Source organism: Mixophyes fleayi, chromosome 11 (assembly GCF_038048845.1).
Source record: "Mixophyes fleayi isolate aMixFle1 chromosome 11, aMixFle1.hap1, whole genome shotgun sequence".
NCBI classification, from domain to species: Eukaryota; Metazoa; Chordata; class Amphibia; order Anura; family Limnodynastidae; genus Mixophyes; species Mixophyes fleayi.
The window spans coordinates 55,379,740-55,440,687 of NC_134412.1; the positions used below are offsets into that span (position 1 = coordinate 55,379,740).

At 40.8% G+C, this 60,948-nt stretch overlaps 1 protein-coding gene across 1 annotated transcript; it reads right to left on the reverse strand.

Annotated features, from left to right (window-relative positions):
- Nucleotides 1-40,892: 40,892 nt before the first annotated feature.
- On the reverse strand, nt 40,893-41,841 carry LOC142106784 (histone H2A-like). Its single transcript, XM_075189790.1, has one exon. The coding sequence runs from the start codon at nt 41,761-41,763 to the stop codon at nt 41,332-41,334; it is 432 nt and encodes a 143-aa protein (XP_075045891.1). The 5' UTR covers nt 41,764-41,841; the 3' UTR covers nt 40,893-41,331.
- Between the last annotated feature and the right edge of the window lie 19,107 nt (nt 41,842-60,948).

Here is a 60,948-nt window from a genome sequence, read left to right on the forward strand (position 1 = left end):
CCCCTGAGCCAGAGGATCAAACGACCATCACCCTGGTAACAGTGGATGCCCCTGTGTCTGGCCTCCAGGAAGTTTCACCTGGCCCTGCTGAACCATCACACCACCAACCTGCACCTGAAAGTATAGACCCAGCCAGAGAAATGGCGCTGTCTATTGGCGCATTCCAGCAGCAGCAAACAATGTTCATGGACAGGCAAACTCGCCACATGTCCCAAATTGCGGCCCAGTTGAGGCGGATACACCGCTCCAATAGTCAACTCCCTGCGGAATCAACCGTCTGGCAACTGCTTTAGAACAAACCAATGTGCAGCTGGCCCAAATGACTGGGGCTGTGGAGGCCTTACATTCCACAGTACGTGAGGGGAATGCCAATGTGACCCGGCTGGCAGGGCAACTACATTCAGAAATTGTAGCCCGTTTACCGGCACCTATGTCTTCAGCAGGGCCGGACTGGGACTAAAAATCAGCCCTGTCATTTAAAGCACACAGGCCCACATCTGTTGATGGGCAGGAAACAAACAGTGTCGCCACGGAGTGGTGGAGCCACCAAGGGAGTGGCCACATTGTGCTGGGGGCGTGGTCAACATGGGGTGCTGAAACATACATTATAATAACAAATTACATTTATAATGCTATCCCCAGCCACATCACGCCAATCCCCCAGGCACATTATTACACTCCCAGTCCACTGTACTTATCTATCCATCCGGATGGGAACTTCCTGTCGAGTGAGCAGGGAAGCTCTTAGTATCATAAGATTTCCAAATCTTGTGATACTTAGAGCTCCTCGGCTAGCTCTGCAGGCTGTGTCCTATCCCGGGACTGGGAGCAGCTATCAGCTTCCTCCTGCTAACCAAAGCTGGATCAAGGCTTGAGGGGCCCAGGATATTTAAGAAAGGGGGTCCCTATTATGTAACATGTTTATCATTTTAGACAAATACACAGACAATACTGTGTGCACTACTGTTAGGTTCACGCAGTTCTGCCTTTACAAGCAGTACAGTGTGAAGCTCCCAACTGTCCTTTTAGTCGGACCAAATCCTGATTAAGCGAGACAGTGACTAAAATTTGTTACTGCCCCACCAGATCCAGGACAGTTGGCAGACTGTCCTGCTCTCTTCTACTGTTCTTGTCACTATCATCACCTGTGACTGCTGGTTTCTTTAGATCAGTTGCTGCTTGTCTGGATCCTGGAGGCTCTATTTGGGGGGAAAAATGGGTACATGAAACTTAGAAAATTCCAACCAGCCATGGTGTTAAAGCAATAGCACCAACTTTTATAGTTAGGCCTCCCTCAACCCCCAACATTAAAATAACAGTACTCACATTTAATAAATAGACTGATTTCCCTCCAACCAGCCCCAACATTAAATTAATAGTATACACATTTAATAAATAAACCTATTTTCCTCCCTCCAAACAGCCCCAGCAATAAATAAATAGCAAATATGTTTAATAAATATAACCATTTCCCACAACCATCCCCGACATTAAATAATTCATTTTCACATATAATAGTCCACCTCCCCAAACCCAACCCCATATTTAATTAATAGTCCCAAACAACCCCAGCATTAAATTAAAGGTCCTGTCACCTCACCTTAAATTGATAGGCCCCACTAATAAATTAAATAGCCCCAGCATCACCAACAAATAAATTAATAGCCCTCCACCATCATCCCACAATTAAATTAACCTCCTAACATAAATTAGTCCACCTCCCATCCACATTACATTAATATACCCCCCCTCGCACTTACCTCCTTTCACCAGCGCTAGTGTACCTGGGTTTGTGAGGAGTTAGAAACATCACTTCCATTAAATGTTAAAATATTGCTCTGTTCTGCCTCATTTATGGCTCAAAGTAAACAGGCCTGATGTCCCCTCACTCTCATATATTTGTTACATGTGTGTTTGAAGGTATTTTTACATAGGGCAAAGTGCAACTGGAAGATGCAAAATGCATCTCATTAAAAAGTATAGGACAAAACCCAATCTCCACCGGCTGAGAGCTGGTACAAATATTGTGGCGTTGCAGAGTGAAGTGATTTTAATGATCTTGATCTACAAAATGAAACGTGTTTGTGTAATGTTAAAACTACAAAGGTGTGCCTACTGCATACTTCGCAACTGCTCCCATCGACCATTGCAAACCTCTATTCATTTATCAATGTTGCCATCTTTCACTGAAAGCCTATACACTTTGGTGGATATAGAAATGCACCAGGGCAAATCGAGGTGCATGGTGTCAGAGGAATCTGCACTGTGCCTTTGGAATCAGGGAGTGTATCTGTCTAGTTCAGAGAATGGGCCTACATTGCCAGCTGTCATATCAATAATGTGCCATGTGAGTTACACACTTCTAGTTGGCCCAGTCTCCTCCTCTTCCTCATAACTGTGTTTAATTTGTGAACAATTGAGTTTTGAATAAAATGCCATATACTGGGGCACATAGTCTTGGGCACTTGTAAAAGAGATGCTCATTAGTTAAAACATTGAATTTTTCTGTAATTGGAACCACTTATGAAACTCAGTGACTATTTAGCATATACAATATCCAATGCTTTGTGTTATGATGCTATAACAGCAATATTGGAAATAACAGGCACCAAAATAGGCAATATTGGGGGTAATATCATTATTTGAGTGATAATACACAATGAAGTCTGATTCTGTACCATTTGTTTTTCACATACATATTATTGGTTTTTTAAATAACCAATTCACAATCACTGCTTACACATCTCTTGGCATATACTACAGACAACTTATACTCACTTCTTGTGAAAGTTCTGGTGTCTCTGGAGTCTTGTCTGGTTCACTAGCCTTGGATACATTTAATAATACAAGACTTCTAACAAGAGCGCGCCGTCCAGAATTGAATCTGCGGTATGCGTTCCACAGTGGAACGCACCCCGACTTCCTGGTTAACAAGCTCTTCCTGTGTTGCGTGTATGCAACAACAGCATAAAGTAAGGCGGCTGGTCCCGGAGATGGGGCCAGTCACCAAGTAATAGTGACGGACAAGCCCAAAATAGTTTTTTCCTGGCCAAACCCGACCCTGGTGCCGGGAGATGCAGATGCTGGGGCGGCCAGATCGGCCCATTTAGCCATCGGCCCTTCTGGCATTTGCCAGAAGTGCCAGATGGCCAGTCCGCCCCTGGTCTTCAGCCACCCCCACTACCGCTAGTACGCCTAGCAGATCTGTACAGAGTACTCCTCCAAGGAGAGGTGCTCGCACCAGGGGTGGGCGAGGGAGGGGAGAGAGTGACACCAAGAATTGCGATATGCCTGCAAAAAGGTGTCGCTAGTGCAATAATTATTATTGCTTAATGTTTTCAAAAGTTTGTGTAAGCATTATACGTTATTATTTATTGTGTTCTGCAATAAATGCAGTTAAATTTCTATGGTGTCAGTCTTTCTTTTCTGCTAATTAAACAAGAGTATATTGATGTTTTAAAAACTATGCATTAATTTCACTTAAACATTGACCTCTGACTGTCACATTCCAGGGATGTTCATATTTACCACATGAGGAGCACACACTATCCTCTTTTTAAAGGTTCCAATTTACAAAACATTTAAAATAAAAAAAACAAATTGCACTCACATAAAACACATTTTTGAGCAATAAATGTTTATCATACTATGTACTTACACGTAAAGTAGTTTGTAATTAGACGGTCTCTAATCTCCCTTCCGCCCTCTGTGCTCTGCACATCACCAGATGTGACACGGACCCCTTCTTCTTCACTGTCTACTGCAATAATCGGTGGGGTAAGTTGATGTATTGCTAGATTATGTATCAAACAGCCAGCCAGGATAATATCAGACCCCTTTTCAGGTGCATACATGGCCACCCAACCAGATTATTCTAGTAACCTGAACCTAGTTTACCAAAGTACAAAGGTACGCATATAACACACCTCTACTAGTGGGTATGTGCCTCATTGAATTTGTGCTGTGCAGATGTGTGAGGACATAGCAGAGGAGTCATCAGCCAGAAACCCATTCTTTATTGAGTACATTAGAATTGCTTTTACACTCTGTTAAGGGTTTTGTTGCAATATTAAGAAAGAAAAAAAAAAACAAATGTGGAAATCAGTAAAGAAATTGCATGGTGGGAAAACACAAGAGAAAAAGAAACCAAAACAACACTGCAATTACAAGACACTTGCCTTTTAACATATACAATCCCAAAGGAAAAAACTTTGTACATGAAAATGGCCCTTTTCCTTCTGTTCTGATTGACCAAATACCTGAAACAGCACACTGTTTGAACAATCTCGCCGCTCACAAGCAGCGCTTTCATTTTGGTCTATTAAATGGCAGTTTTCCGGCGGCTTTATAAACCCCCTAATAGTAAATCCGGCTGTTTGTATGTTGAACATTGTTGAAACCGTCATGGCGCTTTATACAGAGGCGGGTTTGGAAACATCATTTCTGGCCGTTTGGACGGCGGGTTTAGCCTTAGTAAATCCGGCGATGGCTAAACCGCCGCCAAAGTCGAAAGTCGGCGGGTTTACAAACACGCCTGTTAGTAAATCTAGCCCTTAGTGTGTGAGGGAACACACACCAAGAAATATGAGACATTTCAGTCTTGATAGACTCCTCATGAAAATGCACACGTTAATGTCTAAAGCAGAAGATTTTAAACCTTTTTCCACATAGCCCTCAACCCCCACCTTTGGAATTTAGCTGTCAATAAGGACAGAATGATCTGCTAAATGTCACAGGGATTTCCAAGTGAGCTAGGGATGTCCTGAGATCGGAATGTTCACAGGGCCTTGAGTTCTCACCACTGCTCGTTCTGCTTGGCTAGATGGTTTACAACTTTGGGGCTTCAAACTCCTCAGAGATGCCTATTTCTCCCTGGTATGGCTAATTTCAACAGATTATTGATACTTGCATAGATTCAAACTCATGTTCTTTAGCAAAGCACACGTTGAGATTACATTTCAAGGTTTCATACAATATACATTGTCATACCTGATTATTAAGGGAAAATAACAATAATATTTAATCGTGTGTGGTTTGTTGAAGTCAGATAATTGGATATGATCATTTCAATTACTATCTAATAACTAGATTGTCTTTGCCTGAAATTATGCGTATAGCACGCTACGGCGTGGAGGAACAAAATCAACCGCAACACATGGCAAACACTTTTACACACATTTACACAGACACATACACTTGTAAATAGTTCATATTAAAAGTAGTTACAACACATATTAAAAGTAGTTGAAACACATAGTTAATTGTATTGAAATGTAGCAGAGTTTATGGTGAAACATTATAATGTTATATACACGTTAGTGAGATCAGAGGTTCGGGTCACAGGAAATATGTCATGTTTGGTATCATTCTAATCCCCTATTTATCCGAAGACGTCCGGTTCATTTGCTTAAAGGATCGCACATTGCGTATGCTAGTTAAGCATGATAGGGAATAAATTATTAGAATTATATTGTCTGTGTAATGCTAATAAACCAGTTTGAACCAGTTCTTGGTGGGAAAATTAAGTATGCATCTTCTGGAGAGTTAAGCCCACCCCTGGATGGCATCGTTTGAACTGGCCAATGACCTGCATTACACTGGACCTTCCTGAAGCCTGAACCTATGGAAGCAAGCCACATCATCTGTATTGTTTTTACTGTATTACTGACTGTATATAAGTGGGGGCTCTGGGACCAGTGTTCAGTCTACTTGACCACAGCCTTCAGACCTGAATGACTGTGCACTGGATCCAGGACGCCTGCTAAAAGTGACGGCTGTACTTACTTTATTCTGACTTGTTATTCTGCTACTTTTGGCTATTAAATCACATTGTGCTTTGGAACCACATCATGGCACTTGGACAATTGTTATTGGATAGCAAATGACGTGCATAACAGGTTGTATGCACATGTTTATACTGGGTATATGTATATGCACACACATATAAAAGATAAAGTTGGCTCTTTGCAGTATATATAGATATTTTTTGGCTCTTGGTCTCTGACTGGTTGGCCACACCTGCCTTAGATTGTTAGCCTGGGCGTGATCACATGAACTCCACTCACCTACAGCTTAATCTGACAAGTGCTCTGATTGGTGACCACTGCTTTAAATATTTGTTTGCCAGTTATAGCATTCACATGCTTGCTTCTCTGTGCTTCTGTTCCTGTGCATAATCTACTTTTGTCTGATACTTGGTTTTTAACTGTGCATGTCACCTGACCACTCCTGATTGCTGCATGGATTGACCTCACTGCTTGTGTCACTGACTATGTATATTGCTGCCTGGACCGACCCTTTTGCATACCACGCAACTGTCCTGATTTCAGCAGGAAATATTGGTTATACCTTTTGGCATACATGCCAACTCTCCCGGAAAGTCCAGGAGACTGACTCGAATTTCGCGAGAGCTGGCATTTCTCCCGCATCCCGGAATTCACAGCGAAGGAATCACGCCATTTTGGAGGGAGGGGGCGGGGCGAGGGCAAACCCGTCAAAAATGACGCGATTTTGTCCCGTCCCGCCCCCTCCCACCCTCCTGTCATGCCCCCTGTCCCGGAACCAAGTTTGCAGGAGTAGGCAAGTATGCCTTTTGGTGTTTGTTAAAGGTGTCAGTGGAGTTGTATGGATGTTAAGCCACAAATGCATTAAACTTAGCCAGGATGTTGGTTTATTGAAATTGGTAACATAACAGATGATGCAGGTACTCACAGTTGTTAGTTGTACAGCAGGCAGTAACATTTTTATGCAAGCTGTATATGGCTGTGTATGTCCTTATACACATATATGAGGGCGGGTAACTGTAATGTATACTCTGGTACACTCAGTCTCTACACTGTGCAGAGATTATCACACTGTTGTGATCAGACTCTATGATATGGCGATAGGGAGACTCCAGTTCACTAAGTGGGTGTTTGGAGGAAATTTCTATTATGTCAGGTACACAGCTTCTTGCTGCCACGTCCTCTCACTGGGCCTGATTCATTAAGGAAAATTAAGCAAAAGTAAGTAAGGCAAAACCATGTTGCATTGGAGGGGAGGTACATTTTAAAATGTAATGGCTGATTTATATTTGGGGTAGGGCATGTCCTAGATCAACTTTAAATTTCAGTGTACAAATAAGCTATCAAGTTATTTGTGTGCTACATGAAAATACAGACAGTATTTTCCGGCTCTGTACTCTTGCGTGTCCTTAGATCTGAATCGAGGCAAAACATCATTGTTGCGTTGTTGAATCTCGCGGGTTTTGGATTCCATAAGTACCTCCCTCCCCAGGAGATCCAGCACCATTGCCCACACAGAAACAGGAGGGGTAGCAGTGTTCTTGTCACTTGGGGAAAAATTGACTGGAAATGACTAAAAATTAATGTTATTGAGGCTAATAATAATGTAGGAACAAAAAAAGAGCCAAATTATGCAATTTTAGCCCAAAAATAGGGATTTTAGAAAAAAAAATAGGGATCCAAAACCAAAACACGTGAGAGTGGTTTTGCCAAAACCAAAATACAAAGTTAATTCAGATCCAAAACCAAAACATGGGGGTCAGTGAACATCTCTAATTTGCACCCTTTGCATTGTAACATGGTTTTGTCCAGAAAACTTGAGTAAGAAAATTTACTCAATTTTTTGCTTAACTTTTCTTAATGCATCAGGCCGACTATGTCCGAAACTCGAAATTGCGAACTTCCTTTTTCGGCATTTGCGCATGCATAGTAGCGCAGAACCGACGTGAGCCTGCTGCCCGACTTCCTATTCCACTAGACCACCAGGGAATCTGACAACTATAGAGACGGAGCATAGCGCTCCATTCTAACAGGAAAATCCCAAATTTAGGGCTCTGCCCGGGGACATGTTTGTCCCGCGGGTGGGAATGTTGCGGGAGGGACGTATGTAATTTACAGCCTAGCACTTTACAGTACTAGGTAGCCCTCTTTGCAACATGGCTGTAAAGGGCCTTACTTAGTTCTAAATAGATCACCCACTAGTCAGACAAGTTCTTCAGCAGCAATCTTTTCCAAACCAGTTCACTCTAGGACAGAAACCACCACAATTACTGGAGGGCAATAATCTGGAGTGAAAGGACGGGAATGTCCAAGGTGAAGGACAGAAGTAAAGACCTTGCACTTCGTTTCATTGTTTATAGAGATTTTCAGTCCGGTTAGAAAATCAAATCAAACAATACAATATGCTTTGGTAGGATAAAACATGATTTTGGGAGCGTACACACTAATGCAATTTCGTATCTAACGGTTTATTGTGTGATTGGTAAATCGGGTAAAAAACCTGTAGTGTGTACCTAGCTTAACAAGAGTTTCACTACAAGTTAGAAATATCCAGATCCATAAAAACACTAAGAACATCCTTAGATATTTACATTTATGATACATACAACCAATTATAAACATTGTGAGCGACATACAACCACACTGACCGCTATAAACATTAGCAGATGCTATAAACATTTTGCAAAAGAGCCACAAACACTGACAACTATAAACATAATATGGTACACACTACCAACTTTTAACAATACACAGAACAAAGGTGATCACCACAACAATTTCCACAAGCTATACACATCAATGGCTATAGAAGTTTTGCAATAGAATGAAGAGCACTGTGGACTATAAACTTTGTGACCCAATAAACTATCAGCTATAAACCGTTGGAGCTATATACAGCATGCACAAGAGCTATAAACCAATAAAAAATGCTTAAACCTACAAGCAAAGTAGAGTTTGGCTGGGTACATACTATAGGGTTTTCAGACAATTATCGGGCCAATCACACAATAAACGACTGTTCAGCTCGATATCGCGTTAAATGATTATCGTTCCAAAAAACATTGTATCTATTCATTTGATTTTTAAACTGAACTAAAAACCTCATTCAACGATGGAACAATGTTGTTCCAATTCTGCAGAGTGTATGCACCAGCAGTATCCATAGATCTCTATAGAGTGTGCAGAGTCACAATCTTTTCAGTCGATGGTTATGACAGATGAAGAGCACAGATCTGAAGGCAAATCTTGTAAAACATGGTTAGTGTTTACACATGTTTACATGTGTAACTGTTTACATGTTTTCGGCATGCTGATCAGGACTGTTTTTTTCAGTCGCTGCTAAAATCGTTAAAGATGTTGCATCAGAAGAAATTTTCTGTAGTGTGTACCCAGCCTTTAACTACAAGTATAACTGATACATTTGTCTCTAAAAAATATAGATAAGACTCTCACTACAACGATAAACAACACAATTTCACAAAACCAAAGTGAATCTCTCTCCCTCTTTTCTCTCCATAGAACCCTACAAGCACCATCCACCGCAACCTGAACACCCCACCAACATCTGAAAATAATCCAAAAAAGACCTCCAGCAAAGGAACATCCAGAACATTCAGCCAATCTGTCTAAACATCCAAACAAAAGCTAAAAGGAACGCACCAACTAGGTGAGCACACACCGCAAACACTTCTTCTCCCAGTTGACAAGGGCACACAACACCCAAACCTCCACAAAAACAGCACAATAGAAACCTCCAACAGACTCTAACTTACAGGACCAGAACTCCTGAACCCTATGTAAGGCAGCAACCACCATTATAGACCTTCCACTCACAAGCGTAGACAGTCTAGAAATCCTTTCTTCTACTATACATATACATAACCTGTTACAATAACAGCAAGCAGAGGCCCATTTCATGAACTTAACCAACCATTATCATCATCATTTATTTATAAGCACCAGCACAGTCCATAGCGCTTTACAGTTGGGAACAAAGTAATAAAACAATACTGGGTAATAGAGGCAGACTGCGAGGTAATAGGGCTCTGTTAGCAAGCTTACAGTCTATAAGACAATGGGAGTTTTATACAGGAGGTTAAGTGCTACATATTGCATATTGGTCCAGTCAGATTTCAAAGGAAGAAAGTGCTTAATGGACTGTATAATCCAGTCACAGAACAATGTTGGTCCGAGGGTTGTTGTCCTGTGTGAACTGTGTAAAAGGTGGTCATAGTGTACCCTAGGGAGGTTAAGAGGGTGGTAAAGGAATTTTTTATGCTTGCCTGAAGAGGTGGGTTTTTCAGAGAATGAGTGAAAGTTTCAAAACTAGAGGAACATCTTGTTTTGTGGGGGAGGGAATTCCACAAAGTGGGTGCAGCCTGAAAAAAGCCCTGTAACCGGGAATGGGAGCATGAATGAGTTTGCAGATCTTGTGCAGAATGGAGATGTTCAGTTGGGAGATATTTTGAGACAAGTGAGGAGATGTATGTTGGTGCAGTTTTGTTGATGGCCTTCTATGTTAGTAAAATTTTTATATTGGATAAAAAATAGTCAACCAATGTAGAGACTGACAAAGCGGATCAGCAGTGGAAGAATGATTTGCAAGGTAAATCAATCTAGCTACTGCATGCAAAATAGATTATATTGGTGAGGGTTTGATTGAAGGAAGACCAGCAAAGATGGTCTTGAAATAATCAATGCGGAAACTGACGAGTGTCAGGCAGCAAGCTTGTGGGGTAGGATTTATTTTCATGTTGTCGAAAAATTTAGAACTGTCAGGTAGGTAACTTCTGTTGGCTGAGGGGAATATTATTAGGTCTGTTTTTGAAAGATTGAGATATAAGTGGTAAGAGGACATCCAAGATGTAATGGCTAGGACTGAGGCTTGTGGTACTCCAACCCATAAAGGGAGCAGAGAGGAAGTGGATCCATAGAAACTAGCAGTGGAAGATGGGTAGGGTGAGATCCAGGAGAGGACAGTGTCCTGATTACCTAGGGATTATAGTGTTTGTATGAGAAGAGAGTGGTCAGCAGTGTAAAATGCAGAAAGAGACCCAGGAGAATTAAAAGTGAGTAATGGCATTTAGGTTTAGCAGTAATCAAATCATTGACAACATTAGTCATTGCAGTCTCTGTGGAGTATTGGGAACGAAAGCCTAACTGAAACGGGTCCAATAGTTTGTGCGAGTAAAGAAAGCGTGGGAGGTGAATGTAGACAATTATCTCAAGAAGCTTGAGGGGCATTAGAGCCGAGAGATGGGACAGTCATTTTTGAGAGTATTTGGGTTCAGAATTTATTTTTTTCAAAATAGGTGTACTTACTGCATGCTTGAATAATGATGGAAAGATACCAGTAGAGAGAAAGTTACAGATTTTAGTCAAGTTTGGGATGAGCACAGGAGACAGGGATCTACTGATTTGTGAGGGTATAGGTTCAAGATCCAAAGGACAGGTAGTAGAGTAGGAAGAAAAGAAGAGGTTAGATTATCATTTGGCGAGCGTGCAAATGTTTTAAAAAATATATATTTTTTTGTACACATGTCTGGAAAGTTGTTCCTGCTGTATTAACTAAGTTAGTCAAATAATGCTTCATAAAAATTGCACTATTAACTTATAAATTAAAAGGTTTTTGTACATGTAAGCAAGTTGGACATAAGTGTCTGTGTGGTAGGTCTGTTGTCAAGTGGATACATTTGGTAATTATTCAGACTTCAACTCTGAATACGGAGTACATAAGTATACACTTGCATGCAAATTTTTCATTCGCCAGTTACACCTATGCTTGCATTCTACACTGAATCCCTTATACTTTACATAGTGTAAGACTTATTGCCAAGTTTCTGCATCCAAATGAGCTGAAAATATTTAGCAGCCTGTAGTCATATATGAACCCACTCTTTCTGTGCATAGAACAGTTTGTTTATAGAAAAGGGAACAAGGGAAAGGGATAGTCTAGTCGCACCAGTTGTAAATTGAGTGATTTTAGTATAGAGATTTTAGTTAGGATGAATATATCCTTATATCTGTATTGAAGGGGTGCATCAAACCTCTAGTTGTATTGAAAGAAAAATAAAAAGGAAGAACAGAAATTAGGTCAATGAGACGCACTAAACACTCCGTTGTGAAATTGTATATGAGCATTAGGGATTGATCATTATAAAACATAACTTTTATTAATACTGAATTCTAAAAAACAGCGAAATATCTAATAAAATAATGTGATAAAAAGTGAAATTAGTGAATTAAAAGCTGGTCACATCTCGTGAATCTCTTATCCACCAATCATATAAAGCAATTTGATAAGTTGCTATCTAAATATAAGGTAACTGGCATAGTTATCTCTTTGTGGATTATAACCGTAGTCCAGGTGTTGTTCATATTGTACCTTAGAATATAAATAGTCTTGCGCAAAATCCAAACCTAGTGCTTAAATATACACTAAAATAAGTTGTATATGACACTGAAAAAAAGCAGACCAGCGAAACGCGCGTCGGTTTCGCTGGTCACATCTCACCACTGCTTAGAATCTCTATGTAGTCCTATTATCTATTACTTAAAAGCAGACAGTTCTATGCCGCAATTCTCTTCAATTATACGATCCAACCTATCAGCTGTACTAATGCCGCTTTAGGTTCAAATCACACAAGCGCTATATAACATAGTATTTTCGGGGGCAATCAACAAGGTGTTAAACAACCCTTAAGGAATCACTAGTCTAGCAGAACTATTGGGGATTACATTTTTACGGAAGCTTATAGATCTAGAGTAAGATACGATCTATAAAATCTTTATTTCCAAATTATGTATCCCAAGTATCAATTATTTCTTAGGGGATAAATAGGAACAATGTGATACAATTTGTATAACAGGATACATTTTCCACAATATTATTTTCTTCTACTCTTGCGCTTATAAGAAATGGAAATCGCTCATGCATTTTATTTAAAGCGCTGTAATTAATTCAAATATGTAATTAATGTATCCTGTTTTAGTGCCTTAGAATTCCAATTAGGAATCATTTCTTTTATTTAGCCCCTCCATACAAATTAAGCTCGTAGATTGCAAAGTCTGTCTGCCTCATTATAATTCCTTTGACGGGTTAAACAATTCATATGATACACACTGCTACAATGGAGAATATAGCTGCAGCATTACGAGACCTCTAATAAATAATCATTTAATCCTTCCTATTGTGCACCAATCACTAATTATATGATATCTGACACAATATAATTTAGTGTCACAACAACTCATCTCAGTGTATAATTAAATAATTCATAAGATACACGCTGCTACAACGGAGAACATAGCCGCAGCATTATGAGATCTCCAACAAATAATCATTTAACCCTTCCTATCGTGCACTTAACATTAATTATGTTACAATTAACACAATATTTTTCAGTGTCATATACAATTTATTTTAGTGTATATTTAAGCACTAGGTTTGGATTTTGCGCAAGACTATTTATATTCTAAGGTACAATACGAACAACACCTGGACTATGGTTATAATCCACAAAAGGATAACTATACCAGTTACCTTATATTCAGATAGCAACTTATCAATCAAATTGCTTTATATGATTGGTGGATAAGAGATTCACGAGATGTGACCAGCTTTTAATTCACTCATTTCACTTTTTTTAATCACATTATTTTATTAGATATTTCGCTGTTTTTTAGAATTCAGTATTAATAAAAGTTATGTTTTATAATGATCAATCCCTAATGCTCATATACAATTTCACAACGGAGTGTTTAGTGCCTCTCATTAACCTAATTTCTGTTCTTCCTTTTTCTTTTTCTTTCATAGAACAGTTTGCCCAGCTGTAAATGAGTTGAAGGCAGGGAATAACTTTGATCCTCATGGAGGATTCACACAACTTGGTTCCAATTACTTACCAAAAACATGGGGCTGTATACATCTGTGTACGTTACGTGACTTTTATATCCGTTGATACTTAGATAATATCTGTTTAATGCCATTTGTGTATTAGGTTACCCAAAAACTTTTTGGGTTGACTCAGTTGTGTAGCATAAATCATAATAGCTAGGCTGACTTTTCAGAGGATGCAATAAAAGTGAAGACTTAATTAATACTTTGTGTAAATATTAAAAGGTTAAGGAGCACCTGTCGCTTATACAACAAGAGGGCAGTCATTTTGTTATATGAGCCAATATTTATAAGAGTTCATCTTATTGATTTAAAAGGAACCAATGACACCATCAGGCCATGGCACTGTTCCTTTGGGAATTGATAAACTTCGGTGGGGATCCCTGGGTGGATCAAGGGAGAGCTTCTTTTGCCCCTATTTTGTACTTTTAAATGCTGGGAGGTACGGATAAAGTATCCTGTACTGTAGATTATCGGATAAAATGATAAAAGGCAATTTTGGCATGTTGATGTCATGAATAAGGCCGTTGGGGATCCATCAAGTTCAGGTGCTTTTAAGGGTTTCTTAGAGCTTAGGACCAATCAGAATTCCTCCACTTTAATATCGCGATTAGTAGTTTAGAAGAATCTAAACAGTATGGAAAACATTCTCCTTCATCATGCTAAAATTGAATTTATAAAATACTTGAAAAAAAATATGTCAAGGAAATATACTGATTATAGTATTGAGCAGTGGTTAAAGTGGGCTGGTATAGGGTGGGATTCCATCCAGCTCAGCATCAGGCCCTATTTCAGTAAGCTTAGTGACCTGATGTATCCTTGAAATAATCCTAACAGTAACTGTAGATTTTGCTAAAATTGCTCTATGGATTCTGTTTTTTTTCTGCCCCAAATATCTTTATTACATTGAGCTTACAGGCAAAGAATGACATGGCCATGAAAAGATTTTGAAAGCGTTTAAAATAAATAAAGCAATCTGGGTAGATTGCTTAATTACATAGCAGCAATACTACCTACCCAAGATATATAAATTGCATTCTAGGCTATTAATCTTGTTGAATTGTATTAAGCAGTGGGAGATATTAGCAGATTTAGTTTACCACACTCTTTAGTAATGGATATCCCTAGGTATTGAATTTCTTTTGGTCTCTATAGAAAATCGAAGTTAAGCTCCAACAACTTGTTTTTTAACATGGGGAGGAAGGTGTAGAATTAATGCCTCTCATTTAGAATTATTCATTATGTAGCCTGAAAGGTTGCTATAACCACTGAGTTCATGAAACATGTTCGGAAAATAACAGAGGGGTTGTAAGGGTTAGAAGTACATCATCCACGAATAGTGAAATGTTATATTGATGGGAAATTACTAGAATACCCCAGATATCCAGATTTTATCTGATCCTTGCCGCCAGGGTTTCTATACATATTAGTGGGAATAAGGGACAACTATGACTATGACTAGTGTCATTTCCCAACATGTTCCAAGCTCAACCCATTTGTCATAACTGATGAAAATGGGTTAAAATACAGTGTCTCTATGGCTTGCAGAAGTTCTGAATTGAGATCAAATTTTCCAAGTGTCTGTAGCATGAAGGGCCAAACTAGACTATCAAAACCTTCTCTGTGTGAAAAAATGATAAAAGGCAATTTTTGCATATTGATGCCATGAATAAGGCCATTGGGGATCCATCAAGTCCAGGTGCTTTTGAGGGTTTCTTAGAGCTTAGGACCAATCACAATTCCTCCTCTTTAATATCTTGATTAATTCTATTGATGCTTGAACTATAATATCTATTGCTATTACAGAAATTAATAAAAATCCTTGAATATATTATTAATTAAATTAGTTATGTACTAGAGTCATGTACACTTTTACCTTTTTATTCTTTATGGTTGGAATGACTTGAGAAGCTCTCTTTGCTCTCAGTTTGTTAGTTAGCAAAGTGTTGAATTTATTAAGCACATATCCTGCTTCGTTTTTTAATTAACAGACATTTGAAAAAATCAATATAACTCCCTAAGTGCTTCACACTTACGCTGCCCAGACTATACCAACGTTACCACCTGAACTTAATTAAAATATAATGGAAAAAAAATAGCCCACAGATTGGACTAAGATCTGAGGACTTTGGTGGCCAAGTCAACACTGTGTACTCTTAATCATGTTCCTCAATGTCACGCACTAACCGCGACAGCTCATTTCCTACCTGAGGCAGCCTCGCTTTGGTCCTGGCTGTTGCCTATGCAGCCGGGCCGCTTCTTCCTCCCCTTCATGTGGGTGCACGATTGAGACGGCAATCACGAATGGAGTCTTCTATGTGTTCACAGGGGGTGTACTCTTTGTTCCCCCTTCTGATTGGCCCTTTAATGTATAAAAGGCAGGGAGGGCTTATCTTCCCGGCCAGTTATAGTATCCTTTGCCTTGCAATTGCTGTGCCTAATCTGAATCTGTATTCTGCTGTTTGATCACCTGTTACCTGACTTTTTGGCTTTTTTATCCTGACCATTCTTGTTTGCTGCCTGCCCTTGACCCTTTGGATCTGTTACCTGGACTACCCTTGTTCACTGCAAGCTCCTGACCCTCCGGACCGAATTGAGACTCTCCCTGTCTGCTTCTGACCTTTTGACCCCTGGCCATGCTCTGGTTGCTTCTCGCGTTCACTCCTGAGTAGTGCTCCAACCTCCTACTCCTCGCTATCCATTCCTCAATATAAGCTTTTGCTACTCTGATTGTAAGTCCTAGGGGCATCTGAGTACCTGTAGAATATTCATCTCTACAGGAAAGACGGCTGCTATAGGTGAAAACCTCTGCTACAGTAACTGTTCTAAAAGATTATACGGAATTTAGGGGAGCCGTAACACTCAAACCATTCCTGAATATTTTTTACAGTGTGGCAGAGCGTATTATCCTGCTGAAAGAGGCCACCGCCATAAGGGAATACCGTTGCCATGAAGGGGTGTACTTGATCTACAACAATGTTTAGGTAGGTGGTACGTGTCAAGGTAACATCCACATGAATATATATAAACCACCCTTTGTTTACACACTGGGAAAAGTATAGGGAGATATGATTGTATGTGCTTCTCTCATTCACAATTCTCCAAACATGGTGCCTCCACCAAAGTCTTCTTCCGCATTTCTGTGGGGATGAGGATGGTGACCAACAGAGGTGACCGCTTGATCCAACACAGACCTATCAACAAATACCTAGGCACAAACAAGCTAGCTGCATAAGTCAACACAGTACATTTATTAATGAGCAGGTTATATAAAACTTATAATGGGGGGGTACTGTCACACTCCACTCCCCGGGTTTCTCCACCCAAGCCTTAAAACACTATCACTTTAAACCTCTCGTCTTAGTACAGGCTGTCAGCCACAGCTTGCACCTGTGATTATTTCACCTGTGTTTTAGTCAGTTATGCCATTGGTCAGTCCTCCTTTATAAGGCCCCTCCTTTCACCTATTCATTGCTGGTTATTCAAGTCTACACTTGGCCTGGTTCAGATGCCCCTTCCATTATTACCTTGCCGTTATTCACTCTGTCCGCACCGCTGACTACTGCTGACTCATTCCACATCCCTGTGGTAAGCTGTGGCTCATCGTTGCTGTGTGTCTGGACTCCGCTGATCTCTGCGCACCTGTTCCACTTACCCGTGGTAATCGCTATGATTAACACCCGCTATCTACTTTGCCTGCACCTCTGACTACTGCTGACTCCTTCCACATCCCTGTGGTAAGCTGTGGCTCATCGTTGCTGCACCTCTGGATTCCACTGATCTGTTTATCTGTAGTATACTCAACACTTCATTTGAACTTTGTAGTTATGTTCCACTCCTTAGTGGTATTTGCTAGAACCAACACTCACTATGTATTCTACTGAACTCCACTGACGGTTCTTACTCTTCTGTATACAGTTGTGACCCATCATCTGCAGTATACTCAACACTTCATTGAACTTTGTACCTATGCTCCACCTTAAAGTGGTAATTCCTATTATCACCATTTGACATCTGAACTATATATATCTAATATATATATATATATATATATATCTAATATATATATATATATATATATATATATACAAGTTAACCCGTGCATGATACTCATGCATTCTAGTCAAATCAAGCTACTTAAGGTGTTAAAAAGGTTCTTGTCATGCATTTGGGCCTAGCCCAGGCCTCCTCAGGGGAAGAGCGTTACTTCCCGATGCAAGCGCCCTTTTTTAACGTGGTTTTGTCCACATGTCCCCACCTCATCATTTTTCTCCATCACCTCATCCTTCATCTTCATCGCCACATCCTTCATCAAGCTACTTAAGGTGTTAAAAACTCCCCACTGTCACCCCCGGAAACCACCAACCACTCCCAACTGTCACTTCTCCTTCAAGAAATATATAGGTCAGTGTATAACTCTGCCCTGCAGGTGGCGCTGCAGCTTGGTTTTTTTTCCACACATGCCACTAGGCATTTATATAGTAGATATAGATATATCTATATATATATATATCTAATATATATATATATATATATATATATATATATATATATCTCTAATATATATATATATATATATATATATATATATATATATATATATACTGCCTAGTTTTGTTCTCCACCTGTCTCACTGGGAACTTCCCTGGAGTGCCGCTACCTGCAGAGTGGAAGCCGCTGAATCCCATCTTGCTAAGACTCCGCGCCTCTGGGGCAGTCTAGTCAATACCAGTTGAGACAGCAGGATCTCAATCATCCCTTCGTGAGCAAACCTGACGGGGGAATTCAATTGACCGTGTTACTCTTGAGAGTAATGCGGCCCGTGCACTGTTACAATTAGTACAGTAATTTTAACACAGATTTCTGCTCATGGCTCTCAGAGCTGCGAGCAAAAATCAGAGTTGAAAATACCATACTAACAGTAATAATGCGCACTATTACCGTAATAATGGTAATAGTGTGTGGGCCGCGTTACTCGTGAGTGTAATACGGCCTGCACACTATTACCGTTACTACGGTCAATTGAATTCCCCCCATAAAATCAATAATTATTTTTAGTAATAATCTCCTCAGAACATTGTATAATAGGTGAAGCCAAGGTCAACGAGGTGTAGAATATGTTTTCTTATATTAAAGTTTAAAAATGATCTAGAATTAAGATGTTTAATCATACTGAAGGTTAAAAATTAACTATTTCCAAGATTATACTGTTATTCTGGCTATAATAAAATAGGATTGAGATGGTTATTAACATTAAAGAAAGGAAATTTATTAGAGATAAAATGGATTATGAACATGATAACATAAAAAGTTGGAAAAAAAACTCAAGTAATAGGACTTACAAACAACAATCTGTCCCAGAACTGGATAATAGACCTTCCACCTCTTGGAAAACAATCCCAATCAGACATTAGAATAGCCCTAAATCACTTAGAAATACGAAATTTGAACCTAAGCTAAAAAACAGATTTTCGGTATTAGAAAGAGCAGAAGTCCGTGACAGCGAAGATTTTTTATCCCAAGATCAGTCAGTCAAGAGAAAGGCTAATACACAGAAAACATTCTTTAAGGGAAAATATCAGAGTAGCCTCCCCCCTAAAACAAAGGTATGTAGAAGATGAGGATCACGGGGGGGTTGTGGGGCAACTCTTTCACTAAAAAGGGGACACATATTATCCCAGATAATATATTTAAAGGGAATGGGATCTTCAATTTATCCAGCCACACACTGTCACATTCAGAAATGTCAGTTCTCAATAAAGGCCTGTCATTTGCCCAGAGACCCAATAAATTCCAACTATATATCAATATCAATTAATTCACATGGAAACTTACATTAAAACGCCATTTTGCTAAGAAAGATCAAGCTATTTTAACTAATTATGAAAACAGCTCCAAATCAGGACTTAAACCTATGTCAAAATATTACCCATTAGAATCTAAAACTAGTTACATAGAGGTATTCCAAGAATTGCTGATACATGATCTTTGTAACCAAGAATATACTAATCCACATAATAAACATCTCACAAGAAACGAACAAAGGGCCTTAAAAGACTGATAGAAAATTGATAGTATAATCATTAAACAAGCAGACAAAGGTGGTGGCATACTACTACAAGATAGATCTGACTATATTAAAAAAGCAAGAAGACTATTAGGGGATAGATCATCATATATACCACTAAATCATGATCCAATGAATGAGTTTGTATCCCTTCTGAGAGAAACTTTGTTTAAGGGTTCTATCAACAATTGATCGACAAAGAGGAGTTCCAATACCTTATGATGAATACCCCTACAATACCTATTTTTTGCCAAAAATAGACAAAACTTTAATTAACCCTCCAGGCAGACCAATCATAGTAAGGATAGATTCTGTAACTTCCCACATATCTGAGTGTGTGGACATTTTTTAACGCAAATATGTAATGAATCTATCCTCTTATCTGAAGGACACTACAAGTGTTCTACAAATCTTTAAAGAATTTGATTGAGAGCCAGACTACATGTGGGTTACAATAGATGTACAGTCCCTTTATACCTGCATTAAGCATAAAAGGGCATAGATGCCTGCAGGCAATTTATGATTAATGATACAACTCTCAGTGTACAACATAAGGATTTCATTTGTGACTTCATGATGTTTATGCTTAAGCATAACTACTTTAAATTTTTGGATGTTTTCTACCTACAAACATGCAGTACCGCAATGGCCACGAATTTGGCACCAATTTTTGCCATCCTTTATATGGGCAGTTGGGAGCAAGAATATATTTCTAACCCAAATCCGTTTTCCAAAAATATAGTTATCTACAAACACTAAATAGATGATATTATGGTATGGAATGGTAACACAGAATGCTTTAATAACTTTCTCTCATATATCGACCAGAAGGACTATAACCTGAAATTCACAGCAAAAATTGATTCTAACCAAATAGAATATTTGGATTTGATCCTGATGAGTACGGGAAACAGAATGTCCACACAAAATTATATAAAATCTGTGGACACCAATAACTAATTACATTTTAAATAGTGGCCATTTGAAAAAGTGGAAAATTAACATCCATTTTTCACAGTTCCAGAGGATCAAAAGAAATTGTAGTGATGATATACAATGTAGGGAACAGTTATCTATTTATGCAGACAGGTTTAGAAAAAGAGGCTACCCTGAGTTTTTATTAAATAATGCCATTGAAAAGACTGTAGCGAAAAACAGATCAGAAGTAAATGTATGAAAGTCCGATTTCTGCAAGTCGCTGGAAATCGGCGACTTTGCAGCTAAAATTTAAAGCGGCGATGGCTTGTAAAGGCAAACTTGCAGAAATCGGACTTTCTTACATTTACCCCCAGATCTTCTAAACTACACATCAAAAAAAGATGACAAAAAGGACGCAATATCCTTTATCACTCAATTTAATAGTGGATAAACCAAAATTAAATCTACTATCCACAAGCACTGGGCCCAGTGCTAACTGAAATTTTGCCAAAAGAAACAATAATTATTTTTTAAAAGAATGGGATTTTGAAGGATTTTTTGGCCTCTAGCATGCTGACAGAGCGAACAAACAGTTTAAACGCATTTTTAAGGGTTTCGTTAAATGCAATCTTTGCAAAATATGTAAATGTGCTAATACAAACAGATTTTTAATAACCATGACAATAGCAAAAAGTATGATATCAAACAGCTTATCAATTGCCAAACTACCTTGGTCATTTATCTAATAGAATGATCTTGTGGATTAAAATATGTAGGAAAAACAAAGAGACCTTTGAAATTACGAATACAGGAACACATTAGAAATATTAAGAATAAAGTAGAGAGCCATTTCATATCAGGTCACTTTACTCAAAAACATGGATTGGATCCCAATCAATTGCATTTTAAAGCTATAGAATCTGTAAAATTGAGACATAAAGATGGGGACTTGCAGAGAAAACTCTCCCAATGAGAGATGTATTGGATCTAGGAACTTGGAACTATATCACCTAAAGCTCTAAATGAGAGTTATGAGATTGCCCCTTTTTTATAAGTTTGTATAAAGTGTCTATATGTATATATTATTTCTTTGTGACATAGGAATAATATATAGATATAAGTAAAATATTTTCCCATCTGCTGCTAAGATTATTAACAATAGTTTCCTACTCCTCTTCATGAATCTAGTACAGATATTATACCCAAAATTGACTAGGAGACAGCAGCACATAATTTAGCAAATGTTTCATTGGACATTGTAGTACCTCTTCATATAGGAAAATTCCCATAAATAGTGATAAAGATTTACTTCATTAGCATGATATTTGTGAGTACGAACAATCTTAGATATCATTGGTCTGCCTCCAACACTCAGCAGTCCACTGATTGCTGCCTTCCCAATTAGAATCCTTAACAGAACCCAGCTGGGCTCAGCCTCTGGCTAGAAATGATGTAGCACCTCTATCACTAACCTCCAGTACTGATGACACATGCAGGGAATCACCAGTCAACCAGCCATTATAAGGACCTGCTCAGTGCACTCCTCAGGTCCTGAATATTAACTGTGCCCAACATTAACACTCCCACTCCAGGGGGTAAATGTATCAAGCTGCGATTTTGAATGTCCAGCGATTTTCTCGAGCGAGTTTAAAATCGCCAATTTATTAACCGGCGATTTGATGTAAAATCGCCAGAGATGTGTTTCTTTCAAAATCGCCATTCTCAAAATCGCTACAAATCGCAGACCCAATTTTTTGCCACTCTACCTATACAAATCGCCAAATGTATGAAGCTGAGATTTTACAAGCTCGTTCAAGTTTGAATTCAGAGTCACCAGATTCAAAATGCTGCTTTCTATATGCGGGATTGACAAACACATCACTGTTACACTGCAGGGCAATATTAATATAACAGGAGACACAATGGAAGTTTCATGTTTTTTGTTATAGGGGGCCAAAAATGGGGGACAATTTATTTTAAGAATAAATCAATGGGCCAAATGTAATTATAGATTAAATGTAAGATGTTTTTTTTATTTTTTATTACAGTGGCTTACTATTGCATCTATTTTATGATATAGCAACACTTTATATTTCCAGATGGGGTCACCATTTAAAGTACAGACTTGTGACACTACAAGTGCTCATGTGCATGCTGACACTTGTAGTGCCATAAGTATGTACTTTTAATGGTACCCCAATCAGGAAATTTTCAGTGTTGCCATATCATAAAAATATAAAAAATATATAAAAATAAAATGTCTCCCAGTCTTACACAATGAGAAAAATAAGCTGTGATATTTTATATAGACAAATATAATTCCACTTCCAAAATACCACTTACAATCAATATAATTAGTGATTAACCACATAATCATAAATAGTATGATGAATTGCAACTCACACGTGATATAAAGATGTCTGTCACTCAGGGAAGGAGAGGAAATGGGAATCGGCTCGCCTAATCCATTTCACCGATGCATGTTTGATATCTGAAAATTGGTAAATTAGTATTGGATTTATTTAATGAAAAAATTGGGTCTGTGTGATACACCCCAGGAAAGATATGTTACATTTTAGAATTGGGTATTAAACAGGGAAGACATACATTGTGGTTGTAAAATGTTTCACAGGACACTCATGGAGATCACATCCCACTAGGAGGGGAAAGATGACAAAGTGTCTTTAAAAATAATTTAATAAATGCTGTCCTTATTGCTCTAAATTAATTCACTGCCTGTTTAGAAGAGGTTGATTGCTTGGCTGTGTTAACCCTTTAAATACCAGTGTGGGAAGTGTTAACTCTTTTAACTATCAGAGTGCAGATTGTGCACTATTGGATAATTAAATTATAGGTTTGCTACAGGTCTTATACGTAGCTGGTGGAATTTGCATAGAGGTGTGGATGTGTGTGCCTGTGTTGGGAAAGGGACCAGTGAAATATGTTGCCTAAAGTATAGGTGAGAGCAAGCTTGAGACTGGAATCCTGCGTGTTCCTTTACAGTAAACTTCCAAGTCACAAGTGCGATTCATGACAGGTAAAGGTGATCAGAAGTGGTTTCTTGACAAAATAGAGGTGATATATTGTTTGACTGTTTGATTATTTGATAACTTATTAGATCAGGGAGCCGGCAGAGGCGGGCATCCCTAAGAGTATCCATCACCCTCGTACCCCCGGGGGCAAAACCCAGCGTACAGGCAATTATCGATTCCAGGCGGCCGGCAACTTAACTTTTTTGTCCTGACTTTGCAAAAGAGAGACGCCTCAAACTTAACTACCCCACCCACTCTCTATGATCTCCACGGATGGGGGTAAGATCTCGTACCAGGGAAGAAGTGATTTGATGCTAGTATGTAATCAATGTGTGGGAAGGAACAAGGAGGATGTGGGTGTGAAATGTATGTTTTGTCATTTGGATTACACAATATACATGTCTCATAAAGTTAATAGTGGGCTTTATAGCATTGAATTTCCTTTCCAGGGATCGTTTTGAGATATTGTGGCAAAGCATAATTTATCTAATTTAAAATCTCCACTTTTGGTTTGGTGTGTTTAGGGGTTATTTTTTTCAGTGTGAATGTCTCACATTTTATCCATATATCTAATAAAATGTGTCTTCCCTCAGGCTATTATTGAGTAATAATCCACTCCTCATTTCTTAGCAATATATCACACTGCAATATATTCCTAAATCCAGTGGTCTTCGAATAAAAACAACCTGGCTATTTTTCAGTGTGTTTCTTGGAGGAATGTTGTATATGAGTGTAATGGCCAAAGATTGGAGGTAGCATTTTTTGATCCACTGGTGCACTAGTCCACAAATATCCAATGAGTAAATTTAAAACTGGGAGGTAATTTTCCCTGAGTTCGTGTTATGTCTACATGGTTGTGTTATCATTCAACATCTAATTTGTGATGTTCATAATGATGTGAATTCGTAGAAATTTAGGGCAGTTCCTCGCTTCAGTGAGTAGGGGTTGCACATTCCACAGTTCCTATTTGAGCTGCACAACCATAACAGAGCCAGAACTTGTAAAACATAAACAGGAACATATGTTAACCATAGGCAAAAGGTTACATGTTCAAACAAGGAAACAAACATGTTGGATAAACATAAATAAAATGTATACACAAAACATCTCAATCAACATTTTAAAAAAAATTCCACCCGATAAAGTTTAGGGTTTGGCTCTCTGAACACACGCTAAATGAGTAATAGGGGGGATTTAAGGATCTACAACTGATCCTGACGACGGATGATAGATTATCTTTGTTTGAAATGTGCCCTAGCTTTGTGGGGGTGATAAAAAACACAGGACATGATCATTATCATATACTCTTAATATCACTGTGTATGGTAATGCAATTGTTTGTTATTTTGAAATAGATATTTATAGAAGCCTAATCTTTTCTGAGAAACCAAATTGGAATAATATTGCAAAATCAGGGCTTTGTTTCCCTGTTATGAGCCGCGGTGGCAGGCACCGCCGCAACTCGCTTCCTTCTGTCTCCTGCATCCCGGCTGTCTCCTTGACGCCTGGAACATCACTTCCGGCCAGACCATTGCTAGGGCAATGGTCAGACGCTGGTGCATTGGTTCGCTGTGTCCCGGCAATTCAGAGCAGCCGGGCGCGTGTGCACCTGTCAAAGTAGCCTGTGGGCTAATTTACCCTAATAAGATTAATTATACTATGCCTGAGGGGCGGCTGTCATTTGACCCTACTCCTGCTTCTGATTGGCTGCATTTAGTATTTAAAGCAGGGAAGGCTTAGCCTTCATGCCGGTTATAGTGTGGATACTGTCTGTTGCTGACCTGCTCCTGTCCTGTTCCTGTCTTGTTCCAGTGTTCCTGTGGATACTCTGTTCCTCTATTATTGGACCTCCTGTTTGTGACCCTTTACTCTGTTTCTGGATTCTGCTTTCGTGTTGGTGACCCTGACCTTTTGGCGTGTTATTTGATTGCTCTGCTTGCTTCGGACCCTTGACCTTGGCTTACGTCTGACAATCCGTTACCATCTGAACTGCCTCCTCTGGCCCTGCCGCTGCAGTGTTGTTAATAAACTCACATTACAATAAGAGTTAAGACCAGGCGGCATTCGAGTACATGTGAGCACATCAAGCCCCACCCGAAAGGCGGCTGCTATAGGCGAAGACCTCTACCGCTAGTTCTGTAAGTTTATTATGAGACCGGCAGTCTAACATTATAACCAGCCTAAAATTTCAAGAAGGAACTCCTCGGGATGGATGAAAACGGAACCAACCCAACTCCAGCCCAGGTTCTGGCGGGTCAAATTCAGACCCTGCCCCAGATGGTTCAGGGATTATCACATCGGCTGTCTGCACAGGAAGAAGCTACTTCACAAGTCACTTTGGCACCTGAGGGAGAACCCAAATTAAATTTGCTGGACCGGTTTTCTAGGGACAGTTTTGTTCCGGACTTTCAAAGAGAGCTGCAAGCTCTATTTCCGTCTGAGACCTTGGTCTTCCGGTTCAGAACAGCAAAGGGTCGGTATCATCATCTTCCTTCTCCAGGGTGACCCTCAGTCATGGGCCTTTAATCTGGCCCCAACAAGTCCAATAATGCAGTCCGTGGATGCCTTCTTCAATGCCTTGGGTCTGCTCTATGATGACCTGGATCGAGTGGCCTCCACTAAGGCTCATCTGAGGGTCTTGAAGCAAGGCCGGCGCTCTGCTGAGGAGTACTGTGTTGAATTTAGACGATGGTCTACTGACAGCGAATGGAATGATCCGGCGTTACGGAGTCAGTTTCGCCTAGGGTTGTCAGAACAGATCAAAGACGCTCTTGTACAGTATCCTTCTCCAACATCTCTGGAGACCCTCATGCAGCTTGCCTTCAAAATTGACAAAAGGATCAAGGAGAGGAAGGTGGAAAAGGAGGCACAATCTTTCTCATCTGTGTTTGCTCCCGCATCCATGGACACTGAAGAGCCCCTGCAATTAGGAGCATACAGTCTCTCTTCTGAGGTAAAGAATAGAAGAGGGACCCAAGGCCTCTGACTCTACTGTGGGTCAAGGGTGACTTTTCCTGCTCCTGTTCTAACAAGTCGGGAAAAGAGCAAGCCTAGGGAGCGAGGGGGAAGTTTGCCTAGGTTTGCAAATCTTCTCCTCCAAAAATGCAGTCTTAGTTCCTGCACGCATCATTCATGGTGCTCGTTCTGTTGCTGTTTCAGCTTTTGTGGATAGTGGTGCCTCTAGCAACTTTCTGGACATCGGGTTTGCCCATTCTTCTGGCATCCCTTCTGTAAAGCTTGATTCTGCTATCACTGTTTGTGGCCTGGATGGAAGTCCATTGTCTGGTGGCAAAATCGTTTATGAAACTCCTCTGCTGCAGTTAACTGTGGGCACGCTTCAATCAGAAGCCCTGTCATTCTACCTCATTGATTGTCCATCTGCTCCACTAATTTTAGGCCATCCTTGGCTCTCCATCCACAACCATGTAGTGGATTGGGCTAAAGGGGAGATTATTTAATGGAGTCCTCACTGTTCGCAGTCCTGCTTGACCTTGCACCTCTGGATTTTGCAACCAGTGTCTGAGCAGCTTCCTCCCCAATACAACGAGTTCAGGGATGTGCCATTAATTCGATTCCACATTCTAGATTACCCAAGGGGAGGTTGTATTCACTCTCTGGTCCAGAGACCAAGGCTATGCAAGAGTATGTGGAGGAAAATCTGGAAAAAGGCTTTATTAGGCCTTCTAAATCCCCAGCAGGAGACAGATGTTTCTTTGTATCAAAAAAAGACGGTGGATTGCGGCTTTGCATTGACTATCGGGGTCTTAATCAAATCACAATTAATAACACCTATCCTCTTCCCCTCATCTCTGTGCTATTTGATTAATTAAAGACTGCTACCATCTTCACCAAGATTGATCTCCGTGGAGCATACAACCTTATCTGCATCACAGAGGGGGACGAATGGAAATTGGCATTCAACACACATTCTGGCCATTATGAGTACCTGGTCATGCCGTTCGGTCTTTGTAATGCGCCTGCAGTGTTCCAAGATCTAATTAATGAAGTGCTCCGTGAATTTCTCGGCCAATCGTTGTTGTGCATTTGGATGACATCCTGATGTATTCACAGTCATTGTCCCTACATCGGTTCCATGTTAAGCAGGTCCTCCAAAAACTTTGTGATTCTTTTTGCCAAGTTGAAGAAGTGCAAATTTGAAGTTCAGAAGGTGTCATTCCTGGGGTACATTATTTCCTCTGCTGGTTTTTCTATGGCTCCAACTAAAGTCCAAGCCATCTTAGATTGGGTACAACCCAATAATCTCACAGCTATCCAGAGATTCTTGGGCTTCTCAAATTATTATAGATGATTTAACCGTGGATTCTCAGATCTAGTAGCCCCTATTGTCGCCCTTACCCATAAAGGAATAGATCTCTCTAATTGGTCCTTTCAAGCAGTAACTGCATTTAAAGCTCTCAAAAGGGCTTTCATCTCTGCTTTGGTTCTCAGACACTCTGATCCAGAGATACTCTTTGTATTAGAGGTTGATGCCTCTGATATAGGAGCTGGCGCTATCCTCTCCCAGAAAGACCCTCATATTGACTGTTTACATCAGGGGTGTCCAACCTTTTAGCTTCCCTGGGCCACATTGGAAGACGACGAGTTGGTTTGGGCCGCACATAAAATAGCCTAACCCTAACGATAGCTGATCATCGAAAAAACCATAGAAAACATAGTTAACATATTAAACTTACTTTATCAAACTGGCTAAACAGGAAAAGAGGAGGTATTGCCCATGGCAACCAATCAGATTTTAGCTATCATTTAGCTAACACATTGTAGCAAAAGATGGCTAGAATCTGATTGGTTGCTGTGGGCAGCATTTCCACTTTTCCATTTTAGAAAATATGATAAATCTATACCCAGTTGACCAGATGATGTCTGGAACCACTGTGCACAGGTTTTCCTGATCTGTTACCATTGTTGCGCCTGCATTTGCTACTACTTTTACTCTTTGGTCAAGTGATAAGAGCCCTTTGAGACCCATCAAAGCTTGTGACCCTTACTTCAAGAGTCCCACAGGTTCCCAATACTGTCCTATGTCCACAGAAATTGTAAATAACCCAATTAACCATGCACTGTGCCATACAGTTATGGGCAAAAGTTTTGAGAATGACACAAATTATTTTTCACAAACTCTGCTGCCTCACTTTTTATGATGCTAATTTGCATAAACTCCAGCATGTCATGAAGAGTGATCAGATGAATTGCAATTAATTTCAAAGTCCCTCTTTGCCATGACAATGAACTTTATCCCAAAAATAATGTTTCCACTGCATTTCAGTCCTGCCACAAAAGGACGAGCTGACATCAGGTTAGTAATTCTCTCGTTAACACAGGTGAGAGTGTTGCTGAGGACAAGGCTGGATATCACTCTGTCATGCCGATTGAGTTAGAATAACAGACTGGAAGCTTTAAAAGGAGGGTGGTGCTTGAAATCATTGTTCTTCCTCTGTTAACCATAGTTACCTGCAAGGAAACACGTACAGTCATCATTGCTTTGCACAAAAAAGGGCTTCACACGCAAGGATATTGCTGCTAGTAAGATTGCACCCAAATGAACAATTTATCGGATCATCTAGAACTTCATGGAGAGAGGTTCAATGGTGGAAAAGAAGGCTTCAGAGCGCCCAAGAACATCCAGCAAGGGCCAGCACAGTCTCCTAAAGTTGATTCAGCTGCCGGATCGGGCACCACCAGTGCAGATCTTGCTGAGGAATGGCAGCAGGCAGGTGTGAGTGCACCTGCACGCAAAGTGAGGCAAAAACTTTTCGAGGATGGCCTGGTATCAAGAAGGCCAGCAAAGAAGTCACTTCTCTCCAGGAAAAACATCATGGACAGACTGATATCCTGCAAAAGGTACAGGGATTGGAATGCTGAGGACTGGGGTAAAGTCATTTTCTCTAATGAATCCCCTTTCAGATTGTTTGGGGCATCTGGAAAAACGCTTGTCCGGAGAAGGTCTGTGTCATTCCAACAGTAAAGCATCCTGAGACCATACATGTGCCAAGGGAGTGGGCTCACTCACAATTTTGCCATGAACACAGCCATGAACAAAGAATGGTACCAAAATGTCCTCCAAGAATAAAAGTGATAACTAAGTGGCTCGGGGATCAAAACATAAAAAATTTGGGTCCATGGCCAGGAAACTCCCAAGACCTTAATCCCATTGAGAACTTGTAGTCAATCCTCAAGAGGTGGGTGTACAAACAAAAACCCACAAATTCTGACAAACTCCAAGCATTGATTAGGCAAGAATGGGCATCCATCATTCAGTATATGGCCCAGAAGTCGATTGACAGCATGCCAGGGCAAATTGCAGAGGTCTTCAAAAAGAGGGGTCAACACTGCAAATTTTGACTCTTTGCATAAACTTAATGCAATTTTCAATAAAAGTCTTTAAAACTTATTAAATGCTTGTAACTTTTCTTCAGTATACCATAACAACATCTGACAAAAAGGTCTAAAAACACTGAAGCAGCAAACTTTGTGAAAACCAATACTTGTGTCATTCTCAAAACTTTTGGCTATGACTGAACATCGCACTAAGTTCCACCACAGCAGCCTGAACTAGAGCTCTGGCCTTGAGGTGCCTAACACACCTGGGACTATTCCGTCCCTCCTCCTCCATGGCTAGTTGTAACCATTATCATCATTGGACTACTTCACCCCTCATCCTTTTTACGTAGTCATACTCATATTATTGTAGGGATTACTCCACCTTATCCTCTTCTTCATGGGAGAGATACATCATTCTTATCAGCGTTTTTCTGACAGGAACTTAATGTAACTCATTATCTTCATACAATTATCATTGTGGCATTTAATGCTACATGCTACTACCTCATCTTTTTCCTGATCAGAGTACAGTATCATGCCAATTGTTTAATTCCCTGAGTCACATTGTTTTTCTATTTCATATTATCTTTATTTGTGTATTTTCTTTCTGTTAGCCAGTTTATGGTGTGTGCCTGCTAATACAGATGTGAATATTGCCCACATTAGGTCTATCCCTAGATAGGCATGCAAAGAGTCAGGACGATAATAGTATATTGATACCAGTCATCTAGTTATATGCAAGCCCTTGTATTCATTGTTATTGTGAGCTGATATAATTTGTTACTAGTGTTTATGATGATCATTGCACATATCATTAATGTGTGGCATGCAATTGTGCTCTTTTTGTATTATCCATTGTTTTACTGGCTAGTTGTCAGTGTACTAAACATGACTAATGTTTTATCTTTTTACCCAGTGTATGTGTTAGAGGGTGCGCCCTGGGGCCCGTGAAGAGGGCGAAGAAAGAAAAAAGGGGATTTTTACCTAATTGACAAATGGATGCAGGTAATGTCTTATTTCTTTCAGGGTCCCTGGTGCTGGCGATTCACTGCCAACCAATCAATGGCTGGGATGGTGAGCCGGCCATGTGAAATTTTGCCGCCGTGACAAACCAACCAGGGCTTGTTGCGTCACCGCTCTGCACCAGTGCGATGGCTATTATATAGCCGTCCCGGGCGGTGCAAGGGCAGTTGGTCATCGGAGCCAGAGAGAGGAAGACATCATGGGACAACCAGTACCAGCAGGACTAGGAGCGCCCCTAACTAGAAGAACAGTGGAGGATGGCCCGGATCTCCTGGGACGGCTGGAGAAGACAGGGAATCCACGGCAACGTCAGGAAAAGGTAGGACATATTCTACTTCTTTTATCGGGTATTAGGCCTGTGGCACCAGATAGTCGGGCCCTGGGCCTGTGGCACCAGATAGTCGATCCCTGGGCCTGCGGCTCCAAATTAGTCAGGCCTTAGGCCTGTATGGCCCGTTGAGGTCAGGATTTGCCTGTGCCCACCAGTAAGTCAGGTACTAGGGCTCTGTAGTCATCCATCTTATAAACTCTACCATAGCCGCCATTTTGTTTGTTGTAGTAAATACAAGGAGAGAACTGTTAATTTATCACCATGAGCTGTGTCAAGGTAATTTTAGGGCCACCTTTGTGCATATATCTGTTTAGGCCTATGTTAAGCCCCCAATGCCTGTTAGTGCTCTGAGGTGTTTGCAAACTCTGGAGGGCTGGTGTGCTGTTCTGGTCTGGTAGGCTCCCAGTTGGGTGTGCAGTACATTGTAGGCTAGCGCTGTTCATTGAGTCCTTCCTTGTCCCAAGGTGGTCCTCCTTGGCAGTGTGGCACAGCCTCTTTTGAATTCCAGCAGTAGCCACAGGTTATTCCTATTGAGGTGCCTATTTTGAGTTCCAGTGGTAAATCTAGCAGTTCCAATTTAGTCACTGTTTCACCTTGGTGAGTTGGAGGTACTCATTCCAAGTTCCTGCAGCGGCCACTGGCGGTTCCAGGTGGGGCCTCATATCTATTGTGTTTTATCCCTTTTCTGGCCCCTTACTTGACTAGGGTTGTCGGTTGGTCATCGGAAGAGTATGAGCCTCTCATAGTCCGATGGAGGGTTAGTTTTCATAGTAAATCCCAATATCTAGGACACGGTCCCACAAGTCAGCCCCCATTAATAGCAGGTGAGTTTCAACCGGTAACAGTGTGTTTGGTACCTTTGCCTTGTGTATTGGGATTGTGTTTTTTTGCCAGCCAGCAGTTGATAAAGCAGTGCACCACACCCAGGTTTAGGCTAGTTTGCGCTGCAGAGGTCAGTTATTTATGGGGATCTTCGCGCGTGCTGTTAGAGCTGGTCATGCTGTAGGTGGCGCACTTTACTGGAGGCAGAGTTAGCCTTAGTTATCTGGAATTGCTCCTTAGGTACCAAGTGGAGTTGCTGCGAGCTGGATGGCTACAGTGGTGCTGAGGTGAGGACCTGTTTGGGTTCTGGTGGCCCTGACATGATGAGTAAAACGGTACTCCCCTTCTCATTGTCAGAGTAAATTCAGCGGTTGACTGTTATGTCTCTCTCCTGGTTGATAGCTAGTACATTCCTGTAGCTTCCTCATCCAGGAAGAGTTTGGCTGGGTAGAGCTCTTACAGGAGGGTAAGTTACCACATGTTTCATAGTCATCCGTCAGGTTCCTGTGAGTGCCTGGGGTGATACAGGGGTGAGCTTTTACTTGTGTGTTCTGTCTTTCCCTTTAGCACCCGTTACATATGTGTAAGTAATCACCAGTTATTTACTGTGATTAGGGCAGGTGTTTTAAAATTCAACCCCCACTAAACATTGTCAAGAGCTACAACCTCAAAGAGAAAGAAACTTGGGTGGAGGCGTTGTGTCAGAGAACAGGTGAGATTTATCTTTAGCTATACCCAGTAAAGCTGAGGGCTATTGAAAATTGTCAGATGTATAGTTTTGCAGACCTCTCTGAAGTTAAACACCACTTTATGACTGTTACTCCTCTTCTGTGGTCACCAGCTGGACATACCAGATCACCAACTGCAAGATAGGGGTAATCAATATCTATCTTAATAAAATGATGTAAGTAGACCCATTTATAACTACATTTGGTTCATTAGGGATTACTTTCACTCAATAGAAAAAAAGTAGTTTATCAGGCTTGCTGTTACTCAAAATGTTTATAGTGAACTGTACTCCATTCCACAGCTCACCTTTACAATTGTTTGGTGTAGGAGGAAAATATGAAAATGTATTGAAGCATGTAATTTTACCTACGCTGCATTTTTCAGTGCTTGACAAACTCAAATTTCATCTGTGAGTTGTGGGTTTGGAGATCATTGCTCGCTCCCTGGGACGAGGAAGACCTCAATTTTTTAATTATCTTTACACAGACCTCGTATCCTGCTGAAGGGGTAGGTTAGCATGCAGTGTGCTATGTCTCAGCCAGAGTAGTTGATGCTTGGAGACTCCTTAATGACAATAAAAAATCATTTACGTTCCTCTCAGGTGTCCAGAGATCATTTTATATTTTAGTGGAAGATAGTCTGGAGTCTTCAAAAGCAAAATAGGTAACATATTAATATCAGACCATGATCTTTGATCCCCGTTACCATACGTATACCCTTATCTGGTGTAAAATTTCGCTTTTAATGATTTCCTTCTCACTTATACAAAAGTCAAGAATAAATAGTTGTAATACATAGACGATGATAGAGAAAATTGGGATGATCCATTTATCTTTTGGGAGGCTTCAAAGTCTGTAATGTGAGGTCCTATCATCACTTATGCGCCTACTCACAACAAAGTAAGGAAAATTATAAATCTATGCAACAGGCCATGTTGAATTGCTATAATGCTTATGTTTCTGATTCAAATGGTAACCTCTTAGACAGATAAAAACAGACATCAGTTGTTGGAAAGCATTTTATTATCAAAAGCCAAACTTCAAATCAACTACACCAGTAACACATTTTATAGATTGGGAAATCAAGCAGGTAAACTTTTAGACAATAAGACAAGGACTGTTAAAGTTTAAAACCACATTGTAGGACAAACAGACAAACTTATCATGAAATTGGAGCAAATAACGAAATTCAGAAATATTATGTCACTCTATGCACAATGTTACCCCAAATTCCCCATTACTGAACAAATTATTGAAGGAAGCTATGCTTCTCAGGTTAATGAGTGAGCAGCAAGAAATACTTGAGGCAGACTTAAGGCGAACAATCCAGGACATAGCTGTAGCTATAACTACTGTTCGACTACACAAATCCCCAGGAGAAGATGGTTTTACCTCTGAATACAATAAAAGTCTGTAAGTAGAAATAGTCCCAACACTCAACTCTTCCACACCTCCATGTCACCAAAATTCTAACAAAACATATATCAGTTAATGACATCACATTGCCCCATTTGGATTTAGGCTCCTAGCTAAAATTATTGCTAACAGAATTAATTTAATTCTCCCCTCACAGAACACCACTTGGGCTTTGAGGGAGGTCGCCACTTGGTGGAGGGCCTTTGTACAGCAATAGCAGCTGTTGCATCCACGTCATTACACCCCACAATTGTGATGGCAAGGCTTGACAAATTTGGAATGGTCTCAGGGTTCACTGTTAATTTTGACAAAACCACAGAATTGTTGATAAGGGAAGGCCACACGCATCCACACTGGGTCAGAGACAACACAATTAAATGGGCAAAAAAGGGAATTCAATATTGTGCTATACAATTGCTGAAAAACCTTGGCCACTTACATAAGCTAAATGTGATAACATCTGTTGAAGAGAGGGCCAGAAAGGTGGCTGGGTGGGGTTGTCTCCATCTCTCTGAAATGGGAAGAGCAAACCTACTTACAATTTCATTGCTTTACCCCCATTCAAACATTACTAGTATTATTAACGCACAAAGATAAATCAGCTACAGGCTCAATATTCTGCAAGTTCACCTGGGAAAACAGTAAAACAATAATAGGCCTCAGTAGGCTTAAGGAAACTAAATTAAATAAAGGCACAAACATGTCCAAGATTGCATTATATTAATAAGCACACATTTTAGATACCCTAGAGATTAGATTCAAGGGACTGACACTCACATAAACACATAATTGAAACAGGGTTTTCTTTGTCTAAAATGAGTTTACCAGAGTTCCTCTATCTACAGGATTAAAGAAGTGCCTAAGCAGATCCTTGATAATCCCCATTTAAGGTCCACGAGAAAGATGTGAAAATGCTGAGAGATCATTATAAGTTCAGCCTACATATATTAATATCTCCCTTTGCTAGAAAACCCAGGTTTACAGGATGCCATGGCTGCTTACCACTTTAACTTCTGGGGTAATGCCGGAATTAAAAGATTGAGCAATTCCTGAACAAAACTACTAAGAAACCTGTAATGTTTGAACAAACATGAGAGAAATATGAAGTGATTAGACCATTTGGTCTAACATTTGTCCAGGCAAACCCTCTTCGTTTGGCAATATCTTGTCAACATTGTAATCGCAAGGCAATCTCAGTTCATTACAATTTTCTGCAGGAACAAATTAATTCTGAAAAGCCAAAATCAAGACTGGCACAATGGAGAACGCTTTCCAATTATGTCAGTTTGGCATAATCAATTAGGGTTCTCCCTACAGTGACATAGGTGGATATGCATGCATTTATCATAAGGCCCGTTTGTCCCCTTATCGCCACTATAGTATTGGAGTGACAGATGATCACTCTGTTTGATATGTGGTTCTCCTATGGCAGATCTCACCCATTGCCTATGGGAGTGCCCACTGATTTCTGCACCAAGGTCTAGAGATTTACCAGCAATTATGTAGTCCCCTCAGAGCAGGCTATATTTGGAATTTTACCTAATGGTAGCAAAGGAAAAAAAGGAAGTAATAAACTCTTGTTGGCAGTGGCAAAGAAAAGTGTGCTCCAGAATACCCCCCATTCCCTCTCACTGTTAAGCGAGAAACATATGTGTGCAGAATGCATTGGATAGAGGTTTCATTGAAAAAAAAAAATACACTAAGGTTTTTTTTTCAAACCTGGGAAATTCTTTTGGTTTCAGTGAAGACACAGGTTTGGAAATGTTTCCGTCATTCTATTTGGTATGAAACCTGTTTGTGCGCACAAGATTCACCAATTCACCTGTGAACCAATTGGGGGAAGTTTTGGAAATTCTCGGGTCTTCCCCCATCTCATTACTTATGATAAAATGCAACACATCTGTTCTTTCACTTAGTATTGGAGTTCGTAAGTTAATATATGGCTATCCTTAATGTTATCTCAATGTTATGATGTTTCAAGCATTGTTGAGATATTCCCCAGCACCGGTTTTAATACTCAATTTATTTGTTTCATGTAACACAATATGCATATTGTAGTGGTATCAGCAACTTTCTTGCAGGTATCTTATGCTCAACAATAGAACCCAATATCTAGCAACAAATAACAGTCAGTGCCCATAGTAAAGAAAGTGAGCACTATATCGCTACACACGAGAATCCCCTGAAAGCAATAGCTAATAGTTGGGAGATGATTGGTAATTGTAATCAAAGTAAATGTAAGAGACTCTGTAAACAGGAATACCAAAGATTGTTCAGTGACCAAGGTCAAAGTTCATGCCAATTTGTCATGCAGCAAAACCAGGGAGTTGTCCTATCAATGGTCTTACTGCTTGTGAATAAAAAAAAAACCACCATGTCCATAAAATAAAATACATCCACAGTTTTGCAGCTTTAAAACTCAAAATAATCCACAGGATCCTTGCTTGGCAAAATAAGAAAAGAACATTTAGAACAACACTATCTAGCTCTTCACATAAAGAGCTCCCCACGCATAATGACTTAATTACAGCCGCTAGGGCTATTCATAACATGGGGATTTCCCATGTCCCCGTCACCAGTGACTGACTGCTGCAGCTGCACACATAGTGCTCATGCAGTCAGCTGACTGAGTGTGGGACTGTGACAGGCCTGTGTGTGATTCTGTAGCTGGCTGCTGCAGAGGTAAAGGCTGTGCTCTGATAGCCTCTATGAGAAAGTGAAAGCCAATCAGAGCTAGCAATGTGAAAAGGAAATCAAAAGGTCACTACATTGTAAAGACAACAGCGAAATCCCACAGAACTGCAACAATATATTTATCAAAGTTCGTCCACTGTTAGATATGTTGTCTGAAACATTTGCTGATGTCACCAATGCAACGGAATTCCAGGCCACTGACGAAATGATCATCCCTTTCAAAGGAAGACACAGAGGCAAACAATACTTAAGATCCAAACCCAAAAAGTGGGGCTTTAAATTATGGGTCAAAATTCAGATTACATAATTTGGTGTGATTGGTAATATTGTGATAAAACTATATGACGGATTATCCAAAAAAAAAAAGATTCTTAAAAACCTCCACAATGTCACGACAAAAACTGTACTAGAAGCACTCACTACATTTGAAGAAAATGCAAAGATTAAGTGTGTCCAGAATGTATGGAATCATTTCATACTTAACATCCACCGAAAACCAGTACTTTTATGAGAGCAGTTTCAGTGCAATGTTGAGGGTGGAAGTATGATTGCAGAGTTGAGAATGGAATCCAACCCTGCTGCCTTGGCGTCATTCTCGACTCCTCTCTCTTTTTTGCCCCCAAACATTCAATCCCTTGCCCAAGCCTGTCGCTTCCAACTACGCAACATTGCCCGCATCCGGCCCTTCCTCTCTCAGGATGCCACCAATACTATCATCCACACACTCATCATCTCCCGCCTCGATTATTGCAACCTCCTCACCAGCCTTCCCTACTTCCATCTCGCCCTCCTCCGCTCTATACTCAATGCGGCTGCAAGACTCATCTTCCTTTCACGCCACTCCTCCTCTGCCTCGCCTTATACTGACTCCCCTTCTCCTACAGAATCCTTTTCAAACTCCTTACCATCACTTACAAAGCTCTCTCCCAGTCTACTGCCCCCATATCTCTAACCTCCTCTCCATTCATTCCTGCCCGCTCCCTGCGCTCAGTCAATGACCGTCGCCTCTCCTCCACTCTCATCACCTCTTCCCACTGCAGAATCCAAGACTTCTCCCGTCAGCCCCCCTTCACTCGAATGACCTCTCTCGCTCCATCCGTCTCTCTCCTACTCTGTGCTCCTTCAAATGGGCACTTACAACTCACCTGTTCCTCAAAGCCTACCAACCATCCACTTAACTCCCTCATATTCTTCGCTCGTTCTCCCCTCTCTCCTCCTAACCCCCCTTTTCTCTCCCCCATGCTTCAACTGGCTCCCCTTTGTGCCTGATTTTTGTTTACTCTCCCTTAGGATGTAAGCTCGTATGAGCAGGGCTCTCTTCCCTCCTGCCTCCATACCTGTTCTTCTGCTCCGTCTTTACTGCATTAGCCCGTCTGGAGTTTCTAAAGTATTGGTATTTTTTGTTTATTGTTCAGTACTGTTTCACCCTGCATAGTCTACTGTTTGTACTCTGTACGGCAAATAAAAGAATAATAATAATGATGTTTTGTGAATGTTGCTGGGTTACTTACTACCTGACTGTCACATCTCTATATATTAAATACAAAATATATAAAGTAACAAACTATAAGATTCTAGGACATTTCCAGTTTATTTTTAGTAACCAAGTGTTTATTTTATGTGTACATGGGGAAACCTAGGCCATTTGCAACTTATACCCCAACTAAATATGTCCAATATCACTTTTAAATATGAACACGCAACTTCTTTACCTCATTGCCAGCAATGAAACTGTCCTGCTTTAGTGTTATTCAGCATTTTGACAGCACACATCCACAAAACCTGCAGGGAAGGAAGGCAGAAGAGGAGATAGTCTTCACAGTCCTCTGTGGCATCTGATCCTCGCAATTCAACACTAAGGATCCTTAGCCACACTCAGCAGGCTGATGAATCTAGGTTGCTTGCAGAAATTTGACAAATGACCCATAGGGGTTGATGAGAAAGCTATTATCTCAACAATGTGAAATATGTATTACTTCAATACAAACCATATATATATGAAAATGCAAATTAATCCTCATTTTCATTGAAGTTCCCCAAAAACGGGAACAGACACAAATCAAAGTACCGTGCAAATGTATCAACAGTGCATCGCAGCAGATATCTGCTGCTTTGCATTTTTATTCAAAATACGGAGCAGTACCCATAGATGTCTTTTGGGGACAGCTATTTACCGCAATTCAATATGGAATGAAAATAAATTTACTGAGCAATGTACGCCATCTTGAGGCCGACATACATTACTGTATGTGTAAATTATCAGCTCTGCTCTATGGGGAGAGCATTGTGGTAGAGGGATCTTTGGATCCCTCACTGCATCTTACTGCTCTCCCTTCTAGTCACTATCCCAAAGGTGGTCACTTTGCAATAGGGGCCATAGAAAAGATAGGAGACAGGTTTTTGCAGGAACAGCAGTTATTCATGACTGCTCTTCCTGTTGAAGATTTGTAATAAATACACACAATCTTTCAACCCTTATCTTTGCGGTAAGGATTGAAAGGGTTTGTGTTTACGGTCATTAATAAATAGGGTCCTCTAAATCTACCGAATATCAAGTGATAACAGAGGCTGTGTATAGAGGGAAAGTCTGATAACTATATTGCTATTTATATAGACAGCAACATTCAGAATAGAAATGGTAAGTGAATGGAGCCTTTGAAATAACATTTTTATATAAACTGAGCAACCTGAATAGGGGTTGGCAACATTTTTCTCAGTGTGCTGGCTAAAATCTAGGCGAGCCTAGGTGTACTTTGTGTATATGTGTGTATATATATATATATATATATATATATAGCTTATTTTATCATGCTATGATATTGATGGTAATGGGACCAACAAATAAACATTTGTTAATCCAGTTATGCCCCCGGTTCATATTATGCCACATAGTTGTGCACCTAGTTCAACTTCAAACATTTACCAGCTGCTTGCTTATGTGCTACTTACCTCTAGAGTGAGCACTTACATCTTTCATTCCACCACGGAACAAAGACATCAACCCTCTGACCAACATTGCTGTGTGACTGATCACACAGCCCACTCAATATTTTACCTTTGCATTCTAGCTGGTCCAATGTGCAATATGATATAGCACATGCCCTTGTGTTCAAACTCCCATAGACTGTAAGCTCTTACCTTTGTCTAGATTACACAGTATTGTTTTATTAATGTTTATTCCCAATTGTAATGTGTTACAATTTGCCGACACTATATAAATGTTGATGATGATCCCAGAGTACGCTATGAAAAAAACCCTCAAATTGAAGGGCACACCTTCTACCATACATAAATTGGATGAAAGTTGGGTTGAAATATAATAAAAACCAAAATAAAATTATATATATTTTCTAATGGTTTGTTCAATGATGATTGAAACCATTATCTACACTTAAGAAATAATATAAAAAAGTTGGGTGGAAAAATGTACTGGATGATTTATTTCAAAGTATGGAGCCACCTAGAGCCTGGTGATGCCCATATAGGAGTAAATCAGATTTGCACCTTGGCAAAACCATGATGGCCATTAGAGGGAAGTTAAATTTAAAATGTAAGAACAGATTTAGTTTGAACACAGCATGTCCTAGATCAACTTTAATTTCAATATAAAAATAAAGCTATTAAGTATTTGTGTGCTTTATGAAAGAAAAATTCAGTATGTATTCCTGACATTAACATGGTTTGTGCAGGTGAAAATTTGTTTCTCGATTCTGCTTTGCTAACCAAACATAAGGTCCCTAGTGCAGATGGATAAGTGTTAGTATGACGGCTATATAATTAACATGTGAACAAATTACTTCTGTAATACAAGGTCTATAAGTTTGAAATAAGCCAAAACAACGTAAACAATAACGTGTTTTACTTCGCATGCTAAGCCCCATCCACACCGTCCCGATTTCAGAGCAGTCACATAAAACGTGTTTATGCGGTGATGAGACTGGGGAGACACGAGGCCAGTACACGGGCGATGACTGGACGTTTACAGCTCCAGCTCAGGGGACCTGGCCATGCCCCGGGATAGCCCGCTCGTATGTCGGAGATACATGTGCTACACGTTACCAAGAGTTACTATAAAGCGATACACAACTTACCCGCTTAGTAAATGTGATCTATAAACGGACCTCACCTTACACAAGGATCACTATAACATACATGTGGAAACATGGTATAACAACTTAATAAATTTAACATTGAAAATACAGATTTTAGCTCTTTTGCAGATGTGAGTGGCCCTTAAAAGGGCCTTTGGGTTACTGGAGAGTAGTATCAGGGATTGCGGGCTCAGTACTCCTGCGACTGCTGAGACGCCTTTTTGCCGGAGGCTTTCCCAGAGGTGGTCGCGGGGCCGGAACTCTTCTTCGGCAGCAGCACGGCCTGGATGTTGGGCAGGACACCGCCCTGAGCGATAGTGACCCCTCCGAGAAGTTTGTTCAGCTCCTCATCATTACGGACCGCAAGCTGCAGATGGCGGGGGATGATCCGAGTCTTCTTGTTGTCCCGTGCTGCATTACCGGCCAGCTCCAAGATCTCAGCAGTCAGGTACTCCAGCACTGCGGCCAGGTAGACTGGAGCTCCGGCGCCGACTCGCTCAGCATAATTGCCTTTACGGAGCAGACGATGTACACGGCCGACTGGGAACTGAAGACCCGCTCTAGATGATCGTGTCTTCGCCTTGGCTCTGGTCTTTCCACCGGTTTTACCTCTTCCTGTCATGTTCTCGCTGTATCACTTTCAGTCTGTGATTCCGGATCGCTATCGAGCGTCTCTTTTATACTACCGTACTGCTCTCTCATAGGCTAATTTTGGCGGTTATAGTGACGTCATGCGCGCGCGACAGCCTTATCCCTTTAATGATTGGATCTCTCGCCAAACCCACACGCAAACGAGCTCTGCGTTTAACGAATCAATGAACAACGCGGGTTTTTTCAAATATGTGTATACCGGCTACAGCACTGCCGCATTGTGATCAACAGCCAGTGGTATTCAGTACATACCTCTCCGTTATGGTGGAGAATGGAGATATAAATCTCCCGCCCATTGTTGTAGTATAGAAACGATCGAGCATGCTACAAAATACACAGCTGATAAGTGTCCCCGATGCTCACAAATAATTTCAATCCTCCAATATGTGATCATTTTTTTTTAAATAACTATTTCTGCATCATTATTACTCTTGTTAATTGTACGTTGAGACCAGAGACTTGATTTCTGTATAAATATTCTATTGCCAATATTCAGAGCCTTTTCTTGGAAGGCAGGTAACATAAGAAGTAGATAGTTGTTTATTTATACAAGTTAACACATACTGGGCCAAGGACTGGAGTTGTGACTGTTACTGAGATTTCAAGGGGCCTATTTATTAATAAAAAATTTTCCTGTAAATTCCCCAACAACTGTAGTTTTCGGGGAGTAGCCGCAAAACTAAGTACCCTGCAAATTTATTATTGGTGCATCGCAATATCTGCTGCTAGCAGTCCCCATAGATGTCTATAGGGACTGCTATATACTGCAACGTAGTGTAACAACTTTTGAAAATGTATTTACACATACGGTCATGTACGCCAGCTCAGGCTGCCGTACATGACAGTTTTTGATAGTTTTCTACACTGTTCTTCAGCTTTAGAGCGCATGTTAGCCCTGTCACATGACCCAGGTCCTTCGGTCAGTGCTGCTTGGATGTCTGTGCGCATGGCCGAGTTTTTCAATCGGTGCACTGAAGTGAGAAGAGGACACGGGATCGCAATCTTTATTGCATGAGAAGGGAGAGTGAAATATACGTTTTTTTACTTCACAGGAACAGCAGTTTATCAAAACTATATATAACTATATGTTTTCATTTGAATCTGGTTATAAGTACGCTCTGCCTAAATGTTACTTGCAGTATGTTTTAGAGACAGAACACAGCAATTCAAAGAACCTTCAGAACGCATAAAAAAAAGATCAAATAATAATTAATATGTGTCTCATTTTTTTTAACATTTAATACATAAATCGGAATGTTATTAATGCGTACTGTACATATAATGCATTTTTAAATTATCTCTTACTTGCATATTCTTAATGTTCTTTTGCTATCTAGTGACACACATTCATGTAGTTACATGTAAAAGCAACTCAGGACTTGAATCTGCTGCATCTGCATGCCCCTCTGTACATTGCCTATGTTTATCCGTTCTGCCCTTCAAGTTGTAGGCAGTCGTGTCATTTGAGTTCAGACATGAATTGCATACAATTGCACTCATTGGCGCAAGGTCTGTTTCTGAGAATGCACAGAGCTATTTAATGCAAGATACAGCATGCAAAGGAACTTGTGTCCGAATATGAATATATATGTACATCTGCCTGGAGATGCACTATAGAGAGGGGGTTGCTTACAACCATGTTGTGGTGAATGGAGAAGAGGGTCCCTTGGTGTAGAGATGGTGTGCAGAAGAAGAGAGTATCTGGTATAGGAGACAATGAGCAAGAACCTCTGATCCTCAGTCCATTGTGGTCCTCCACATGAGTGGACATGTGTCTGGACATGCTGTGGAACCACTGTACCCAGTAACAATGGGTAGGCAAATGTCATCTGCTGTGCTGCAATCAATGTTATTTGTGTGTGCAGGTGGAGTAAGGAAATCATGTATTTAAGAGCATTTAGCATCTGATAAGATATTGTACTGGAGGAGTTAGAGAAGATGTGCTTGTAACCATGGCAGCTTTAAGTGATTGAAAAGGTAAAGGAGTATAAATGAAGTTTACTTTTAATTGAACTGAGATGGCCTGGAGCCCGACCTTATTTGACTTGGCATTGCATCAACACTTTTTATCGCTAGTGTCCGCTCCATGGAACTTGTATTAAACACAATTATATTCGGGATGGGCGGGCGGTGGTGGCTGGTGTGCTTTTGCCTTAACCCACTACTGAGTCATCAAACCAGACCACCAAAGGGATTTTCATATTAGCATGAATGACAGATGAGGGATGGAAAAATTATAATGGATAAATGGAGGGTCAGAGAGAATCAAGAGAAGTAGTCGAGGAAAAGAAAAAGAGGTTGAGGTGAAAAATGATAAATTGACAAGAGTGTGTCTGTGTGTGTGTGTGTGTGTGTGTGTGTGTGTGTGTGTGTGTGTGTGTGTGTGTGTGTGTGTGTGTGTGTGTGTGTGTGTGTGTGTGTGTGTGTTATAGCAATTCCGGCAGTAATGCTATTGTAGAAGAAGTAGGGACTTATGGATATAAGTTGATGAAGAGTATATAAATAGAAGATGATAAATAAAAATATAAATAAAAGTGATAATCTAAATAGATAAGCTAGTGAATATGAAATAAAACAAAATACACAAATAAATGTGAGCCAAACTGTGGTCCTTTGTGCAGAATCAATTCCAAAGGAATTTCACCACCGTGGGTTCTTTTGCAAGCATTCAATAACACCTTTTTTTTTATCTAGTGTCAAACTGTTGTTTTTCTTTTGGCTAACTTGTGATGATGACATTGGTGGTATAGTGGTTATTGTGTGCACACCTGTGCTATGGTGCATCCCTCACCAATATGGAGACATTGGTGACTAAGTGGATCTGATTCATGTTCAGACACAACCTGAACGCAGATTGCACTTTAAAAGAGAAAACAGAACTTGAGCGTAGTTCCATCTGTACTCAAATCCAAGCATATACCAACATACTTTTCAATTTGAATCTGAGTGTAAGTACGCTCTGCCTAAGCGTTACTTGCCATATGTAGACAGACAGAACAGACTGCAGTATACGCACAAGCGTATGGGCAATGTAAGGTCAAATCACAACTACAGATGGTCAGGCCCGGTTCTCGAACTTCGCTGATCCATGTAGCCGGCTCGGTACTCTCGCGCCCTCGGAAGTGAAAACGAGACAAAACATCATCATGTTACGCCTTCTGAAGCGAGTTCATGGCAAGCTGTTGGGAAAATCAGAAACTTTTGCTAAAAAAATAACAACAAGCAGTCCAGCATTAGCTAGGTCCCTTTTCTCAGCTAGATCCCGGCACCTGCAATCTACACTTACAACATCTTTCTCGTCAATAGCGATCAGAGTTAGTCCTGCATCCAAGTTGCTAATGCTGGATGACTCCTCCACTATCTAGGATTCCTTAGAATAATTCTTGAGCGTTAGTTCCACTGCTGTGGCTGCTCATGCTGCTGAGGGTGGACCTTCATCCCAGAAGCAGACCAAGTAGAAGACTACTAGTAGTTTACAACAATTGACTGTTAAACAATCCTTTGCAAGAGAAGGCAAGTAATAAACCTGTCACCCATTTGCAAAGCGGATCACAGACACCATTGCGACTATGCTAGTATTAGATCTGCGTTAAATATCCACTATTAATGCAGCTGGTTTTAAACAGTTAATTGAGGTCTTGTGTCCCATTCTCCAAATTCCATCACAACACCATTTTACTATAAAAGCTATTCTTCATCTGTACAAGAATGTTCGTAAAAATTTTATTATTGGGCTGCAAAAAGCCATTCTTCCCACTGTACACTTAACCACAGATATGTGGACAAGCGGAACTGGGCAAACTAAAGATTATATGACTGACAGCCCACTGGGTTGGTGATTCGCCTTCATCAGCACGAACAGCAGGAGCATGTACCCAACTATGTCACATTTTTCCGAGACAGGCTACTCTGTGTATCAGCGGCTTCACTAAGAGGCATACAGCTGACAATCTGTTACAAACACTAAGGGATATCATTGCAACATGGCTTATCCCGCTTGGACTCTCCTCGGGATATGTCATTTCTGATAACGACCTCAATATTGTGAGAGCATTACAGCTGGGTGAATTCCATCACATTCCCTGTTTTGCTCACACAATAAACTTGGTGGTGCAGAGCTTTTTGAAAAATGACAGGCATGTGCAGGAGATGCTGTCTGTGGCCCGTAAAATATCTGTCCATTTCCGGTTTTCTGCAACAGCATGTAGGAGATTACAACAGTTAACAAGAACAATTTAATTTGCCCTGCTACCAACTGAAGCAAGAAGTGGTAACAAGGTGGAATGCCACCCTGTATATGCTTCTGAGGATGGAGGAACAGCGAAAAGCCATTCACGCTTACTCCACAAGCCATGACATTGGGAAAGGAGGGGGATGTATTTTACTCAAGCGCAGTTGAGAATACTTTCCGTGTTGTGCAAGGTGCTGAAACCATTTGAAGTAGCCGCCTGTGAAGGGAGTTCAGACATTGCTAGCTTCAGCAAAGTGATTCCCTTAATTAGACTTTTGGAAAAGCAGCTTGAGAAACTGAAGGAGGAGCTGAAACAAAGCAATTATGCTAAGTATATCAGGTTTAAGAGCTATGTCTTCTCTTTGTTTCCAACTGACCCAGATCTCAAGAGATGCAAGGAGCTCCTGGTGAGAAAGACGACGGCTCAATTGTTATGTGACAGGACGGCCTCTCCTACTTCAGTTTCTCAGTCAACTACAGCTAGGAAAAACTTAGCTTTCCCAAGAGACACAGGGATTGTGCAGATGGCTCAGCACAACATTTTGACATCTGGTTTGGTCTAAAAGAATTGACCAAAAACCGTGACACCTTTGCTGTAACTCCACCTGATCCTACTATCAACGTCCAAACGATGGTGGAGGATTATTTTAACGTCAGCATAGGAATAGACATGTCAGACAGTCCCTTTACATACTGGGAGGAAAAAAAGGGAATTTGGACATCCATGTACAACCCTCGCTTTGCACTACCTAAGCTACCTACCCTCCAGTGTGTACTCAGAAAGAGTTTTCAGCACAGCCGGGAACCTTGTCAGCGATCAGTGTAGGAGGCTACTTTCTCAAAATGTGGAAAAGATGGTGTTCATAAAAATGAACTAAAATTTTCACAAGGAAGGCCTTTTCCGCCAATTACATCAAAGTAGAGACTTCTGTAATGGTGGATTCCAGTAGGGATGAATTAATAATGTGTAAGGATGATGTACACACCGATGAGGGTGAGGCTGAGGATGATGACAACAACATTTTGCCACAGTAGAGTTCATTAACAGCACTTTTAGCTTGGGTGCTTTAATCTCATTGTTAGCTTATTTTCTGTGGGCCAAAACAAACCAAGCACTTCAGCCACAAAAGTGGCACTCATTGTCGCTGAAGTGCTTGCTTTGTTAAACTGCATGTCCTTTTTAAGATCCAACATAAGGGTGCGTGGGAGGGCTCAAGGACAATTCCATCTTTCACCACTTTTCCTTTCAGCTACCACTGTGTGCCAAAGTTACCCTCATGTTCTATACTGTTATGTGCTTTTCAAAACTCAAAGACACCCATTGATGAGGCAGATGACTCAGCACAACATTTTGACAATTTTGACAATCCTGGAAATCATCCGGTGGGTCACATTTTAACTTAAGTACGGTCTCCTCAACTGCATCTATGTATTAGTTTAAATCTCTGTTCAATGCAGCGTGTTCCAATATGACGGATTCCATGCTGCCCACATGTTCCGTGTCACAGTCTGTCTGAAGCAGATGTAATGCCACTCTAATTGTAACACCCATTCCTGTGTCTATGTAAGTTTGGCAGTTCTTCAGGGATGAGAAGGAGGTATCCAGAGAGAAAAAAGGAGATTAAAGATGCAGCATGAGCAGACATGCTTTAATAATGTAGAGTTCATTGACAGCAGTGTTGAGCTTAAGGCAGTTAAGCTATTGGTGGCTTGTTATGTGGGGGGCAGAGCAAACCAAGAACTTCAGCGACAAAGATGGCACTCCTTGTCGCTGGAGTGCTTGCTTTGTTAAACTGTACATGTCCTTTTGAATATCTTATATAAGGGTGGGTGGGAGGGTGCAAAGACAATTCCATCTTGCACCACTTTTCTTTTTTTTCGGCTGCTGCTGTGTGGCAATGTTTCCCAGATGTGCTATGAACTGCTGCGTGTTTGTGTCGTTGCTCTGTCACTTAGTATCCAGCCAACTCAATATATACCAAATACTATTAGCGCTCCTGGAATCTGCTGCCTAATATGTATACAATTGAAGAGGGTTCACACTCTGAAAACATACAAATAAAACAAATGTATACATACATTCAGCGCCAATTCCTAACACACTGGGTTTTAGATGTTTATCTTCAATTCGGAGAATAACGCTTACAGGAATTTACGTTCAAAAGCAGCCTTCAAATAAGCACCCCTTCTCTTGGTCATCCTTCCTTCATTGGGGAGCTGCAGTACCCTCCATAAACAATAAAAAATGATAGAAAGGAGAAAATCTAGTGCATTATATTTTTAATCATCCATGTAATAGATAAAAAGTAATAAAATGTCCGTACACATAAAAAAATGCAACTCCAATGTATCACAATATAAAAGGGACTCGTACCAGACTGTGTCAGGAATCAGGCATAAATATATAAGCAGGTTCCAGTCTATTTCCAGTTAAAGTCAGGTCCACGTTGTAGCCAACGCGTTTCAACTCTCCACGAGTCTTTCTCAAGGCCAATTGATTTGTAAATCTCCTTCCACGGGTTTTATACTCTTTCTAAAATGAAAACGAGGTTTGGACGTAGCACATCCTCTCCAACTCCCGTTGAACAGGAAGCGGTGCAATGACGTACTTCCGGTACGTGTATATTGCGAGTTGAACAATAAAGTTTTAACAATTTGATATATATATAAAAATACATTTGTAAAACATAGATGATAATTCCAACAATTATAAAAACAAAACATAGAATCATATTGTGCATTTTTGTTCTTCCTTGTGTGTCCATAATTGAATCTCTCTTTATTCACATTCAATCGATGAGTACTCCGGTAAGTATGTATGGAAATGCAAGTGAAAAAGAGAGAAACATCCGTCAATACAAAATCCATTGATCCACACTTTTTTGTAAATATTCATGACAAAATGAACTGACATTCAGATCAATAAAAGATCGATTCCACAGGAGAAGGAATGCCATACACAAAAACATCTGTGATTATTTATGCTTTCTTTTTTCATATGTTGGGCAATCATTAGTCACATAATACCAGACTTTAACCTTTACCCAACTCCTCATTGCTCTATAAAGTAAGAAGTGGCACAAATAGGGAAAAAAAATCATTTTGACACCTTTCTTTCGAGAGCAGAGATGAAGTGGATTTTTAAACTTAAAACATTAGCCCCTAGGGGCTTAAATGCATACTTGCCAACATTTCTTTTTCTTTTTCCGGGAGATGCCGGCTGGGGCGTGGGCGTGCAGGGGGCGGGGCGGCGAAATCACGTCATTTTGGCCCCGCCCCGTGACGGAATGATGCAAATCGCGTCATTTTACAGCGGGGGCGGGGCTAAACGCCGCGATTCCAGGTGAATCGCGGCGTTTAAACTGAATTTTCCCCACTTCCTATCAGGGAGATTGCCACACTCGTCCGGGAGACTCTCGCAAAATGCGGGAGTCTCCCGGACAATCCGGGAGAATTGGCAAGTATGCTTAAATGTAGATTTCGAGCTGAAATGGTTTCTGTGAATAGCAGAAGTATATAGCATTTGTGATTTTTTTTCCCTATTTGTGGCAGAATGACACAGCCAGCATTAACTTCTCTCGCAAATCTTTCCTGTCACTTTTTGTGTAAGTCTACATTTAGTAGATGTCGCTATAACAGCTATCATAATTCTGTCTACGTCTCTTGTCGGAATTCTCGTCATCAATAATTAGTACTCCACCCAGTAATATACTGTACTTTGATGCAGACAGCTTAATATCATTGCAACTTGTAAGCTCTACAGTGCACCAGTAGATGTCCTCCTACAGCAACATTATAGTTAGATTAAATTATACCAAGTTTTGTATTGTCCGTATATGTATTGATTTTAGTGAGAGATAACATACTGCTTCTTCATTAAAATAAAACAAAATATTAGACATAGATTTATATGGAACAGTGTCCCAAATACCTACCTAATAGTTACATTATTTTCAATGACAGCATTGATGAGAAATCTCCTTATACAACCACATCAGGTTGGAAAATTTTCTAAAACTGTTTCCATGGAATTTATGCCTTGTTCCAAATTTGGACGCAAAATATTACACATTTCTCTGGCAGGATTTGGCCTTTTGTGTTCCATACGGAATTCCCCATTTGTTTTGCCCTATCATTTCTTCCTTATTATCTTTCAACTACACCACTGAGCAGAATGAATTAACACAGTCGTCGCCGAAGCCCTGCCAAATGCAGAATTTAAACATACAGTATCATGACTGGATGTAATTTTTAACCTTTGTGACCCGGACATATCTTGCAGTTTTGCTTGTTGAGAATAATGCTTGCACAACTTTGAATTGAACATTTTTTTTGTTAACGGACAAAAAAAGGCTTACTTTAGGTAGGGCAGTAGAGTAAATATATTTTATTTTAAAAGTTGTATAGAATTAAATACAAAATATAAAAAATAATCTTCTTTCATGATTCATCCAGGAAAGCTTTAATTGGCTAGTTCTCCTGAGTTCTGCATGCCAAATGTATTTTATGTAGGTACAATTCATAAGGCATAAAGAATGGTGAATGTCTACGGCGCAAATGAACAAAGTGTATATAAGTAGTTGGTAATTGAATTTACTAATAATACAACAAAACAAACAACTATGGAGTGATCACTCAATAAAAACAATGACAGCTTATTTCAAGCATAAACAGAATAACATGCTCTTGCGTGTAAGTTGAAACAAAGGTTTATTATCTTATACAACTAATGTCCATTGATATCACTTTGCGACCAAAAAAGGAGATATTCGTCTAAACAAGTCCAAATGTCAATAAGATAGTAATAACCAGGATTGGCAGAGCGAAAAATAAATCCATATTCCGGTAGGAAGTATAGAAGATGGGTGTTGCAGTCCTAACTGATACAAAATAGGCAATCAGAACAGTCAGTAAAGTGGCTTACCGCTATTCGTCTGCTGGATCCCTGGTGTTCCGATCCTCAGATCCTTCCCTGCTTTGGCCTCCGTGTCTGTCTTCTCCCAGTGGCTGCTGCTCAGAAACCCAGCTTGATAGTGTTCGATTCACGGCCGGAGCGCATGTGAAAACCAGAAGGAAGCTGCTTCGACTTACTCCGGCAGATAGAAGAAATGTCTATAGGAGTAGCAGATATAAATTGGTGCGGATATATGAATTGAATGTCTATTCCAACGCGTTTCACCCCTTAATGGACTTCCTCAGGTAGTATGAAGTAGTAGCAAGTAGAGAAGTTGAGCTGATCTGGTTCTCAATATACCCATGTCCAAACCAAGCCTCTCTTTTGCGATTGGTGTTTGCTTATGAATGACAAGATGACAGCCCATCTTGAAGTGGCTCATTGTTGATATTAATAAATAGATGAATGAGCAGTAGTTAGAACAGAATTATTTTAGAGATATAATATTTGCCAAGGCAAAGCCATATCTGATGACATTAGGTAAATGCATTATAGATAAAAATAATATGCAAACACAAAAATAACTATTTGTGGCGATTAGGAGACCTTGATAGCTTCATAGGCCAGTGATTAACTGAAGCTAAACATTACATGTGTCATAGGGAAGTGTTCAGGTCAAAATCTATATTCAGACCTCCTGGTTTAAGAGTTTTAAGTGTGAATATATATATATATATATATATATATATATATATATATATATATATATATATACCTGGCCTCTTCCTGTGAGATATGTCTAATCACCCCCTCGCCATGATCTCACTACTTTCTGTATACCAACAAACTTCAACAAAGTAAGATCACTATCATGGTAGTTGGAAAAATGCTCTGGGATGCTATGGGCTTTGAACTGGTTCCTAATGTTTCTTTGATGTTCCACGATTCTAACAGATAATTTTCTAATCGTCCTCCCTACATACTGTTTGAACATGGGCACTCCAGTAAATAGATGATTCCCACTGTATCGCAGGTCATTCTCTCTTTAATCTCAAATGTTTCCCCAGTAACAAATGAAGAATATATTGTCACGGCCTTTGTTGTTTTTACTTTGCTGGTTTTGCAGGCGGCACATCTATTACAATAATAGTAGCCTGCTGTTTTTTCATTGAGCCATGTACCTTTCTTCTCTATTTTATCTGGGGGAATAGTACTTTTCACTAGTCTGGATTTGAGATTACCGGATTTCTTATACACTAATGTAGGTCTTGGGGGCAGGGTTCTTTTCAACTCATTGTCCCCCAATAGAATGTTCCGATGTCTATCATGGATAGATTCTACCTTCTTGCAATCTCTGTTGTATAAAGTGATAAAGGGGAGGGCAGTTGTTTCACCATTAAATTCTTGACTGCTATGTTTTTCCATTTTCATTTTTATAAGTTCTTCTCTTTCGGTTCCCCTCAACTCAGAATATGCCTTATCTACAATGGACTCATCATAATTCTTTTCTAAAAACCTATTCTTAAGGATTGACGTTTGTTCGTCATAATAGGTCAATTTTGGGCGGTTGCGTCTCAGTCTGGTAAACTGTCGTTCTGAGATGTTATTAAGCCAGTTAGCAAGTTAGCATAGTGACTGCTTGAAGTAGGAATGAAGCAATTACAGTTGATTTGTTTAAAAAAAAATTGTGTTGTAAGTTAACCACCTTCCATGAAAATTTCCATGTCAAGAAATTCTACACTCGTGTCGCTAATATTGCTAGTGAAAGCAATGTTGAGGTTGTTGTCATTGATGTGCCTGATGAACCGGTCAAGTGCAGGGCGATCTCCTATCCAGATACAGAAGATGTCATCTATATAGCGACACCATTTAAGGATATGAGATGAAGATGGATTATTGCTCCAAATATTAAGTTGCTCCCAGTCGGCTCATATGGCGCAAATTTTGCGCCCATTGCTGTCCCACGAACCTGTCTGTAGTAGCTCCCACTGGACCAAAAATAATTGTGACGTAGAACAAAGGGAATGCTATCCACAAGGAATTCTATCTGTTCTGATGAGAGATCTGATTGGGTTTCTAGGATGGCGTTAGTATGTGCATATCCAGCCTGGCGATCGATGATAGTGTAAAGGGAAACCACAACGTAAGTCAAAAGAAGGTAGTGTGGTTCCCATTGGATGTCTCTTAGAATATCTAATAGATAACCAGTATCTCTAAGATAGCTTTTCTGTTGTATGACTAGTGGCTGCAGTAAGTAGTCTATGTAACTGGAGAGATTGGTTGTTAAAGTCTTAATTCCAGATACAATAGGTTAGCCTGGTGGATTGACCAATGATTTGTGTATCTTGGACATATGGTAGATCACTGGTAGTCTAGGACACTTAATGGAGAGATATTGGTACTCACTTTTGTTAAGGATACCCTTTAGTGCTGCTCTACCTAAAAGTGAATCTAGCTCTTTCTGGTAGTTGGTTGTGGGGTCGCCTTGCAAGGACTCATATGTGGTAATATCATTCAGCTGTCTCCCTAGCTCTGTCAGATAATCTGTTTTATCGAGGATGGCTGTTCCTCCCCCCTTATTGGCAGGTTTAATGATGATGTCAGGATTCTGTTTTAGTTGTCTAATAGACAATTTTTCTGACTTTGAGAGGTTAGAGTTAATATTGGTCTTTTGAATTTTCAACTCTTCTAGATCCCTATCTACTAACTTTTCAAAAGTATTGATGAATGGGCCCTTCATGTATCTTGGATAGAACGTAGACTGATTCTTAAGATCAGTATGCCTAAAATCACTAGTGTTAGGGTCTTTAGTATTTGACGCAACTGATCTGGACTTTTTGTTTGTCAATTTTCTAATAAATTTATGTATATCTATAAACATATTGAACTTGTTCAGTCCCTTTTCAGGGGCAAATTTGAAACCCTTCTGTAAAACCTTGGACTGTGGGGTTGTGAGTATGCTACTACTCAAATTAAAGATCCCAATGTTCACTGAGCCTATTTCTTTGTTCTTGGTCTTGCACCTTCGATTCTTTCCTCCTCGCATCCCTCTAGGTCTGATGAATCCCTTCTTCTTTTTAGACATGTCGTTGGAGCTATGTTTTGATTTTGCTGGAACGGTGGCAATGTGGTTCTGACTAGGTCTAAAAAAATATCTAGATTCTGATCGGCATCCGAACAAGCAGGATCAGAGCTGTGTTGAACAATTAGCTCATCACTTTCTACTGAGTTAAGTTTTATGAGAATATCTTGTTGGACATTATTGAGGTCAGCAATAGCTTTTCGTTTCTATTTCTGAAATTCCTCTTTCACTGCTACTGCATAGCTTCTTTTGTGATAATGAGGGGATTTATCATATTGTTCCTTCTAGGGGATTCAGGTGTTTGTAGACTCTAAATGTCTTTTCTCTTTTAGGTGGTGTTTTAATAAGTAGAGATTTGGGCCATATCTTATGATTAGACATATGATATATATGGTTTTGTTCTCGTCTCAAATTGCTCCTATGTCGGTGGGGAGTGTGAAGAGCAGTAGTAGGACAGAATGAATGATTCCTATTGTTGTCTTTTGAGGGGCGAGTGTTCCTATGGGCATATTTGTGTATATTGGAGATCTGACTGTTGGTTACAGTGTTTTATTCGTAGTCTTTAATATCTCTAAGGAACTTTTTTCTTTAGTTTTGATAATGTCTTCTATTTGTAGAAGCTTGTCTCTAGTAAGTTTCTCTAAATTACTATAATCTTCCAAGTGTTTAATAGGAGAAAATAATTCTTCAATGAGAGTGATCTCTTCTATTTTTTTCAGGGATTTTTCCCTATCAGTCAAAATTAACTGCACCAATGAAAAAGAGCACTGCTCTATTATTTGATTCCATTTTGTCATAAACTTATTGTTATCCAAGTTTATGGCGGGTTTCTTTGTTATTCGTAGCCCTCTAGGCACTATTCTATTCTCTAAGTACTTGGTTAATGTAGTGGTTTCCCACCATTGTTTCACCTTTTCAGTGTCAATAATTTTTCATATCTTAGGTAATTGTCACAGAAAGAGTCTGTGTCAACACATGGTTCTAGAACGCGTTCTTTTTTTGGGGAGATATCTCCTATTCTAAGCAATCTATTATGTCTCTGAGATTGTAGCCTATTAGAGAAATACTAAATAAATGTGAATGGGATGCAGCAAAAAAATGTTTTTCAACGGAAAAAAATATATATACAATTTCCATTTCTAATCGTTAATGACTATATTATTGACAGGTAACATTAATTGATTCATTTTTTTTCTGTGTGTCCTAATGAGATTTCTTATTCCAAATACGTATTGTACGTATTCTGCTATATCTGGTCTAGTACAGCAGAGTAAACCTACACCCGTAGTCAACACCACACGTATCTTGAGTTCCGTTTGTGATGAAATGTAGTATATCTAATGACTGAATGTTATTTTCTGTTGAATTTATGTATAACACTGTGAATATTTTATGTAACCTTTCAAAGTGTATTTGGTTAACTGACCTAGGCAAGTGTCAATTGTCTTTTGAAAGTAGCCAGGCCCAGGACAGATAAAATCTCTGAGTAGTTTGTGTATGCAGAGGAGTTAGACTTAGCCAGGCCGAACAAGCAGAGGTGAAAACTCCAGTAAAAATGTCAGGTCTCAGGACATTCATAATTTACTTTGAAAGCCTTGTCTCATTTTGGGCATCCATCTAGGTTAGGTGAAAATAAAATTAAGGTGGAGGGTGAAGAGTCAACAAGAAATTCTTCTCAATGAGAACTCCTCACACGTCAATTCCTGAACTTGTAAGTAGGGACTCTAGTTTTTATTTCATATTTTATTTTATGAAACTTATTTGGGCAATTTATTGTATGTCTGTTTATTACATTTTTGTAAATAAAGCCTTGGAAATATTTTTCAGATTAAACATATTTAATCTAGTGTATTCTCTGTGATTCTTTGTGAAATTACTAAGCCCAGGGAGGCTCATGCTACATGTGCATGTGATTTAAATGTGAAACATTAATAAATGGTTTTGGTGTACGGAAGGGCACCAAATTAAATCCTTCGTAGTGGCAGAAAAGGTGTTTTCATTGCTAAGTGACTAAGGTGACGCCAGTCATGGCCAGCTGTTCAGATTGTTGTATCTGGGACAGGCTGGGCGTTCGTGACCCCGTTCCTTGCTGACTCCGGAAGTATGCTGAACCGATTTATGTGTCGTTGAGAACAACTGCACGATGCGCTCAGTATGCGTATCTTAATGGCTTGGGCCCTGAGAATGTAATTTTACATTAGTTCAGAGTTGGGCTACTACAGACTCATTTAACTGCATCACATAAAGACACTGATGTGTTTATTAACTCCTACCTCATTGGTGGCCAGATGGCCAGTCCAGGGCCGGACTGGCCATCTGGCACTTCTGGCAAATGCTAGAAGGGCCGATGGCTAAATGGGCCGGGGCAAGCAGTGTTAAAAAAAAAAAAGTACTTTTTTTTTCTCCAGCAGGTGGCGCACCCGCGATAGCGCGTGCACCCGCCGCGAGTGGGGGTGGGAGAGTTACAGAGGGCACGGTCCAGGAACTGGGCACCTATTTTAAAAAGTGAAGGAGCCGACGTTCCAGTGCCAAGTACATGGCAGGGTGGAACTATATGTTGCTGAGGACCTGCAGTGTCTGAAGGAGGAGGCATGGCGCATACAACAGGTAAGGTAACTTAAAAAAAAAAAAGACTGTAATATACTGCACAAAAACCATCTGGAAATGGCATTCTTTTTATATATGAGCAAACACTAAGGAATAGAATTAACTGATTAGCTCATTTTTATAATGGTTATTTAGCACTGAACTTAACTGATATATTGATATATTGAAATATACAGTTATATCTATTTTGCTTTACTTTATAAGTCAGAATAAACTTGTTATTGATATTGATTATTATGAAGTTATTGGTCTCCAGTATTTAAAGCTGTATATGATCTGTATAATCCGTCAGGGTTGTTTGTAAGCTGGGGTTAGTGATATTCTTAAAATGTTGGTTTTAGAGCTGTACTACCACCCAGGGCTGCTATATGTATATTTTTGTTTCTGGGGCTCTGCCAGTTCTGTAAAACACACTAGGTGCTCAAGGCACAGTCAGTCAGGGTGACCGCATAGGTGGCACCAGCAGGACCACCTCCATTCCTCTGCCCAAAGGATTGCACAGTGCCATATATAGACAGTGCACGGCCTTATTGTATACATACGATGTGCACCCTCTAACCCCACCTCTATACCCTTTGTGTTTGTGTCTTATTGTCTTCGCATTGTGGGTGTCTGTCCTTTCCTTCGCCCCCTTTATGTGTCTGTCTCTCTTTGCCCCTATTATCACATGTATCTCCTCACCTTTTTCTACCATCTCCCAGTATCTATTTTTCCCCTGTGCAACCATGTCCAATCCCACCTCTCACTCCCGCCTACAAGGCTTCTCTTGTGCTGCTCCCCACTTATGGAATTCCTTACTACGCTCAATCCAGCTTTCCCACAGTCTTCAAATCTTTAGACACTCTCTGAAAAACTATATTTTTTTTAGAGGTGACCTTATCCTCGAAAACACTATTCACACTAATGCACCCTCACAACTGTCATAATCTCCAATCTGAACAACACTCGCTCCTCTTGTTCCTCTCTAATGAGCAGGGTCCTCCATACCCTTTGTTTTCAAGTCTTCATTTATTTAGTCTACCTAGTATGTCCCTGTTTTATGAATGTACTATTTTCCCTACTGTATGGCTCTGTGGAGCACTGTGGTGCCTTAGAAATCTACGATAATAAATAATAATATTGATGCCACCTAACTGAACCTGAACCTCAAAATTCTGATTTTAATAATTTTTGATAAGCCACTGAATGGTAAATTTTTTCTACATTGTGTATTTGTTAGTAACTCTCTTTTTTGTGAATTGTGATACTATACTCTTAATTTTAGACCATTGTGCCCCCTGTCTTAAGTGCCCCAGGCCCCCAAAGCCTTAATCCAACTCTGGGGGAACTGTCCACGGGCAGTATGTGGTGACAGCGAATCTCATCATATACTGTCCAGCAGGCCTGGAGCTCCAAATCTCACGAGACTAAGAGCTTACCTGCTCCCTCTGCAAGGCGTTCTTTTCTACTCTGATGTCAGCTGCATAGGTAAGTACAGCAGGCTGGGGGGGGTGTCATAATGTGTCTCGGGGGGTTATAATATGTCTTGTGTGGCATGATAATGTGCCTTTGGGGTGGCATGATAATGTGACTGGGTGGAAGCCTGATTTGTCTGCGGGGTGGCATGGTGTGATTTGTCTGGGGTGGTATTGTGGTGTGATGGGTGATGTGTCTGAGGGGTGGCGTGATGCAGGATGTGGCGTGATGTGTCTGAGGGGTGGCGTTATGTAGCTGGTGAAATGTAATATTTTATTATAATGTATGTATTTTATACCGTGTGATCTGTGTCATGTACGATGTTCACTTATTGCTCGGTTTTCCATATATACATTTTCCAACAGGTCCCAACATTCCAGGATCTATGCAAGAATCCAGTACCAGGTTGTAAAAGCTGCAATAACTGGTAGGTGAGAGCAACACCATTTTAATATATAATGGGGGAATTCAATTAGCTGCAAAGTGAACATCCGCGAGACACTTTGCGGCTGAAATTTGACAGAAATCACTGTTCATTTTTCCTCTCAAAGAAAAATAAGCAGAGATTTCTACCGTAATTGCCAGCAATGTGGGCTCGCGATACCAATGTATAACATCACCAGCAATTGAGTCTCCCCCAATTTGTTATGCCACGCCACATATTGACCACTCCCCCAACATTATGCGACCACACCCCTTCAGCCCCAAATTTCTCTTGCCAGTCCTGTGCATACCATTATCTGATACTGGTGCGCCCTATGCTGCAAATAGAGAGTAATACATTAATATCTCACGGGACACCAGATAACAATGAGCTTTGCAAAATGTACTGTTGTAACGCCCCCTGCGGGGAAAGACAGGGACAGACGCAACACAAAAGAACTTACCTTGTAAACGATGGTCACCTCCAGTCCGCCTCCAATATCCCTGCTGCGATCCAATCCCAGCAGATCCGCAGCCGCAACCCGCCACCTCCAATCACGTCCCTCTACGGAAGAGACAGAGATTACGGCCGTGCCTACCAGGTAAGGGCTGTCCGAGACTACGGCAAAGAACAAGGACACGGTCAGCCCAAGCTCACTTGCCGCCTCCTCACTTTGTTCTTGCCAAGACGCGGGGGACTACAGGCACTTAAGACCAAGACTAGTCCGAGGACTAATCCCGCCTCAAGTACCTCACACACCTGCCGGTGAGGGCCTAACCGAAAGGGGGAATCAAGCTTAATACTCACCAGGACACTCCCACTTCCGATCCGGTTCTCCTGCACCTCCCCGATACCTGCGGATGACAAGGACACACAGCCTCCCTCTGCACTGTCAGTGAGACTAAGATGGCACCCACAAATGCTAAACTGTCTACAACAGCGACCCGACCCTAACAACGTTCTAATGGTCAGCAACGCAACTAAGTCAAACCACTATGACTAACTAGGTGTGGTGCACTAACGGAACTGCTCACTTCACACTACGGGGAACACCAGCCGGTGTTCACGGACTAAACCGGAGGGCGGTTCCTAACCCCCTCACCCAGGTCGTACCAAGAAGCTGCCTTCTTGCTATGGAGTCACACACAGGCCCTAAGGACCGGTTCTTTAAGCCCGGCTGAGGCTCCGTAGAACAGCACACTAACCCGCGGGCCGACTGCCGCACGGAACAGCCGATCGAACTGAACCGCCCGACTGCCTGTACTCGGGTATCTCACACGTGTCCCTACGTCCGGAACCACAGGTCCACCTGCACGGAACCGGCCTTGAGGACCCTTGATCAGAACCACGGCCGCCCCTGGAACTGCCTCAAGGTGTGCTGCACTGCCACCGACTCACTCAGCCACCCCCTCTGGGTACCAGTGTGACCCCGGGGACCTAAGGGACAGGGAAACTACGTGTGTTCTCCCCTGACTATGGGTATGCTGGTAACTACACTTGTCCCCACAACACGGGTTAGCACAGGAAACACAGGGAACAAGAGCCTACCTTTAATGGGGGCCTGACGTCTTGCCCCTGGACACAGTTATGTAGCACACCCCAAAATACCGTAATGTAAACTATACTCGCCGCACAGACAGAATAAATACAGTATACAGTACTTTGCACGCTACTTACCAGAGCACACCGCTGTTAGCCAACCAGCAGGTTGCTACAGCACCACAGGAGCCTCCGCTCTACTGTACCTCCTAACCACATGTGCTCACCTCACACAGGACCGCGCTTACACTCACGAGGCTCCCACGCCTCTACCTCATCACCACCAGGGCCGTCTGCCCTTCACACCATGGGCCTCTGCCCAGCTACAAACAGAGCCTTGCGCTCTGATTAATGGGCCTCAGCCCCCTCTCTACCTCAGGGCTCTGAGCCCACTAATTAGGGCCTTGTGCCCTGCTACCTAGGGGTCCTAGCCCCTTCCTACCGAGGCCTGTGGCCTCCCTAGCTATCTACAAGGGCCTTGTGCCCTTTATAGCCTATGGGCTACCAGCCCCTAACCAGGCCCTGTGGCCTTCCTATGGCCTCTAAGCCACTAACTACCTAAGGGCCTTGTGCCCTTGTACACCTGGGGCCCTCACGCCCCCTGCCTAGCTAACAGGGGCTTGTCCCCGTTATCAAAATGGCCTACTGGCCCACTAACTTTATCGGGGCCTAGTGCCCAAGTCCCTGGGCCTTGTGCCCCTGATACTCTGTGCCAACGGGCCTTGTGCCTGACCGTGGCCCCGGGCCTAGTGCCCGAATTAACGCTGAGTCACTTACCTGCTCTGTGCAGGAATCTCAGCTTGCCACGCCGTCTTCTTCCTCTTTCTCCGGATCTTCCAGACCCTCCAGCCGGCGGCGCCTCTTCTCCGGTTCGGCGCTGTTGAGGGCTGCTTGGCGGGGGCGCTCTCAGCCCTTACAAGGGCT

Excerpts from the sequence above, each read along its gene's own strand:
- LOC142106784 (XM_075189790.1), bottom strand. The coding sequence starts at position 41,763 with ATGACAGGAAGAGGTAAAACCGGTGGAAAGACCAGAGCCAAGGCGAAG.